Here is a 67,215-nt window from a genome sequence, read left to right as displayed (position 1 = left end):
CCCCTCCCCACCGCTCGTGCTCTCTCTCTCTCTCAAATAAATTAAAATCTTTTTATTTTTTATTTTATTTATTTATTTTAAAAAAGATTTTATTTCTTTATTTGACAGAGAGACACAGCGAGAGAGGGAACACAATCAGGGGGAGTGGGAGAGGGAGAAGCAGGCTTCCCGCTGAGCAGGGAGCCCGATGCAGGGCTCGATCCCAGGACCCTGGGACCATGACCTGAGCCGAAGGCAGACGCTTAATGACTGAGCCACCCAGGCGCCCCAAGCTGAGTGTACTTATTTCGCTCTGGAGAAAGCGAAACTCTAGGGAGAGCTAAGGGGAGGCTACTTGATGCCCTGGTGGGGCATGACTCTGAAAGCAATAAGAAATGTACAAAACGATGAATAAAAAAAAAAAGACAACCCCAAAGAAAAACTGGCAAAGACTTCAACAGACAGGATCTCCAGATGGCAAGGAAATACATAAAAGCTGCTCAACGTCATCAGGCAGGGGGGAGATGGCAACAAAAGCCATGCGGAGATTTGGGGGACGATGCAAGTTACTCCAATAAAAAACAGACAAAAGGTGTAAACAGACGTGTCAGGTCTGGGAAGATACCAGCTTAGCAAATGAGCTGCTCCGTCGCCCGACTGTGCTGGTTACACGGGCACGTCAACGCGTCAGAACTTACTGCTAAAACGGGTGCTGACTGTAAATCATACCTCAGTACAACGGACTGAAAAATAAAGGAAAAAAACACCAGGAGATCGCGCGACTCCCCCTCCAGAGCGGCTAAGCGGATGCGGGGCAGGCTCACGGGCATGACCGCGGGGGACAGCTGGCCCTTCCGCTCCTGCGCACGGGCACGAAGGACACGTGTGACCATGGTAGTGTTGCTGGCAACGGTCCCAAACCGGAAACCCAGGTGTCCCTCAGTGATGGAACGCGGAAGTCAAGACTGGCGAATCTGGATGCTGGAAGACCAGAGAGCATCTCGAAAGATCGAGCCGCTACTACCCGGGGCGAGGACAGAGCGGAACAGACCAGACAGAAGAGAACACCCTGCTGCTAGAAGGTTCAAAACCAGCCAGAACGACTCCAGGTGAAACAAGTCAGGATGGGGGTCCCTTGGTGGGGGGGAGGGGAGGCCTGGGAGGGGGTTTGAGGGGTCTCCTGGGGTCCTGGTTCTATTTCGCAGCCTGAAAGGTGTTACATAGGTTTATTTTGGGAAAACCTGTTGAGCTATACACTTAGGATTTGGGCTCTTGTCTCTATGTATAATTCAATAAAATATTTACTTTAAAAAAGGGCTCTAGGGTGCCCCAGATGGCAGCCGGGGCAGAGGTGTGCTTTCAGGGGCAGGAATCCCGACCAGTGTCAGTGCCGAGCGGGAAGGACAAGGTGTGGGAGGGAGGCCTGTGCCATGACCAGGGCGGGAGCAGGAGGGCCAGAGGTGGGTGCTGGGTAAAGGGCATGAAACAAAGGCCCTCTGGGGCCTTCGCCCTACCCTGCCTGCCCTGCTCCGAGAGCACCCAACTCCCAGGGGGCCTCGGATGGAGAGCCAGTGCGGGCTGCTCACAGAGCACCGGGAAGCCCAGGGAAGCGCCAAACCAGGCCTTCTGACTCACAAGGGTGGCTCCAGGTCAGCTGGTGTCAGTCCCTCCCCGGTCCCCAGGCCCTCAGCAGCCCTCTCACCTCCTCGTCAGCCAGCCTGGAGCCTCCAAGAGTCTGGGGCGCCCTGCGCCCAGCTACCCTGCCCCCACCCCACCCCAGTGCCAGCAACACCCACTACCTGCTTGGAGTAGATCTTGAGGAGCTTGTTGACCGGTGTGCCCTCGTTGTCCCCATCAAACTCTAGCCACAGGACAGACTCCTCCTCCTCGGGGGAGGTGTGGTCCCACGACAGCTCCTGGAAGCGCAGGCCGAGCAGAACGTGCTGCCCAGAAGGAGACGCAGAGCTTGGATTCGGCTGAGCGGAGTCCATTCCTCTACCCTGTCCTGCTCAGGTGCCACCAGGAGGGGACACCTGGCCAGGCTATTTACCTCTAAGGCTGAATCTAAATTCCTGTGTGAGTCTCTCCGAGGCATCCCTGCTTTCATCAGACCCTCACAGGGGGCTGTGGTCTGGGGAGGTGACAGCTCCTAAGCTGCCGCACTTCTCACCAGTGGGCCAAGCCCCTGACAGCTGGGGCAGTCACACGGGGGGAGCGACAGGTAGGAGGGGCAACCTTCTCCAGGAGCTCAGCTGGGTAGCATCTCAGCAGGAGACTGAGCTGGGCTCTGGGCCCAGCATGTTTGGGCACAGGTGCCCAGGAGGGGCTGAGGTCCCACTCTGGGGACAAGCAGTAATCACCCAACACTTTCCCGCTGGCTTAGGAGAGACTCCTGCCCAAGTGCAAATCACCCCACAGGGCGGGATGCGGATGCGACCTTCTCCATAGGGAACCAAGAGAGAGCCTGAGCCAAACATGGGGCGGTGGGTAGGGGGCGGGGAGAAGCAGGACTCAGGCAATCAAGGAGGGCTTCTAGTCGCGAGGCTTTTCTGGAAAACCAATAGCGAGTCTCTAGCCATTGGTCCAACAGAGCGGCCAGGCCGTGCCAGATTCCCTCCACTCAGAGGGTTAATCCCAGCTGCAGCCTCCCCCTGCCCCAGTCACCCTCCTGCTTCAGCCTGCTAGGCAGAGAAGCTGATCTAGAGCAGACCTCAAGGAAGCTCCCGGATGACACCGGAAGCCCCAGGACATTGGAGGGAGGGAGGCCAGACGAGCCATCTAGTCTGCCTCCAGGCCAACCACGGGCCCAGGAGAACCAGGAAGGCCTGGGTTAAGGGCCCTACTCCCTCTCCGGTGAGGCCCCCTGCCCCCCACCCAGGTCCCACCCTGGAGGAGCTGGAGGTACCTTCTCCCTGCTGTCAATGACGTGCACGCCTTCCAGACTGATGGCCACAGCCACTGGCTTCCGCCCGCCCCGGTGCAAAAAGCCCTGGGCCGGCTTGTCAACCTCGCCATGGAAGAAGGCGCACCTGGGGAGGGGAACTGCCGTTAGCCTGTCACCTCGGGCACCAAGAACAGACGGTCCAGGGTCTGGGCTCCATCACCACAGTGCTCTGGCCAGGCCCTGTCCCGGGCACATGAGAAGTTTAAGCTGTTTTGGTGACTGAAGGGTGAACGAAAACTGAGAGGGGAGTGGGAGGGAGGCTTCCTGGAGGTGGTGGCAGCTGCGCTGGTCACGCAGGACAGGAAGGTTTGAACAGGCAGGGGGAGGAACTGAGGGGCACAGAGAAGGGTGGGCACCGCAGATGGAGGGAAGAGCATGAACCTGGGTGTGGGACAGCAAGTTATGTTCGGGGAACGGCCAGGAGCCCCAGGACTCAAGGTTGAGGCTGTGGGAGGCGGCCAGGCTATGTCAGGGTGGGGAGAGCCCCGCGGCCCACTGCCTGTCAGGCCACGACCCTTCAGGAGCAGTGGGGTCCAGCTGCCCCTGTGTGGGGGACCCATGAAGGAGCACCCCGGGAGGCTTCGGGCTCGACACCGAGAAGGGGACGGGACAGGGTGCAGTGGCCCTGATATGCCCTCTCACTGAGCTGCCACCCTCTCATGGCCCCGTCGTGTCCTTCCCCCTATGGCTGCCTGGCCCATCGCCCCCTTGCACGAGGCTCAACCAGAGCCCTTGCCGAATCCCGCTCTGTGACTGCCTGTACCCTCGCCCCGGGGCGGGCCTGGGGACACGCACGTGCTACCTCCGATTCCCGAGAGCAGCCTCACTCCTGTCGCTGCTCCTGCAAGACCTCTACAAGGTCAGTGAATGGCTGGGACTCCTACTTCACTGAGTCCCTGAAGCGACCCGGGGCAGCCACTTGCCTGCCTTCACCTACCCCACTTTGTCGCCGATCATCCGTCTGCACACACGCATTTCACCCATCATAAAAATTGAAGACCTTCTGCCCCCACTCCAGCCACAAATGCTGCACCTCTTGACTCCATTTCATGGCACTGACCCCTGAAGGAGTTGGTCACACTTGCTGTCTCCGGTCTTTTCTCCCTCTCCTCCACCCATTGCCACCCCCATGATGCTGGAGCCAAGGTCAACTATCGGCTGCACAGGGGATGTTGAACTTGACCTGGAAGCAGCAGCATGGGACGCCTGGTCACTCCCTTGTAGGACACTTCCCTTTGCCTAGCTTGTAGACTCACCTGCCCGCCTCGCTGGCCCAGGTCCTCCTCGTGCCTGGTCCACACTCACCTCCTTGGCCACATCTTGGGGCTCCAGGTTTCAAACCACCCAAATGCTGATGCCCACCAATTATGACCCGACTCTAGACTCAGAAACCTGAATGTCCGCTCGGAATTGCCAGCTGGGTATCTAGCAAGCATCTCAAGATCGACACATCCAAAACCAAACCCCCAACCTTCCCCAACCCGCTCCATGGCCCAGGCCCATCTCGGCTGATGACAACGCCATCCTCTAGTTACTCGGACCAGACTCCTGGAGTCCCTTCTCCTCTCCTTCATCCGTTCCACTGCACATCCGTCTCGCAAATTCTGTCGACTCTACCCTCAACATCTCTGGCGTTATCACCGCCTGGCCTGAGCCGTATCTCCCCTTCCGAGTACGGTCACGCTGTCCCCACTGGTCGCCCGGCTGCCCCCCTGCCTGCCTGCCTGCAGTCTGTTCCTACCTCTGCTGCTGTCTCCCTTCCCACCGGAACGTCAGCCTCACCAGGCACGGGCCAGGCCTCTCTGCCCCCGACGTACTGGCAGCGCCTAGAATGCCACGGTAGGTACACAGGAGCCACCGAGCCAATGTGGACCGCGTGAGAGAGAGAACCGGCTCAGTGGAAGGTCAGCAGGTCCACCGACCCAGTGACTGTGGCGGGTGGAAGCAGAGGACCCGTCTGGTGGCCTGGCCTGTGACGGGAGCGAGGGAAGGACAGGCGTCCAGCTCGGTGCCCGTGGGGCCCGGGGTGCTGGCACGAAGACACGCCTCACGTGAGGACAGAGCTTGGCTGGCGCAGAGATGGGCACCCTGGCAGGCCGTGCTGGCAAAGGCCAAGACAGACCGCTGGGCTGCCGGGGGGAGGGGACAGCAGAGCCCCCGGGGCTGCGGCTGCCCGTGAGGACGCCAGCCAGGGAGTTGCTCACCCGTAAAAGGGCAGCTCGTGGCTCTTGAGGAGGTAGGCGCGGTAGTGGGGGCTCAGGGAGGCCCCGCGCTCGCTGTCGCTGCCGACCGCTTCCTTCACTTGGCCGTAGGCGTTCAGCAGGCCCTGCTCGCCTGTCCCCGCCTTGGCCCCTCGGCCCCGGAGGGCAGCAAAGAGCCCATGGCCCCGCTTGCAGAGGTGGGCAGGGAGGAAGGAATCCAGCTTCTCCCTGCGGAGGAAGGAAGATGGGTGCTCGGCATGAGGAGGGGCTCCGGCGCTGGGGGCCGGGCCAGAGGGGCCGAGGGCTTCAGGGGGTGGCATGCTGCCGGGCAAGGGCAGGCGAGGCCCCGGACAGGACCGCGGGCCCAGCAGCATGCCTGGTGGGCGAGGGGCCTGAAGGGCAGGCCGGGAGACCAACAGGGGAGCTGCGAGCAGGCCCGGCTCCCGGCCAGCCCGTGGCTGGAGGGTTTCAGCGCAGCGCCCGTGTCACCAACTCGGGAAGGTTTGGATTTCTGAGCTAGGGGAACTTTGACAGTGAAAACACGGTGCGGCAAGTGACCTATAGCTCTCCACATATTTTCTGCCAAAGAGGAATATATCAAAACAAAAACAAAAACAAAACCAAAACCCACCACCAACCCACAATCCGTCAGCACAGGTTCGAGAAGGAAAGGCTTCCAATCACGCAACCGTGAAGCAGGCAGCCGGGGTACCGCGCTGCTCCCGGGCCGAGCGCAGCCGGGGCTCTGTCTCGGGGCGGCGAGCACCTTCTCAGGGGTTCCCCGCGGATAAAACAAGGACGCTAACCGCTACTTGCATGGAAGGGCGGCGGCATGGGCCTGGCACCAACTGTCGCTGAGGATGCCATTCTCACCTCAGAGGGGAGGGGGTTCTGCTGCCCGAACGCCCCAGGCCACCAGCAAAGGCGGCCCGGGCAGCAGCAGGGCTGAGGCGGGGACGGAACCCCGTGAACCGTGGGGCGGTGTGAGGAGGGGTGTCTAGGGGGCCACCACCCTTCTCGGGGCTGCCGTGGGCACTTTCGTGGCTTGTGCCCCCACATGCCTTCTTCCAGCCACAACTGTCACTTGTCATCTGGAAATCCAGCCTTCCCCACTCCCACCATGGGGGCTGTACGGGCTCAGGGCCCGCCTATCAGCGCCCTGGTCACGGTGTCCCCTTCGGGTGGACCTCAGCCTCCAGCCAGGGGAAGGGGACGTCGGCGTGAGGCTGAGGACTCTGGTGTGTAAGGGGAGAGACCTCTCCCTGCCAATACGCAACTCTTGTGGCTACCTGCCCTGCCTGAGTGCGAGCCGGCCCAGAGGACACGGGGCCCCACCAGGAGAACGAGGACTGTCCGTTGCTCGGGCTAACAGAGTCCCTCGAGCATAAACACTTTGGGCTGCGTTTGTTATCAGCTGCAACGGCAACAGACATGCCCCAGGGCTGGGGCTCCTATGGCCACCAGCCCAGCTGGGGAGCCCTGAGGCTCAACTGAGTGGGGTGGTCCGTGCGGGGCCCCGGCTGCTGGTCACCCGGCACAGGGCCCTGTCTCTGCGCATCGTCTCCTCCAACAGGGGCGCGGTGGGGCGGGGCGCGGGTCTAGGAGCAGGTTGTGCTGAAGTTCATCTCCACCAGGGTTATCTCTGAACCTCAGGATCATGGTTCACGGAGGTTGGAGGATGGCCTGGTCTGCTTCCTGGGCAGATTCAACTGACACAGCGAGGAGCGCGGCCTCTTGGGGGGGGGTGGGAAGCATAGAGCCAGTGTGCTGGGGTGTCTGAGGAATGGCGCCTCGTCCCTGGAGTTTGGGACAAAGCTGGGCTGTCACTGGTGACGGGGGGTCAGTATGTGCTCAGTCCCGGCTGCAACCCCAGAAGAACAAGCTCAAGCCCCTCCTGACCTCAGATGGAGGCTGGGCTCCACCCTCACACACACCTGGGGCTCCTCTCCCAGATGTCACTTCACCCAAACCTCCCAATTCTCAGGCCCCTTGGCCCAGTGCAGATGAGGGCAAGGAGGCTCAGAGAGGTGGGGTGACTTGCCCAAGGTCACACAGCATCAGGGCCAGCCCCAGGGCCGAGGCCTCCTGACTCTCGATCTTGGAAGATCACCTGGAAATAGGATTCCGGGGCAGCCCTCCCCACCCCGGGCCCCTGCCCCGGGTCACACTGGCCCTCACCTCAGGGTGCAGGCAGTGGGCTGGCCCGGCTGGTAGGGCCCAAGCTGCACGCGGCACACCAGGGCGCCCAGGGCCTCACAGTCCTCCACGTCACACGGGTACCGTGCGGCCAGGACGTTGCCTTTGGCCTCCTCGTAGAGCAGCCGCAGGACCTCCTCATCGTGGATCTGCGGGCCGGCGCGGGAGGGAGGGGCTGCTCAGCTGGGTCGGCGCACCGGCGCCCAGGGGTCTAGGGACACAGGGCACCAGCGATGGGTGGTCCCACCCGGGGCTCACGGCCTCACCTGGAGCTCCCGCCGCTTTGGGAAAAACACGTTCCTTCGGAACTGCAGGGAAGGCTCATCTGAGGAGAGAGGCTGGGGTCACTGCCTGGCCCCCCTGCCCGGCCCAGCCCGGCCCTCACCCCCCGCGACGGACAGGACCTGAGGGCCGTCCCGAGAGTGGGACGCCTGGCTCATCTCAGCGTGCTTGCTGTCCCCCCCCCCACCCCGCCCCAGCCACCCTCTCCCGGCTTCCCCTCAAGGAACCTGTAAAAGCTGGTAACTGAGGCCCAGGGGCCCGAGGGGCTGTCCCCCCCACTAACCCACGGCCACGTGGTCGGCGGGGGCGTCCGTGAAGCGCAGCAGCAGTTCGGGCCACTGGCGGCCCAGCTTGTAGGGCTGGTGCCTGGGCTTCAGCTGCACCTCTGCGGGACGAGAGGGCCTGCGTCTGTGGCCTCGGCGGGACGACTGCCGCCCGCTGACCCGGCAACAGGGACGGCAGTCGTGGCCGACGGTTTTTTCTTTTTAAGATTTATTTATCTATTATTTGAGAGACAGAGAGAGAGAGAGAGGGAGGGAGCGCGTGCGTGCGCACATGCAGGGGGCTGGGGGGAGGGACAGAGAGAGAGAGTCCCAAGCAGATCCCCCATTGAGTGCGGAGCCCGATGCGGGGCTCCATCTCACGACCCTGAGGTCACGACCTGAGCCGAAACCAAGAGTGGGTCGCTCAACCGACTGAGCCCCCCCCCGGGCGCCCCAGTCACGGCCAGTATTAACTGAGCAGGTATAAGCTTCCAGAAGCACTTCCAGCGGATTACATGCATCTGCCCCGTGATAACAGTATCACGCATATGGAGAAACGAGACTCAGAGAGGTTAAGTTACTTGTCCAAAGTCACACAGGGGAGAGAGGGTCGCCCCAGGCAGCGCCAGCCTCTGACTATGGCACCGAGGGTGGGCTGGAGTGCAGGCTGTGGCCGACAGAAAGTGCCAGGGATGGTGGCACAGACGAACCCCACAGGGCCTCAGGAAGCAGAACCCAAAGCTGGTAACTGAGGCCCAGAGGCCCGAGGGCCTGCCCTCCCCTGCCCCTGACCCAGCCTGGGCCTCCCCCTCACCAGGCCTGACCTCCGGCTGACCTTCATTCCATGCCATCCAGCTCCCCCACCTCATTTCCTTCTTGTTTCCCTCTCCCACTCTGCTCCTGCCATACCGGCCTTCTTCAATTGCTTGAACCTTCCCAGCCTGTCAGTGCCTCGGGGCCTTTGCACTTGCTGTTCCTCCTGCCTCAGGCACTCTCCCTCCCCAGACCCTCACACGGCTGGCTGGCTTGGGTCTTGGTTCTAGTGTCCCCTTCCCCGGACCCTTTACTGAGGCAGCGCCCCCATCACCTTCCACCTCGCCAACTGCACGCTCATTTGGTTGCCTTTACAGGATTTACCACCATCTGATGTCACCTCCCTGTCGATGCCCCACTAGCCAGTGAGTCCTCAGGTCACTCTGGCAAGAGTGGCTTTGTCCCATCCACTGCTGTACCCCTGGCCCGCCACAGGCCCTCACAGAGGGGGGCAGAGTGGCCAAGTGCACCACTCACGCCCGGTCCCTTGACTCTGGGCAGCCAGCTGGCCCCGGGACTCAACACCCTGGGCCAGGAATGAGAAAGTGCTGTCACCTCATGTGCAGGGACCATGGCCTTTGAGAAGTCAGAGGCCATTTCTAAGCCATCAGTGATGAATGAGTATGGCTGCTATGGATAAAAGAGCGAGCAATGGTAACATCTATGCCATCAACGGACTCCCCCTGCCTTCTGACCTCGTTTCTGAGCCCTATCTCCCTCCTTGACCCCCCACCAGAGGGCCCGGTGCCATATGCTGCCAGCTTAAAGTCAAAGGTCCTCATCTCTGTTCTCTGGGCTTCCATCTGGCCCCTGATGCTAACCTAAACAGTAGCCACAGTCCCCAAACTGGCCTCCCTCCTGCCCGCAGCCTCTCCCATCCACCCCTGCATTTGGCTTCCTCACACCCCTTCTCCTCCAACGCTTCTCAGATTTAGATTTCCCAGCGGCTCCTCAGCCCTCATTTCCAACCTAGATCCTTGACCACACCCATCCGTCGCCACCCCAGCCTCACCACTCCCCAGGAGGGGGACTGGCCACGCACCCCCAACGATAGGGTCCTCTCCCCTCCAGGAGAGGCTCCCTTTGCAACCCCACCGACCCGGCCACTCAGTGGGGCCTCCGTGTGCTCTCTGCCTGGACACTCCTAGGATGCCAGAGCTAGAGGGCACAGAGACCACCCACGAACAGGTGGAAAACTGAAGCCCAAAGAGGGACAGTGCCTGCCCAAGGCCACCAAGAGTTAGTGGCTAAACCAGGATCCGAGCTCCTGTACTGCATTTTAGACAGCGAGGTCCCTGAGGGCAGGACACTTTCAGTCCTGCTTCCCACGGTGTCCCCAGCGTTTAGATCACCGGCCAGCAAGGGGGTGCTGGAGGGGGCTCTACCTGATGAGCTGGGACCCCTGGAGACACTGAGGAGGAGAGTGGACCCGGGACAATGGTGCCCTTCCTTCTGCCCACAGCCCAGTCCTGACCCTGAGCCCCAGCAGCTCAGAGGACTCCCATGATCACAGCAGGACCCTGACCCTGAGGTCCCACACACTTTCGGGTGGGGCCTTCCCCTGGAGGTTTTCACCCAACGAGACTGGTGGTCCCTGGAGCCTCCTCCAAGCAGAGTGACAAGGGCACTGAGGACAAACACTCCCCAAACAGCCAGCTTGTAAGGCGGCTCCAGCAGGCTGCACCCCGTCCCTGCCTGATAGCCCTGGGGCATCTGTCACTGCTTAACCCACTCGGGGTTGGGGGCAGCCAAGGGTTCCGAGGGACCCGAGTCAGAGCTGAAATGACCTCTCAGGCTTCCTGAAACCCAGCCTGGGAACCAAGTGGGTGCTGACTTCATGCTGGGGCCTCTAGCCACCCTTGTCCTGGACAGGGCGGTGGCCCAGGGTGACCCTGCCGGCCACAAAGGCAGCCCATTCATGTTCTTGCGAGGGGGGAGCAGGAATGTGATGAGAAGGGAGTGGGGGCGGAGGAAGCAGGAGGAGCAGACAAGGGGCCCAGCTGCAGGGACAGGGAGCCTGAGGCGGCACGGGGGCCAGCCACCCCCCGCTTCCCGAAGATACAAACCAAGGGGCCCACAGTTCCGACCAATACCCGGAGGGTGATAAAGGGGCAGCCGGGCTGGGTGGGGAATGGGTGGAGGAGACATGTCAGCAGGAAGAGGGTGGGCCAGAGCAGCTGTACAGGAAGCTTCCGTGGGGGGGTGGAACGGACAGGACGCAGACACATGGGAGGGGCACTCCCTCTCCTACTAGGCTGGCAGAGGTCCCCCTCTAGGGTAGAGGCACAAATCCCACTGGCCTCAAGAAAGAGGTAACTGCTAGGGGTCCCGAGGGGCCAGTCACCCCCTTCTTGCCCCTGTTCCTCTACAAGAAAGGAGAGTATTTAAGCTCAGCAGACATGCCTGGCCCTGGCACCTCTTGGGGCCTCCTCTCCTTTGACCCCCTTCCTGTGTGAGCCAGGAGGCTAGAGGCCCTATTTGGAGGCCCCAGGGACCTCCCCTGCCCCCACTCCTGCTCCAACCCCGCCTTGCGATCTCAGCCTGAAAGGGCAGGACACAGATGGTCCTGGACCAGAAGCCAAGCAGGGTTGCAGAAAAGGCGGGTTCCCGCCTGTCCTGCCCTCCCCACCTTCAGGGGTGGCTGCTTCCCGGGCCAGGCCCCCCTTCCTCCCTGCCCCCAAGGAGCAGGATGCAGTTCCTGCTTCCATTCTGTTCTGAGTCCTACTACTCACTGAACCCACCACTCCAAACCTCAACTTCTTCATCTGCAACACAGAGCTGGGCCACTAGGGTAAGAAGAAATTCCGCTCAAGAAATGCCAGCTCAGGCTGGGGCACAGACCACATGCTCAGTGAATGTGGATCCCTTCCTTCCCTGTCCCCCAGTCCTGCTTCACCTGATGCCCCAGGCTCCAGCACCACTGAGGCTGAGGGGCAGGCTTGACCCTTCCTCTGCCACCAGCAGAAAGAAAGAAGGTGCGGGCAGAAGAGCCAGGAGTCCTCTTGGGGCTCTGGGGCCTAAAAGTGGGGGCTAGCTCCAGGCCATACACAAGTCCCACCTTCTCCTGATGCACAGTGGCCAGAGGTTCTGGAAGCGGCCCCCTCCCCCGCCCCCGGTCACTGCCCCTCCAACCCTCCAGCCTGGGCTTCTCACTGCCAAGCCTTACCCAGCAGGGGGGACACAAGCCAGAGTGCGAAGGCATCCAGGGCGATGTCCGGGAGCTGCAGGACCTCACGGACAGCCCGGTGCAGCTCGTGGGCACTGAGTGACGGCAGGTTCTCCACGGCCAGGGGCACCACTGTGTCATCCGCCAGGTACACGAGCACATCAGCTGCTGCAATGGAGGCTGGGCGGGGTCAGCTGGGCCTGCCACCTAGGCATAGGAACCCTCTACCCCCCACCCTACACCCCTTGGGGTGACCAAGGCTACACTCCAGAGACAGAGGCCCAGCAGCCCCAAAGGACGCTGTGAAAAGTGCTGTTAAGACTTACTCGAGATCCTCAAACCACCCAGAAACCCAGCAACTTTGGTGCAGGGACCAGCCTAGCCCCACTCTAACTCGCAAAGGTTCAAATAGGCTGGCCACTGCACTTCCGCACCCTCTCCTGGCAGTCCCAACGACTCTGCCGGGCTTCTTCCTTGACAGAGAACATTCCACAGGTGGGGACTGAGGCAGAGACAGGCCCAATCCATTCTGAGATTATAGAAGTTAGTGTATCAGGCTGGGAGGCAGGAGAGCTGCCAACCCACTGTTTATCCTTAGGCAAGTAGCTGTCTCTCTGTGGCCCAGGCTAAGACCGGAATAGAGGATTCCTAAAGCTGCCCCAGGGTAAAGCAATTTCCAGGGCTTAGCTTCCATAGGATTCTTCAAGCCTCAGGACTCAATACCATGGCCTTTCAGGACTGTCTAAAAAGTTGAGTGTTTACTTGTGACAGCCCACGGCATTCTCATTTGGAGCTTGGTGCCGAAGGGAGACCCTTGGAAGAGCAGCCAGATTCAAATCCCCATCCCTCGAGCTGCAGGTGCCGTGGAGGAGACCGAGCTTGGAGGCTGATATACTTGGGTCCCAATCCTGGCCTGGGCCCTGGCCAGCAGGCTGACCTCAGCAAGCGTGAGTGTCAGTTGCCTCATCTGTAAAGCAGGGCGAACACCCCTCTCTCAAAGTGTGGCTGTGGATCAAATCGGGGTGAAGCCTATGAAAGGCAAAGGCGTAGTTTATCATTGACACAAGTGAAAGTGCATTTTGGATTTCCAGTCTGTTCTGCTATAACCGCTACTTTCTTGACAGACCATAAAATCATCTCCAGGAGCCTGTGATTCAGACTCACTTTTCAGGTAGGGACAACTGAGGCAGGGAAGGCTCTAGCATCCAGTGACTTAACCTCTCTAGGGCCCGATTTCCTTCCTTATAAAATGAAAATAATGATCCCTGCTTTCAAGCCACTGTTAGTGAGAAAGAAATCAAAGAATGGAAACGTGTCACCTTTCATTCATGAGATTTCATTTGAATTTCACAGCTCTGCAAGACATGCGCCTTTTACAAATGAGAAACAGTACCCACCTTGGCCAACAGCCTAATGACAGAGCCCAGCTGCTCTGTCTTCTATCACTTCTCCACACCTCCACAGACCTTATTTGTTAATGAATATATAAAATTCTCTCTAATGAAAGAGATGACAAGCCAGGGCCACTTCCCCAACTGCCTATGCAGGGTAGGTGATGGAGACAGGGACCCACCTCGGGTTCCCACGGAGGACACGCTGCTTCGATGGGACCGCTCAGCGGGGCCCAGGTGCCCAGCATTGCCTTCTGTCCCGTCCATCTGCAGAGGGAAAGAGAAAGAACGGTTACTGTGGGGTCCAGGGATGTGAGGGTTGGGGAGCCCCTCAAGCTCTCACTGAAGAAAGGCGGAGTCCCGGCTGATCTGCGAAGGTGAACAGTGTTAGTTGGAGGCACCGGTGTGCAGACTAGCGGGTCTTCAGCCAACTCGAGGTCGAGGCTGGCGGGAGGGGTCAGGGCGCCGATGGTCAGGAGCGGGGTCGAAGCTCGGCTGGCCGGGATGCCCGGGCAGGGCACGGCGCCCTCCCATCCGGGGCGGGGACCCGCGCAGGGCCTCGCCGCGCTCTCACCTCGCAGGGAGTCAATGCCCGCGGCTTCAGCGCAGGCTCCCGGTCTGACCGCGAGCCCCAGCCCCGGCTCCCGCCCCGAAGTGGGCCAGGACTCCGGCAACCGCTTAGGTTCCAGCTCCCCGCGCTGCGACACGGAAGCTGGGGCGGAGGAAGCGTGACGCGCACGGCCCCGCCTCCCAACCCGCGGGAGCCAATGGGAGCCCGGGGCTGCGGCGCATGCGCTCTGCCCGGCGCCCGCGCCCTCACTCCTCCCGCGGGCCCGCGCAAGCCTGGGACGCCCCGCCTTGTGGCCTCGCGGGTTTGCTCACGTCCTTGGCCACCAGGTGGCCTCCCACGGGCCTGCCCACTGGCCTGTAACAAGGTGTCGCGAAGGTTCAAGGAAGTCGAGAATGGTGGCCGAGCTCTGGGCGCTCACTCGCGTGTGGTTTGGGGCCGGTCCCCTCACCTGTAAAAGGGAGATGCTTCCTGGGACGTGTCAGGGATCCACACCGTTCTGGGTGCTGGGTAAAGGTGACCCAGGCAGCAGCCTGTATTGCAGGCGCACCTGGGCCATGAGGGGTGATCGACTCTTCGCCGTGGTCGGAAGACTGGGGGTCCCTGGCCGGACTCAGCCTGGACAAGCCCCTTCTCCTCGGGGCCCCAGTTTCCTATCTGTAAAATGAAGAGGTTGAACTCAATGACTTCCAGCGACTCTCCAATTATATGCTAGAAACCCAGGCCAGGCATACTTGATTTTCCAAGGAGCAGTCACATGAGCCCTCTCTTAGACACACAGTCTGGAGACCTTGAGCCGTTCCCAGGCTGGAAAGAAACAGGTGTGAAACCACCTATCCCAGGATCACGTCACCAACATGTCCTGGCAACGCCAGCATGTGTACGCCTGAGGTGTAGATCTCAGGGAGAAAAACAGGTCCATGGGGCACCTTCCTGAGCCAGAAGAACCAGAAGTTGTTCTAGCTACAACAATGGGCTGGATGATCAGGGATGGGGGTGGGGAGCAAGAGGGGAAATGGGCTCACCCTGTCCTTATTCCCTGGCATTGGAAGGCAGCCCCATCTCCTAACCCAGTCCAAGTATCCTCAATATAAACAGCTCTTTACCTGCCCTCCAGAATCCATGCTACCCCACACTTGAGCCCATTACAACATGTCTTCCTTGCACGAACTAAGGACTCAAAGAAGTTCAGATGTGAGCTGGAGAGAAGAGTGTGCAATAACAAGCATCTGCTCCAGGGGTGTCTGGGTGGCTCTGTTGGTTAAGCGTCTGCCTTCGGCTCAGGTCATGATCCCTGAGTCCTGGGATCGAGCCCCGCATTGGGCTCCCTGCTCAGTAGGGGTCTGCTTCTCTCCCTCTCCCTCAGCCTGCTGCCACTCTCCCTGCTTGTGCTCTCTCTCTCTCTCAAAACAAACAAACAAACAGACAAGCATCTCCTTCCAGGTTCTAAGCTCTGAGACACTCAGACTAGGACACAATGGCTTGGTGGCCTCCCTTAACCAGCTGGATCAAAGTGGGAACACAGTTCAGTGTGGTTGAGTGCTTACTGGGTGTGGGGTCTGGCCTAGGGCAGGGGACAGAGACCCAGGTGAGACACTGCCCTGCCCTGAGGAAGCTAAGTTATGATTTAATCAGGGAGTGGAGGTAGAGAGGGGGAAGAAGGAAGGCCAGGAGAAATGCATGGTTATTTTATTTTTTAAGTAATTTCTTTTAAAGATTTTATTTATTTATTTGAGAGAGAGAGAGACAACATGAGTGGGAGGAACAAAAGGGGAGGGAGAGAGAGAATCTCAAGCCGACTTCACGCTGGCGTGGAGCCTGATGCGGGGCTCGCTTCCAGGACCCTGAGATCATGACCTGAGCCCAAACCAAGAGTCGGATGCTTAACCGACTGCACCACCCAGGTGCCCCGAGAAATGCATGCTTAAAACTACGTAAGATGACAGAAGTGCCTTCAGAGCCATGAAAAACTACAAGCAGGAAGAGAAGGGTCCTCAATTCCTGAGCCCTACTGTGTGCCAGGCCCTTCCCTGTGTTTCCTCATGTCATCCTCGGGGTCCCTGTGAGTGGAAATAACAGTAATAGTAGTTGCCATTCATGGTGTATGTACAATGTGCCAGACTCTTTTCTAAGTGCTTTAGTTCTTACACCACACCAGGAGGTGTGCAGTAGAGAAAACAGGATCGGAAAGGTCAAACCACAAAGCCAACATCTGGCAGTATGTACAGTGGTGTAAGGAGCCTGGAACCCAGGTGCAGTTGGGGGGGGCACTGGAAGAGATTCCCAAAGGTGTTCTGGTAGGGGGAACTGTGGTGAGGACCCCAGGAAAGCCCTGGGCAGTCAGAGCACAGCAGGCGAGGCTGGGAAGATGGGGTGGCACGGGGTGTGTGTGTGTGGTGGGTTTGGCAGGTGGCAAGGAGGTTTTGGAGGTTGTGAGCTAGGGGGGACAAGGTCAGAGCTCTGCCCTGCCAGGCAGAAGATGGGCCTGGTGGGACTTGCAGGAGAGCCCAGCCCGGGCTGCGGCTGCCCTTTGGCAAGGCTCCAGGGAGGGGTTGTGGGTCTGCCTTGAACTTGGGTGGTGGGGTGGGACGAGGGTGGCGGCCATCAGGCCTTTAGAGCCAAGAGGCCTGAGACTCAGCCATCAGCTGGGCTGATTTCCTGCTTTTGTAAGCAGGAAAGGACCCAAGGCCCACAGAAGGGATTGCCCACTATGCCTTGGGAGAGAGTGAGCAGCAGAATGAGGACTGCAGCCCAGCCCTCGGTGAGAAGCCATGCTCAGGAAGGTTCGCTGGGGCAGCCCAAGGAGCCTGGGGCGGCTCGAGGAGGAGGAGGTCAGAGATGAGCCTTGCTTCCTAAAACCCGTCTGCCCGTGAGAAAGTAGCGGTGAGTGGGTTCTACTTTGGCCACAGTGGGAAAGCGGAAGGGTGAGTGGGATTGGTCCTTGGGCATCTGACGGGGAACGAAGAGTTGCCACGAGATCAGGAGAGGCAGGTAGGGATATTGTTGGGACTTCACCTTCTTTGGGGCCCTTTGGAGATGGGGAGAGAGAAGTGGAGACCCAGGGCTGGCTGCAGGGCTGCCTGCTAATGTTGCTCTCTCGCTTGTCCACTCATTCATTCTTGCACCAAATATGTATTGAGAGCCTATTCTCTGCTATGTGCTGTGCTGAGCCTTCGGGATAACATCAGTGAACAAACAGCCAGAGATCCCAGCACAGACGGACAACAAGTTAATTACTGGTACATCAGAAGGTCACGAGTGCCATGGAAGAAAGAAGAGGAGGAGCCAGGGAAGGGACACCAGGAATGCCCGGCAGGTGACAAGTTTGAATCCAGGCTAGACCAGGCCAACAAGGCCTGGAGGCAGGAGCCCGTTTGAAGAAGAGAAGGAGGCCAGGGTGGCTGGGACAGAGTGACCAGGGCGTGCCCAGAGATGAGGTCAAAGGACTGTGGGGCTGCACCTTGAGGGCTCCTAGAGCCTAGGAAGGACTTCGGTTTTCACCCTGAGCAGGATGGGACCCTCGCAGGGTGTGGAGCAGAGCACAGACATGGTCTGACTTAAATTTCAACCGCATCATTTTGGCTACTAGGTGGAGAACAGACTGGAAGGGGGCAGGGGCGGAGGCAGGGAGGCCGGCAGGAATCCAGGTGGAGGCCACGGTGGCTTTGGGCCAGGGCGGTAGCAGTGGAGGAGGCGAGGAGGGGTGGGATTTGGGACATGCTTCAAAGGCAATACTAACACAATTTCCTTAGGGGAAGGTGGTGAGGTGTGAGACGGGGGGGGGGGCTAGGGGGACTCCAAAGGTTGGCACCCACATTTGGAGCCTTCACACAGATTTCTATGGGCATGGCACCTGCGCCCTGGATCTCTGTGCCCCGGAAAGAGGACCCCGCCCCGGCCCCACTTCTCAGCATACCTAAGAATAGAATCTGACGGAATATCCTGTGGCCGTGGATGTAGACAACAGGTTACATCAGCGCCCCCCTCCCCCCGTACACTCTGTTAATGTCAGACGCTCATCATTTGCAGCAACCTCAGCCCTTGGCCTGCCTGTGCCCTCATCCTCGGGTCTGCCCTGATGCTCTGCCCCCCCCCCCCCCCCCCCCCGTGTGCATCCCCGTCCATCCGCATCCTGTCTCCAAGTCCATGGGACTGCCTAGGAATCACTGAAGTGTAATGGAGATGATCCTGAACATGAACACTCCCACCCCCACCCCACCCCCGCCCCAGAAGCCCCCTTGGATGACCTCCAGAGCCTCCCAAAGGACATGGGAGAAAAGAACCTCAGAAGCATGTGCTTTGCCACAGATCACCGGGCTGGTGGGGGCAGAGCTGAGGTTGGAACCCCAGTCTGGACGACACCAGAGCCCCTGCTGCCTCTGCTGGTGTCCATTGGCGCCTCTCAGGCAGAGAGAGAGAGGACGGGAGCAGGGAAAAGAAAAGTACCAGGCAGGTGTGAGAAACACGGGGCGTGAGCCGTCATCTGATTTGTAAAAAGATGCAACGAATTTATAAATGATGTAAAATATCACTTTCAAAACAACAGGGAAGAGTGAGCGTATTTAACCAGACTCCGCTCGTAAGGAGCCGATGGGTGAGTGGAATCATAATTCACGCTCTAACACGCTTAGTGTATTGGCCACACAGAAGGTTGGTCAAAGGAAGCAGAGAGGAGGAGAGAGGGATGCAGGTCTCCCTGCCTTGTCAGCTTGGGTTGTTGTCCAAAGAGAAATGGGCTTTCATAACCCCAGAGCTGAGACACCCGCCACTCTTCATACACTCAAATCCCCAGCTTGTCCCCTGGGAGGGAGGCCCGGAGAAGAGAAGGCCGAGCGAGGGAGGCTGTTTGTGACTCACACAAGGGAGCTGGGGGAGCTGCACACCACCCTGGGAGAAGGCAGGGCTTCAGGACCGGGAGTCACTCCTCTCTGGGGTCCCACCCTGTCGGCTCTGGGGGTTCCTGGGGTGCAGGGACTGCGCAGGGCCTGGCCCCTGGTGGCCATGCTCTATCTCTGCCGGCCTGGCCGCCTGTCCCAGGCGGGCGGCAGCCTGGTGGGTGGCGCTGTGGGGACGGAGGGGGTTTGGGCCGGCCAGGTGGGGCAGGCAGGGTTAGTTAAGGCCTTGCTGGCTGGGGCCTGGCCGCCCTGCCTGGTCCCGCTGCAGGGCTGCAAGGCCATCGTTGGCCGGCAGGGGGCGGGCCACCGGGCCATCATCCCTGCCCGGAAGATTTCACACTCCGTACACACTTCCTCCAGGGTCAGGGCCACCCAAGGTGGCTCCCTCCCCTCTCCTGGTGCCGAGGTCTGGGCAGCGGGCCACTGCTCATTCTCCAAGCCAAGTTAAACATTAGTGGAAGGTTATCGGGTGGGCGAGGGGGAGGGAGATCAGGGACCGACAGACGCTCCCCAGCGTCTCCTCTCCGGAGCCACCAGTTCCCGCCCCTGCCAGACAATGCCCGTGGAGGAGTTTGTGGCCGGTTGGATCTCTGGTGAGACGTTTTTCTTCCTTCTGTCACATCCCGCCTAGCGGTCGGTCACTGCCTGGGGACATAGAAGGAGCTGAGACCAAAGCCCTGGTGGCTCTGGAGCGCCAGACCAGCTATACCCATGCCTCCTGGCAGTTGCCACAGGGGCGCGGGGAGGAAGGTGCAGGTCCCTAAGCCACGCTGTCCTCACCTGCAGGGCCAAGGTGAGCCCTCTCCCAGACACACCTGCAGACCTTCGCCGTGAACCCCACTCTCTAGGCCCACCCTGTGGGGCTCAGAAAGCAATTCCACTGTTGACCCCAGCAGCTGTCCTGCATTCCCCTCTGGGCCTCTGCCCTACCCGGCGATGGGCTGCATGTCCTGGTGCGGAGGCCTGCTGTGTTGTGGACCCAGCCCAGCTTCTGGCTGACAGTTCTCTCAGAAGAACGAGAGGGTCATTCCGAACCTGCCTCCTGGGGCTGTGACCTCGCCCAAGTCTCCAGGGCCAGCGCGGCTATGGAGGGCAAGATCAGAACGTGGGGAGGTGGCCTGCGGGCTGGGCTCTCCTCCCCGGGTGCCAGCAAGACTGCCCGTAGGGCCCCCAGCTCCGTACTGCTGGCTGAGGGGGTAGAGCGCTGGGAGGGCAGGGCCTGGTCTGGATCAAGGCCCCGTACTCAACAGCAGTTGTGCGTGGAAGGAAGGAAGGAGTCGGGCAGGCAGGCAGGAGCACTGGAGAATCTGTCCCATGGCCCCACAGTTGGGTAAGCAAGCAGGACGGTCAGTGCTGGACTCTGTGAGGACACCGCGTCTGGGGCTGGCTCCTCCCTTCTGCCTGGGTGTCCTCTGGGCACGGCCAAGGCCCTCTCCATGGTCCCCTTGTCCCTACACCTTCCTAGCCCAGTGCTTGGTGTGGAGGAGGATGCAAAGGGAGTTTCTTTGGAGTCTGGCGGGAAGGCCTGGCCTCATTTTCTCCTGCCCGAATCCCCCTCTCCTCAGCCAGGCGCAAGGGGCCTCACTCATAGCATCATCTTATCACGCAGGAGCTCTGGGCTTGGTCCTGGGACACCCTTTTGACACTGTAAAGGTGAGTCGAGGGGAGGCACCCAAGGAATGAAGGATGTCACCTGAACCAGATGTCAGGATGCCTTGAGAGCAGGGCCTGGCTGATGGGGATCTTTCTTATCAATCCTGCCCTGCTGGCATCCTGCTGGGCAGAGGGAGGAACGGGGCTGGAGCCATCCCTGCCCGTCCCTACTGGGCTGCCTGCTCTGTCCTCCTCACCAAGGTGCGCCTACAGACCCAGACCACATACCGGGGCATCATCGATTGTATGGTTAAGACTTACCGCCATGAGTCGGTGGGTGTCTTGCTTCTTTGGGGCTTTGGCATGGGAGGCGTCTGGGTGGTCAGCAGCAGTTTTCTTCTTCCTGGCAGGGCTTTCTGCCCCTGGAAGAGAGAAGACCAAAGTCGGGGCCTCCTGGGGGCTGGGTGGTAGCTCAGTGCCCCAAGGATGGACCTGAGGCTGTCCCCAGCCTCAGCCTGCCTCAGCCTCCCTTCGGCAGGGCTCAGGAGTGGTTTCCGGCCAGAGGAGACCCTGCCAGAGATGGGAAGGGCAAAGAGGAGGCCCCCTTTGCCCTAGGGTCGCCATGTCTTTCTACAGCTTCTGGGCTTTTTCAAGGGAATGAGCTTCCCCATTGCGAGCATAGCTGTGGTCAACTCCGTCCTGTTCGGGGTCTACAGCAACACGCTGCTGGCACTCACAGCGACCTCCCACCAGGAGCGGCGGGCCCAGCCACCCAGCTACACGCATGTCTTCATAGCTGGCTGCACTGGAGGGTTTGTGCAGGTAAGGGGCAGGTGCGGGGGCATGCGTACACAAAGCACACACACACAGACCTCCGGAGGGGTCTGCCAGCCTCAGTCCTGTCCCGGGGGACCTATTGCCCTGCCGGAGCCCCGAGCCCAGCCCCTCCAGTCCTGGTGTGGTCCTGGCACCCCTCCAGCTCACACCCTGCTCAGCCCTTTTGCCTGCAGCCTCACCAGGCCCCAGTCCACAGATCTCGCTGGGAGAGACCCAGGGTATTAATCATTAAATAGCTCCCATCGTTTAGTTTTGGTCTTTGTTCTCAGCACTTAAGTATCCGGCTTTTGATTGGTGGGGTGGAGGAAAGAGGGGCCTCCAGGCACCAGGGGGAGCCCCAGCTGATTGAGGGGTGTGAGCATAGAGGCAGAGGGGCCCGTTTCTGGCTCCACCCCACACCTCAGCCAGGCGCCTGAGGTCACCCTCTATTTGGCACCTGCCCTGATGCCCCTAACACACTTTCTGGGGCAGAGAGCAAGGACAAAGGACAGAATCAGGTGGCTCACTCCAGTGAATTAATGATTCATGAGACCCCCCAAAAGGTCCTGGCTTTTCTTCTGCCCCTTCTTGTACAGGGCACACGCTTGCATATTTCCCAAGCCCTGAGACCTGCACCCCACCAAAACAAGGAAGCAAACTGAGACTCCATGCTAGTGGCCGGCCCAGCCAGGCCCAGCTCCTAAGTCACCCTCCCCTCCAGCTCATTGCAAAGCCAAACAGATAGCAGAACTGGGGACTGTAGGGTCACGGATGGGGATTGGGTTCAAGGACCAACAGGAACCCGGTTTGCCATCAGGCTCATGGATTCGGCTTAACAGGTCTGGGAGCAGAAATTGTGTTTTAGTGTGGAGATGGGGAGGAAGAGGCAGGATGTGACTCTGGCCAGCCCAGGGCAGGGAATGACAACCTGTGATGGGCACAGAAGTTGCTTTTGGCTCAGAAAGCCTGACGCTGTCAAACATTGGCATTGTGTGCCATCCCCACCGTGCCCGCAGGCAGGATGGGGAGCCGGGGGGCCCTAACCTGCCCCTGCTAGCCACCCTACCTTTGGCTCAGCCATTTGCTCACCGTCGGGAGCCCTGGGCTCAGGGTCACGTCCCCTGGAGAAGCCCCGAGCTCGGCACTGCCCGCAGGCTCTGAAGGATGACATCAGGATCCCGCCTTATAGGGAGGGAGCCCAGAGCACCATCCTTCCAGCAGGGGAGGAAGTAAGCAAAGTTGGCCCGCCGCCCTCGGAACATCATCGCCAGAGCCAGCTTCCAGGGCTGAGGGACTAAGCTCGTGTACTTTCCGCAAAAGAAACAAAACCCACAGAAACCCCTCACGACACACTAACCTCAGCTTGACCTCAATTCTCATCTGAACTTTAACAGCTGACCTTGACCTTAGTGCATCCGTGACCCTCACATTAGCCCTGGGCCCCAGCTTCCCTCCGCCTCCACCCAGAACCACCCTCAGTCCTAATACTACCCCAAATGTTTGTCCCTTCTGCCTCAGCCGGGTGATAAGAGTCCTGGGACACAGATCCCACCATCACCCACCTTCTGTTGGGACCCTAGTAGTTGGGGGTTTGCGGGAGGCAGGAAAGGCTGGCCCAGCGCTTGACCCCCTCAGGGGCCTCTGAGAGGTGTCCCGCAGGAAGTGGGGGGATCAAGACTCTATGAAGTTGAGTCCCCAACAGGACTGAGGTGACCTCCTTCACTGTGGGGAGGGGTCAGACCTGTCTCACGGGCACAGACTGAATCCTTTTTTCAGACCCCGTCACCGCAGGTGCGTGCTCACCCCTGGCTTCTGGGGGGCTAGAACCTACCCCCACTGTTGGAGAAACAATGCAGGATCGTTTCTGAGCTCCATGCACGGGCCAGGCAAGTTCAGTGCTGTTGCCCAAGGAGACGGGCAGTGCCGCCGGCCGTCAGGGGCCGATGCTAAGGGCAGCGGTCTGGCCTGTGCTTGGCCCCGCGGGCAGATGCGGCCCTCTCTGCCCACCACCTTCCTCTTGTTAGGGTGGGCCGCCGTGCTGGCCCAGAGCCCCACCCAGGCTCTCCGTGCTTCCTTCCCTACAGGTCTACTGCTTGGCCCCTTTTGACCTCATCAAAGTCTGGCTACAAAACCAGACAGAGCCGAGGGCGCGGCCGGGCAGCCCCCCGCCCCGGTACCGGGGGCCTGTGCACTGTGCGGTCTCCATCTGCCAGGAGGAGGGGCCCCGGGGGCTCTTCCGGGGAGCCTGGGCCCTGACGCTGAGGGACACCCCCACGCTGGGCATCTATTTTCTCACCTATGAGTGGCTGTGCCGCCAGTCCACGCCGGACGGCCAGAACCCCAGTAAGTGGGGTGTGTGAGTGGGTGGGGGGACAGACAGGAGTGGGGGAGGGGAGCTGGCCCTTGCCCTGGAGGATGGGGGAGGGGCCCCAGGGATGGGGTGGGGGCGCTCTGCTCCTCGGTCTGACAGCCGCCTGGCCTTCCTCCGCCCCAGGCTCAGCCGCAGTGCTGGTGGCAGGGGGCTTCGCAGGCCTCGTCTCCTGGGCCGTGGCCACCCCCTTGGACGTGATCAAGTCCCGGATGCAGATGGCCGGGCTGAAGCACACGGTGTACCGGGGGGTGCTGGACTGCATGGCGAGGAGTGTCCGGCAGGAAGGACTGGGGGTCTTCTTCCGGGGGCTTACGATCAACAGCGCCCGTGCCTTTCCTGTCAACGCTGTCACCTTCCTCAGCTACGAGTACCTCCTGCGCTGGTGGGGGTGAGCGTGGCCAGGTCGTGCCCGCAGCTCCCCCGCCAGACCCCGGTCCGACCGCCCAGATGGAGAAGAAGGGGAAAGCACCAGCTTGCCTTTCCCATTCCAGAGGCCCGGCCCTTCCTTATGGGCACGCAGCTGTGGGGGGCAGGAGGCCCGGGGTCCTGGCCTCGGGAACACAGGGCTGGCTTCAGCCTCCCAGCAGCACTCAGCCTTGGCACCTGTGCTCCCCGAGTCTGTGAAACACACTCACGGGCCCCCGCCCGTGACTTCACCCCTCAGAGAGCTCTCAACGCCCGCACTCCTGGGTGCTAGCCAGCCCCTGGATTCCAGCAACGGTCCTCACCGCCCCCCACCTCGCCTCCTTCCAAACCGCTCCCCGCACGACCCCCCTGGCGAGCAGTCTTCTGTCTCCTGCTGGTCCAGAATCCTTCAGTGGCTCCCTTGGCCTGTGAGAAGAAGCCCCACCTCCTCCACCTCCAGCCCTGCGTGGGGAGCACAGGCTGGGCTGTTCTTCATTCCCTCCTGCCCAGCAGAGGGCAGCACCCCCAGGGTGACTCCATCACCCCTTGGCTAAGCCCGCTCCTCGGCCCAGGCTGAGCACTGTCCCCCGGAGTCGTTCCTGGCAGGCAAGGGAGTCCCCCTTGTCCCCCACTGGCTGTGGGGTTTTCATACCACCCCCACCCCCCACCCCGCCCCCTTCCCTCCCACATCCCCCACATGTGGCCTTGATCACAGCCCCCCCATGCTTTGCCACGGTTGTTGATTCACTTCTCAACCTGACCCCGTGACACAGGGAGCTCCTTGAGGTCAGGGGTCAGACTTCTGATCTGTTCCCCCACTCCAGCCACCACACCTGCTTCCTTGGTCCTGTCCCCCATCTTTCCACTGAGAGGTTTTGCCTGCCCGGCCCCTCTCGGAGTCTCTCGGAGTGCCAGAAGTCGGGGGCCACTCCCCCCGGGGGTGTCTCCCGGCCCACCCTTACTGATGGTCCTTGTTTTCTTTACCCACCCCAATTGCTAAGTGGCAATTTCAAGCTGGCTAAGAAGGTTTACTTAATTGGCAATAAAGCTCAGCTGAGTTTGTACCCACTAATGTCCCGATCTGGTCTGAGATCAACCTGGGCCCACTTCATGGTGACCTGAATGCCCGGAATTCTTGCCATTTACTGGGGGCTCCCTCTAAAAACCATCACAATAGGGGCACCTGGCCGGCTCCTTCGGTGGAGCGTGAGACTCGTGATCTCAAGGTTGTAAGTTCGAGCCCCACATTGGGTGCAGAGATTACTTAAAAAAATAAAATCTTAAAAAAAACAACAACACGTCACCATATTATCACAGTTTATAACGTTACAGCTATTATCACAGCCTCAGCTCAGAGACAGTGTTTACCTTGTCCAAGGTCACACAGCCAGAACACCACACATTCTGGACACATGTGAGCCTCCAGCTCCAGAGCACAGTTACTCAGCTGCTCTGCTCTACCTGCGGCCTGAGACAGTCTCCCACCAAAGTTCAAACGCAGCCGGGCTAGGCCTGATGGCATCAGCCCCCCTGTGCTCGCCAGGGCTTTCCTTCACTGGATCGTGGGCTGCCGACGGCGGGTGGCCCCCGAATCGTCCCCCCCTTCCTCCACTGTCACAGTGTGGCCGCAGGGCCCATGGCCTGGACTCGGGCTCGGCTTCCTAACCTCCCTTAGAGCTCACTGGGCCCCCGTGCTTGGGCTTTAGATCGAGAAATGTGTAATGCATGCAAATTGCCCGTCTCTTGCCTTCGAGGAGATGCCTCACTCTTGGCCGGAAGTGTTGACCCCCCAAGGCCCTTGCACATAGGTCAGCCAGGAGCCTGGGTGCCGGGGAGCACAGCCCGTCTGACCCCCTCAGGCTGCCGCACCCTGGCACCTCCTTGCTGCCATAGTTCGCCTCGCCCTTACTGATGCAGTAGGTAGGGGTCTGCGGGCTTCCAGGTCGGGGGTGACTCCTCTGTGGTCTGTGGCACCAGGCATCTGGGGCTGGATACGGCAGTGATGGTCCGACGGTCGTTGGGGGCACGGCGGGCGGCGGGGGGGGCAGTGGGTGCCTGTGAAGAGGAGGTGATGCTTATAAATGGGCCAGAAGGGAGCAGGGGGTCAGGGTGGCCCTCTGTAGTTTGCCATGAGTCATGTTACCAGTCAGCAGGAGAATAACATTTAAAAATCCTTTTTTGATTTGGCTTTAGTTAAATCCTCTTCTGGGGGAGTAATTATGCCCACAAGCCTGCCTCTGTCCTGTCCGTTTTGCCTATCTGGTTCTTTCCAGAGGTGTCTCTGGGGGCTGGAGCTCCTCTCCTCTAGCTGCTCACTTAGAACCAGAGAGAAGGCAGGCCTCCCGCGGGGCCGCTCCTTCCACTGCAGTGCTGAGGGCTGCTAGCGGGGCATCAGAACAGAGCTGGAGTGAGGTGAGGGTTAAAGATCAGGCAGGAAGTGGCCAAGGAGTTGCTTTTTCTTTTTCTTTAGGCTCCACACCTAGCATGGAGCTCCATGGGGTTTGAACTCACAACCCTGAATTCAAGACCTGAGCTGAGGGGCACCTGAGTGGCTCAGTCAGGTAAGTGCCTGCCTTTGGCTCAGGTCATGATCCCAGGGTCTTGGGATCGAGCCTGCGTCGGGATCCCTGCTCAGCGGCAGGGAGCCTGCTTCTTCCTCTCCCTCTGCCCTTCCCCCGCTTGTGTGCTCTCTCTGTCTCCGTCAAATAAATAAATAAAATCTTTAAAAATAAATAAATAAAAGGCACATGTTTTTACATCAGCAGGGTCTCATAATACTCATGTTAAATTCCTCAGGGAATTAACATGTTGTTAGAGGTCATCATTCTTTTTGAGAGCTCACTGAGATCGAAGGAATCCCTAAGAACCAAATAGCAAATGCACTTGCTTTGAGGTTGACAATGGGGCTGGTGTCTGAGCCTTGCACATAGGGAGCCTGTGACTTGGGCAAACGTGAAAAACATCTCGCTGGTTTTCGTGCTGTCAAACGTGACACTTATTTTTATAGCAGCGATCACAGTAGGAGAAATTACAGGAAGCTAACTGATGTGGACTCCATGCGAGCAGGGATAGGGATAAATGACACACCGTGGGACGATTCTGGCTTAAATCACTTCTTCCAGACTCACTAAACAGCTGAGCCGTGGGGATGCACTTTGCAAATGTGATTTCGTTGGCGTTTCCAGCCTGACCACTGCTGGCTGTCTCTGGTCACGCATCCTTGAGCGTCCCAAAAGTGCCTCGCATTCCCCGCCAGCCTGCTTCTGCTGAAGTCAGTGCTCTGTGACCCAGGAATGTCCTCAGGCCAGAGGTCTCAGAGGAGCTCCCCTCCTCCCACAGCAAAGGAGTCCCCAGCTCCTGCTAACCCTGCTCCCAAAGTTTTCTAAGACTCACTCCCTCTTTCTCAGTCCTAAAGCCACAGCCCTGGTCCTGTCCTGAATCTGGACAAATAACTCAACTTTTTCCTACTCTCCTTGTCCCCCTTGATGGCTTTCCATTACTCTGAGGAATCAGGGCAAGCTCCTTCTACAACCTTCAAGGCCCTCGGACATTCACCTTCTCTTGGTTCCTTAAACAACCACGTTCCCTCTCACCACAGGCCATTTGCATGTACAATTCTCACTGCCTGTGCACCTCCCACTCATCCTTCTGCTGTCATCACCACTTCCTTAGGGAAGCTCTCCTCAGCCCCTCTGTCTAGGTCAAGTTCTTTTGACTTATCCCAGTGGTTTAGAATCACCTGGGAAGCTTGTTCAAATACAGATTACTGGGCCCCATGCTGGGGTTTCTGAGGCAGTAGGTCTGAGGAAACTCCAAGAATCTGTGCTTTCCTAGGTTCCTACTGAAGCTGCCGGTGTGGGCCGCAGTTTGAAAACCACTGTGCTCTCACGTAATCCCCACTTCATCTGGAATCACAGGCTTTTGTGTGTGTGATTCCTTTATGACAATTGTCTTTCCTCTAAGCTATGAACTCCGTGAAGCAGAGACCTTGTCTGTTTTTGTTTATCATCAAAACGCTAGTGGGCACACAGAGTTGCTCAATGAAGAGCTTTGAACAAATGAATGAATGAGTAAATGAAAGAAAGAAAACCGGTCTTCCTGACATCCCCTCTGGCAGGCTGGTGCCCTAGGCTTTACCTATGCTACTACAAGGCGGATACATTCCAGATCCGTTATTACAAATGCGATCTTAAAACCATCGCTAACTTTTCAAGAAGTAAGGGAACTTCCCAAGCGCCCCTTCAAAACAAGGAAGTACATCTCGGCTCTTTCCACAGTTTGGCTATTGCGGACATTGCTGCTGGGAACATAAGGAATAGCATGGAGGACATTAGGAAAAGGAAGGGAAAAATGAAAGGGGGGAAATCGGAGGGGGAGACGAACCATGAGAGACTATGGACTCCGAGAAACAAACTGAGGGTTTTAGAGGGGAGGGGGGTGGAGGGATGGGTTAGCCCAGTGATGGGTATTAAGGAGGGCACGTACTGCATGGAGCACTGGGTGTTATACGAAAACAATGGATCGTGGAACACTACATCAAAAACTAATGATGTATTGGGCGCCTGGGTGGCTCAGTTGGTTAAGCAACTGCCTTCGGCTCAGGTCATGATCCTGGAGTCCCTGGATCGAGTCCCGCATCGGGCTCCCTGCTCGGCAGGGAGTCTGCTTCTCCCTCTGACCCTCCCCCCTCTCATGTGCTTGCTCTCTCTCATTCTCTCTCTCTCAAATAAATAAATAAAAAATCTTAAAAAAAAAAAACTAATGATGTATTGTGTGGTGACTAACATAACATAATAAAATTAAATTAAAAAAAAAAAGGATTTCCTCAGATGAAAAAAAAAACAAGGAAGTAAGTGCAAATTGGGGTGTTGGAATTGGAGCTGCCCTTAGGGCTCACACTAATGCTGAGACCTGGGAGGTTAAAGAACTTCACGGAGCTGAAGACTAGACTTTGAGTCCACCGCACACAGGGGAGATGAACCCAAGACTCATAAACCAAGATTCTGGAAAGGGATACACCTTTAGTGGAAGAGTAAACCAGAAAACCTCCACCCACCAAAAAGGGAATTTACAAAGAAACCTACCACGCCCTCGTGGTGGACAGAAGTTAAGAATAAGAGTCTCCTCTGTGAACCAGGAACCACGTGCCTACTCACGGCACTTCAGCTCTGGAACATCTTTCCGGGAGAAATTTAATTTATCACGGCAGTGGCGCCCTCTCGTGCCTGGTAGGAGTAATCACACATCTTTTGATCCCTAAATCAGACCTTCAGGTGTTCCAGAGATGAAAAATAAAAAATAAATTAATAAAATATTTTAAAAAATTACTCCCACAGCCAGAAATTAAGAGACACACAAAGAAAAAAAGCCACCATGAGTTAAAGCATCAGCAGAAACAAAAAGCAACAGAGAACCCTTCCTTGGGAACCAGAGGTGCTTCCTTACCATTCGCGACTCAGCCCAAAGGCCTTCTCCCTAACTCCCCTCTCCCAGCCTCTCTCGAGGGCATCATTATTTTATTCTCGTCTTGGCACTGATTGCCATCTAAGATGACCCGTGTTTATTGGTTTACTTGTCTCTTCTTTATCTCCCTCTACCAGAAAGAAAGGGCTTGGAGAGGAGGGATCCTTTCTGTCTTGTTCTCTACGAGCTGCTGAGTCCTTGAACAGGGCCCGACCCACAAACAGAAAGGTCAGTGAATACTGCTTGAATGAGCCAACAAAGTCGCCTGCAAACAGGCAAAGTATGATATAGGACAGCAGTGCAGGAAAGGAAGGGGTTCCTTGTGGCTTTAAAAGAAAAGCTGTGGGAGGAAGGCAGTAATATGGCCGTCTGGCTGTGCTGCTCTAATGGGAATAGGGCACCCAGAACGGAGGGCTAGTGTGTCCCCTCCTTGTTGCTTTGGTCGGGTCTTTAGAGATCGTATAATTTTGGTTTTAACATTTAACGAGATAGGTCAGAACTGGGATGATTTCAGAAAAGGGACAATTTCATAGAGGTAGGAAAACTAGGATCTGTGAGGAAAGCCTATAGGATTTGGGACATGGAAGACTGGCGGGCAGCCTCAGCACTGTTTAAAAGTGAGTTGTCAGGGGCGCCTGGGTGGCTCAGCCGGTTAAGAGCTCGACTCTTGATTTGGGCTCAGGTCATGATCCCAGAGTCCTGGGATCGAGCCCCGTGTCCGGCTCCACACTCAGCAGGGAGTCTGCTTAAGACTCTCCTCTCCCTCTGCCCCTCCCCTCGCTTGTGTGGCTGCCCTGGGCGCTGAGTCCTGGACCACAGTGCCCCCCAGAAAGCTGCACCACACTGGCTTGTGGTGGCCTATTGCCTTTTAGGCCACAGGAGGATTTTGGCCTGAGCTGGACTCCTCACCAGCCCGGGTCTGTCTGTGTCCATGGCCCATGGCCTTTCCAGGTAAATCCGTCCTCTTCAAGTCCTACTCCCCCATCTGGCTCAGGCTGCCCCTCTCTCACCTGGACCACTTGGCCTCTCTCTGCCGGTAGCTCTCACATCTTTGACCCACCCTCCACGTCTCAGTCATTCTAGAACCCCCACGAATGACCTTTCCCATCCTGACTGAGACCCTCAGAGCTAAGCAGCCCTCCTGCTCCCCAGGCCTCCCCATGCGCTCTGGAGGGACCACCTGCTTCCCCCTGCCACACCGTGCTCCTTCCCTCCGTCGGCCCCTGCGCCTGGACTGTCCTTTCCTCTCTGCCGGCTGTCCTTCAAGCTGCAGCTCGAAGCGCACCCCCGCCAGGAGTCTCCCCAGGCTCTGCGGGGCCACGGCACTTTGCACGCGCCTGGGTGACAGCCTTTAATCATGCTGGGCTGTCACCGTCTGCAAGGTCCTGCCCAGCGGGGACGCCATGTCTGCCACCTCACCACGCAGGAGGCTTGCGGAAGAGATGCTGTGAAATGATCAGATGAACAAATGACTCTTCCAAGTTCTGGCTCCTTTCGGTTTCTCTGGACTGCCCCTAGCCTGGGCCCCCTCCTTCCTAACACCACCGCGCAGCCGCGACCCGAGCGCGGAGTCCTAGAGCCGCAGGATGTCCCAGGGCGGTACTCGGGATCTGACTGTCAGCGGGTAAGGAGTCCCCATTCCCTGGGAGCCCTTGCTGCTGGAATTCTGGAAGAGGGGGAGTCCTGCCGGTCATCTGCCCAGACAGCTGCGCCACGGCAAGCCTCGGCAGCCAATTTAAAGAACCTGAGTTGAAAGCGTTCGCCCTCCTCCCAGGAAATTAACACCCTGACCTCTTTTCTGATTAAAAACTTTATTTCCAGAAGCAGAACTGTTTCAAACACCGAGTTCGAGGGATCGGCCTGTCTGTAAAGCCCCAATTCCAGCTTCCCGAGTCCCAGCCCCCCTAGGGGTTCGGAAACTCCGCGCTAGCTCGCGCCCCATCTTTAGCCCCCTCTTCTCAAGGCTCGGACAACTTTCTCTCAGAGCTTAGACTGGGTCTCCCAGCTTGTCTCCCTTCTACACCTTTCACAAGAGCTCCATTTCCACGGGAAAGAGGCCAGCCTCCCGTCTGCCTTCCTCGAGAGGGCGTTTCCATGGGAAACAGGAGAGGAGAGGCTCCGGCGAGCGAGCGGCGAGCGGCCCTTCACAGGCAGCAGAGCCTCTCCACCTCCTCTTCACAGGCGTAGAATTTCTCGAACAGCTCAGGGGAGGTGCTGTTGCACTCCAGCCACCTCCTCAGCGTGCCCAGAGCCCGGAGGGCGTCGGCTTTGGTGGGCAGGGGCTGGAGGCCGTCCTCTTGGCCCCCCTGCCCGTCCTCGGCGCCCGTCTCCTCTTTGCACGCTCCGGACGCGGGCTCGTCGCCCTCCAGGTCCACAAAGCGGGCAAACTCCTGCAGGCTCAGCCCGCTGGGGACGGGCGGCATCTGGGAGGCTTCGTCCGGGCACAGGGCCATCTTGCAGGGAGCCAGCCCTTCCTGAACGAAGCTGCTGACGATGAGCTGGGGGGGCACCTTGGCCCAGGCGGCCGCCGCCATGTGCAGGGCGTCGAGCACCGTGATGCCGGCCCCCGCCTCGGCCAGCGAGATGCCGGCCCTCTTGCTCTGCACGGCGGCCAGCTTGCCCAGCAGCCGGTGCCGGTAATGGGTCTTGAAGGCCCGCACCACGGAGCCGGGCAGGGCCGGCGTGCTGCCCGCGGCGGCGGCGGCGGCGGCCGACAGGGGCAGGAGCCTCACGTGGCAGAGGCCGGGCAGGCTCGCCAGCTCCTCGAGCACGCGGGCAGCCAGCAGCAGGGTGACCTGCCGGCCCTGCTGGCCCATGTCCCGGTCAAACTGCGCCAGCCACTCGGACCAGGGGATGCCCAGGTCAGGGTGGTAGGAGGCAGGCAGGGCCTCGCTGCTGACCCCGAAGAAGCACGTGGGCGCGGCCCGGAGCCCGCTGACCAGCACGGGCCGCTTCTCCGTGCCTCTGCTGTTGGCGCACAGCAGCACCCGCACGCGGTCGCAGGCGCCCCCCCTGCCGGGCACGGCCCGGTACAGCAGAGGCACCTCGGCGCAGCCGAAAACGTCCTCGGGGGAGAAGTCCTGAAGAGAAAGAGGACGCTGGGCCCGGGACGGGGGGCCCGGGGGAGGCGGCTCAGGGGGGAAGGCGGCCGCCGCCGCACGCCGGGCCCCGAAGCCTACATTGTTACGGCGCTTCCAGCGGACCAGCCAGCCGATGCTGGGTACAAAATCCTGGCCCATGAGGTCGGCCAGTTCCTTGGCTTTGTGCAGCAGCATGGGCCCCGTGACGTCCCAGGCCTTGGCCCGGGCGATGTGGTACCAGCAGAGCAGGGCCTCGTCAATCCCGCTGTACTTGGACTCCCGCTTGCGCTTGCGCTCCCGGTTGGCCGTGCCGCTGCACCAGTCGGCCAGCAGCTTCTCCTTATTCTTGCAGATGCGCGAGATCTGGGGCTGGGAGACTTGGAAGCGCCGGGCCACCTCCGACTGGGACATCTTGGACTCATCCAGGAGTTCCAGCACCTGGATCTTCTCGGCCAGGGACAGGGCGTGAAGTTTCTTCTTGCTGCTCAGCTCCATGGCTTCTCCACGGCACCTGTGGGGGTAGGAAACAGTGAGCGGGGTCCAGATGGCCGAGGCCGGGGGGACGGGCAAGGATCACAGGCAGGAAATGAGAAGGTATGAGGACAGGGAAAGAGGCTGGTGTGTGGGAGAGACCAGGGAAGACTGGGCCAGCTGGGAGAGAGTGAGAGGGTGCACTGGGGAGGTGTTCAGAGGGCTGGGCTGGAAGGAAGGGAACAGCTAGGCGGAGGGAGCAGTGGGCTGGGCACGGACCAGGAGGAATGCCAGAGCAGAGCTGGGGAGGGGGTGGCTCACTGGTCAGAGGGAGAAGGAGTTTGGCCTGGGGTTGGGGGGGAGAAGGATGAATAAAGCCAAGGGGACAGCTGCAGAGACAACAAAGGAGTATGGATGGGGGAGGACAGGGGACTGGGACTGAGTGGGGCAGGTGTAGGAGATAATCAGGGTGGGGGGGGCGGTAGTCCCTGGGAGGGGGAGGGAGATGATGGCCTGGGCTGGATTTAAATGATATTGGGGGCGGGGTGGCGAGTGGATGAGCTGAGTTGAGGTGACAAGTATACAGACGACAAAGAGGGACAGATGCGGGCAGAAGGAGCGAGGCTAATTTGGTGCTGGGTCCCGAGGAGGTAAGACTGGGCGGGGGTCCGGCCTGGAGAGGGAGAGGGAGAGGGAGTGGGAGCACGGGGCCGAGATGGCAGGTGCACAGGCGACAAACAGCAAGAGGGGTGAGGAGGCCGCGGGCAGCAAGAGGGACGGGGTGTCCCCAGAGGGGAGGGAGGTGGCCTGGGAGGGGTACTAGAGCGCGGGCACGAGCGCCTAGGACCGAGGCAGGCCGGGAGCCGGGCTCCGCAACCTGGCCGGCCTCTCCCCACCTCGACGCGGGGTCCGTCGGCGGGGTGTACCCAGGCGCCCGCCCGCCCGGCCTCCCCGCCTCCCGGCCTCCCGCTCCGCACCCACCTCAGGCGCTCGTCCCGCGGCTCCCGCCCCTGCCCCGGCTTGGCTCGGCTCGGAGCCCCTGTCCGGGCGGCGACGGGAGAGCAGAGGAGGGACGGGCGCCACGACCCGGAGGGCGGAGTGGGCCGAGGGGCTCCGCGGGGGGCGGGGGGCGGGGGGCGCGCGCGCGCACAGCAGGGGCCCGTGCGCGCCGCCCGCGCCGGGCTCTCTCCCGGCTGGGAAGACCGCGGTGCGGCCGCTCGGCTCCCACCCGCCGCAGCCCCGCCCAGGCCCCATCAGATTGGCCCTCAATGACGTCCCGTCCCGCCCCCAGCCAAGTCTCATTGGACGTCGCAGAAGTGGTGGGGCCCTCCTGGGGGCGGTGCTTCCAGCGAGACGGGCGGTGAGGCGGAGCCAAGACCCCGCGGGAGTCCCGGAGGCGCCGCCAGCAGCTGGGGCCTGAGGAGCCTCGGGGCAGCGCGGGGGCCGGAGAGCAGCCCGGGCTTCTTAAGGCCTTCTTGGCCGTGACCTAGGCAGTCGCAGCTTTCTCATCTTCCAAACAGGGCTAACACCGCTCACGGAGTGGTTGTGAGGAAAATGGATGAAACCTTTAAGCCACACAAAAGCTGTTACCATGGACAGCGCTGGCCTCAGGTTGATCTGTCCGGCTAAGGATAAGGGACAACTACCTGCCTGGCGCCAGGTTTTTTGTTGTTTTGTTTTGTTTGTTTTAAGTAGGCTCCATGCCCAGTGTGGGGCTCCAACTCACGACCTCAAGATCAAGAGTTGCATGCTCTACTGACTGGGCCAGCCCGGTGCCCCATGGCCCGTTCTGATTTAGGGCGAATAAGGACTAATTTTTATTAGTTTTGGTAACTGGTGGCAAGATTCAAGTTTCTTTTTCTTTTTTTAAAGATTTTGTTTATTTGACACAGAGACAGAGATAGTGAGAGAGAGAGCATAAGCAGGGGGAGTGGCAGGCAGGCAGAGGGAGAGGGAGAAGCAGGCCCTCCGCTGAGCAAGGAGCCCGACGCCAGGCTCGATCCCAGGACCCTGGGATCATAGCCTGAGCTGAAGGCAGCTGCTCAACCGACTGAGCCACCCAGGCGCCTCTTTTTTTTTTTTTTTTTTTTTTTAAGAGAGGGAGAGAGAGACAGGGTTTGCTGAGAGCGGCAGAGAGAGAATCTTAGGCAGGCTCCATGGCCAGTGCAGAGCCGACTTCAGGCTCCACGTGGGGCTGGATCTCACAACCCTGAGATCATGACCTGAGCCTAAATTAAGTCTGATGCTTAACCAACTCAGCCACCCAGGCACCCCACAATTCAAGTTTCTAAACTCAAGATCTAATACCAGTCCCTTCCTTAGTAACCTTTAGTCCTGCCTGTTCTTAGCAATTGAATGTAGGTATCTTTTTTTTTTTTTTTAAGATTTTATTTATTTGACAGAGAGACATAGCGAGAGAGGGAACACAAGCAGGAGGAGTGGGAGAGGGAGAAGCAGGCCTCCCGCGGAGCAGGGAGCCCGATGCGGGGCTTGACCCCAGGACCCTGGGATCATGACCTGAGCCGAAGGCAGACGCTTAATGACTGAAGCACCCAGGCGCCCATGAATGTAGGTATCTTAACCTGCGGTCTAGTGCTCCCCATCCCGAACTTCAGCCTGCTTTTCCTCCCCCACTCCCAGCTCTGATGGGAAGCCCAGGGCCACAGATGAATCCCCATCTCTCTGCCTTTCTCACAGGCTTCCCTCCCCAGCCCAATCTATGGCTGGTCCTTCTTCCATCCTTCTATGTCCCATCCTAAACCCCAACTCCTGCAAACCCTTTCCAAAGTTCTTCTCACTTATGCCTGCTACGGCATCTTTTATTTTTTTACATTTCTTTTTCTTCTGACTCCTAGACTACGCAGCCACCAAGGATCATTGCTTTACTCCCTCTGCTTCTGGCCTACTTCCATGTAAAAGCCTGAGGACAGGGGATATGCTCTGTTACTAACAAAATTCCCAGCTCAGAGCACCCTGCTTATTTATTGAATGCAATCGCCGAGGCCACCGTCTTTCAGTGGGTAACAGTGGCTTTCAGGCTGTTTCAAAAAACCCTAAGGATACCTCAGGGGGCGGTTCATAATTGAAATCTTGAAAAGTTTAAGAACTACAAAACACACTTTCAAGTGAGATATAGAAAATCCATTACGGAGGCTGTCAACAATAAAATGTTGGCTCCAAGGAAAGGAGTCATTTTTTGTGCACAGGTGGCCGTGCGGGTGTTTATGCACATGGCGGGTAAGGGAAGGAATGCCAGGCAAGCAAGGTCGAGGTGCCTCTATGCTCCTCATGAACAAAGCTTTCACATGTCCCACCGTGATGTTCTTTTCTTCTGTCATTCTTTGGTATTTATATAATAACTAACCTTCTGAAATCCCAAGATCAACCGTTAGAAAACTGTCACCACTTGCATATACAAGTCTAGCAGAATTACCTTCAAACCAACCAAAATATAGAAAAAGGATGCTAAAGTTGATTTTAACTCAAGTTTTCTATTAATCAAAACAACTTCTCTTTTATAACAAGGAATTGTTAGAACATGAACTTACATGAAGAAATCAGAATAGGGACACCTGGGTGGCTCAGTCGGTTGAGCCTCAGACTCTTGATTTCGGCTCAGGTCATGATCTCAGGGTCATAGGATCAAGCCCCAAGTCCAGCTCTGCGCTAAGTGTGGAATCTGCTTGAGATTCTTTCCCCCTCCCTCTCCTCCAACCCCCACTCATGCTCTCTCAAATAAAAAAATCTTAGGGGCGCCTGGGTGGCTCAGTCGTTAAGCGTCTGCCTTCGGCTCAGGTCATGATTCCAGGTCCTGGGATCGAGCCCCGCATCGGGCTCCCTGCTCAGCAGGAAGCCTGCTTCTCCCTCTCCCACTCCCCCTGCTTGTATTCCCTCTCTCGCTGTGTCTCTGTCAAATAAATAAATAAAATCTAAAAAAAATTTTTCATTTGGGATTAAAAGTTGTATTTCAAAACACTTAAAAACCACTGCCCTGAGGAAGAGAGTTTTAGGATGAAATGACTTTCTCAACCAGGAAAGGGAGTCAGGAGATAAACCACCCAGCAGGGAGTTCTGTGTAAAAACGTTTATTTGTACTAATGTTTAGAATACAGGAACTAAAGAAAGAAAGACACCTCAACTCCAAAGCGACAGTGAATTAGGGCCTGCCCACAGCCAAGGGGAAGGCCACTCCAGGGGGTCCTGGTATGGACTATCTCCCCCCACTACTTCATGTCAGTGTCACCAGGCAAAAAACTGAGGAATCAGGGTGTGAAGACCTTACCAGCTGCTAGCGAGCGTGCAAGGGAAGAAAGGGATGTCTATGTGGCTTCCCTGTGACCCAGGGGCCAGGATACACAGAGCAGGAGGCAGAGACCCCCAATTCAGTCAAGGGCAGGAGCTGAATGTCCAGGTCCAGGAAGAACAAAAAGGGGATTTCGGAGGTAGGCTTTTTTCATTGAGTTAAAAAACAGGCACATTATCCAATGTCTCCCTGTGGCCCCCAAGCTGCTGGCCTGGCCCCGATTCTTCCCCTCTCCCCACAAAACCAAAGGGAATAAGGAGGGGAGGCAGAAGACAGGAAATTCCAAGGACGGGGAATGCTTCGGTCATTAAGAGACCGCCTGTGAGCGAGCCAGGTGAGCATAAGGAAGAATCAGGTGAAGCTGCGACTCCCCCTGGGGTGGGGTGGGGAGAAGTGGGTCAGGGCAGAGCAAGGAAAGTGACCAAGAGCATCCTGGCTCGGGCAAAGGATCCTGGGTAGCAGGAAGAGAGGGCTGCGGAGAGCCACTCTGGGGGAAGGAGGCAGCGAGGCTAAGCGGCACAAAGGGCCTGGAAAGCTCCTTGCAAGCGCTGCCTCAGCTTGCTCAGTTGCTCATGCCCAGCTACTCCTGGCAGAGGCCCTGGTCTGGCTCGCCTCCAGGGGAAGGGAAAACCCTGGGGACCAGAGTGGAGGCAGAGCTGAGAGAAAAGTGAGCTGCTCTCCCACTCTTTCTCGGAGGACACTGTTCGAACCCTGTAATCGCCAGGGCCGGGGCCCAAGGCAGGCAGAGTGAATGCACTTCACGGAGAGCAGTGAGAAGCTGGGTCACAGGTATGCCTTGGGGCAGTGTGCTGCTCCATTCTCCCTGAGGGCCTAGGCCAGAGGCGGTCAGAGCTGCCACCTCTGCTTGGTGCTGCCAAAGGCGGATCGGCACGACCACCCGCGGTTATCTGGACTTGTGAGAGAGGAGGAGGGGAAAGGTGGGTATGAAAAACAAGAGAGGAAGAGAGAAACAGCCCTAGATGTATGGGGGGAGTGGGGGTGGGGGGCACATCAAGAGGAGTTCTGGTTCTGGTAGATGGAAGCTTTCTCCTTCAACAGGTCCAGACACAAGTGGCAGCTCCAACTTCCTGCAGAGAAGGAGAAACGGGTGAGGACGGGTGCTGTACCACCCTACCGCGCCGTCCTTCCGCTTCCCACACCTCGCTTCCAGGAGCAGGATCAGCTACGGGAAGGCCGGGAGATGTTCTGCGGTAGCAAAGTTTCACGGTTATCCTGAGCTAGAAGAAACCTTTAGGGCTTCAAATATCATGAAAAATAGGGTGCCTGGGTGGCTCAGTCGGTTGAGCGACTGCCTTCGGCTCAGGTCATGATCCCGGAGTCCTGGGATCGAGCCCCACATCGGGCTCCCGGCTCGGCGGGGAGCCTGCTTCTCCCTCTGACCCTCCCCCTCTCATGCTGTTTCTCTCTCGCTCGCTCTCTAATAAATGAATAAATAAAATCTTAAAAAAAAAAAAAAAATCATGAAAAATAAGTCTCAGTGGTGATGACAGAAATAATCACCTGGAGGCCTACTTCCAAATACAGACTTCTAGACCCTCTTGGCCCTCTTAAATCAGAATCTCTAGGAGGGCCTGGGCAGATAGAACTTTTTAAAGCATCTCAGCTTTAGACTTGCGATTACAGAAGAACCAGACTTTGTTCTCATGGCCCCAAAGGTCAGAATGAAGATCATGAATAGTGGTTCTAGAGAAACCAGTTTTGACTCCACATAAGATAGCTTTCTGGGAAAACCATGGAAAGATGAGATGGGCTCTCCACCATCACTAGGTGTTTGAGAAGAAGCCAAGGACCAGTGACAGGAAAAGGGGGTGAACTCTGACGTCCCAGTGTGTTATGATCTCTCTCTCAGAGTAACTGGGAAAAATGTCCCTTGCAGAAAAATAAGTGTTTCATACTTTGCTTATTAATATTTATTATGGTTGCATTCTTCTGTGTTTTTTTTTCTTGAGAAACAAAATTAGTCCTCAATGCCTCAGAATTTTAAGTGTAACTGTACATCTGTGTATGTGGACGTGTATGGGGGAAAGAATCCACCCCTTTTAAAAGTTCTTCAGAGACACAGGGCTCTCAAAATGTAAGAAGGTCCTTTCTGACCCAAAGGTCAATACCACAGGGGCTGGCAGGCTTCTCTGTAAACAGCCAGCCAGAATGTTAAATATTTTAGGCTTTGTGAGCCACATACAGTCTTGGTCCCATGTTCTTTTTTAAAATCTCCTTTAAAAATGTAAAAACCATTCTTAGCTTATGAGCTATACACACGAGCTGTGGTTGGATCTGGCTTATGAATGAGCTGCAGTTTGCTGACCCCTTGACTTAAGAGCCTAGACCATCTCATGGCTTCTAGAGGATTCTCCCTCAGCTGCCTGCAGCTCTTCACTACCTCAGTCTCTGACAGTACCTCAGTCTCTGACAGTACCTCAGTAGGAAGGCCCTTCTACAGTTCATGTAGAATTTTGTCTGTAAATTGGTATTTTATGGTTAAAAAAAAAAAAAAGAAAAAACAGAACACACTACTTCTCCCCAGAGTAGATTTAAAAACTGGGCATGACAAACGACAATAGCTTCTGTGCTTGCCTGCAGCTTCCAAAGGACTCTCAGACTTTGTTCGTGTCTCCTTTCCGGGGGGACGACGATGACGACGACACAGCAGTGTGACCTATATTACAAGTCAGCCTAACCACACAGTGAGACACTTTCTCTTGTCTGCAATGCTGGCCCACATCCTTTGTGTACAGGAAAAGCCACTGGGCATTCACATCCTCCTGAGTAAGCTCCTGAATTTCTGTAAAGGAGGAGTTTGGGCACAGAGACCTGGCTGGAGGGGGACGGGCAGAGAGACAGCCACTTTCTGGTGCCGCCACTGGTTTGGCTGAAGAACTTCTGCAAACTTGGAGCATTATTAAGCACACTACTGGAGGGGCAGACTGACCCATTCAGGCTCCAGGTTCCATACGTTTCCAGACTGGGCACGGGAAGGGGGAAGAAATGGACACTCAAGCCCGTCACATTCAAAGAGCTGATACCAAAGCCTGACATCAGACAAACTACAAACTGAGTTTCCTGGACTGGCTGGAGGGAAGCAAACCACTCCTTGGTAACTGTTTTCCGCTCAGCACCAGTTTTCTCTTTGGCTGTTGATTTTCTGCATTTCTAAATGTACCTAACGTGCAAATGTTAAACCCTCCAAGCTGAAATGCCAGAAAAGCATTCTGAGTGAAGGCAAAGTGTCTATGCCCTAATTTGAAAGAACACTTAAGAGAACTTCCCGTACAAGTGATTTTCCAAGTTACTAGTATGACACTTGTTCTGCGTAAGAGATCAGGGCAACCTACCTTCAGGAGGCTCAGACATGGACGGGGTGAGACAGTACATATGGTAGCCACGGTCACAGTCGTCACAGAAGAGCAGCTGGTCCTAGAGAAGGCAAGATGGAAGAGGAAGGGGCAGGTGAGCGACCAGTGGGCCTCAGGCAGCCCACTGGGGGAGGGCAGGTGGGAGCTTCTGTAGACACTGCTACTCCTTCCAAGAGCGGCGGGGCAGGTGGTAGGGAAGAGCAGACTCAGGAGTCTCTGGAGAAACTTCTCCACCCGGACCACGTGAGTCACTGTCATTCCACCTGAACCCCAACAGTTTCTGAACTCAGGTCACAGCCTCCACCCTTGCCCACTACATTCTATTCTTCACAGAGCGAACTTCTCTTTTAAAAATGTTAAGACAGAGCACGTCACTCCCAATTAAACCCTCAGACCTGGCGATGCCGGCCTTCTAGCCCCTGCTCGTACTGTGCTCCAGCTGCAGGGAGGCCCCCGCCGGCCTGTCTGCCCGAAGGCCCCTGCCCTCGTTGCTCCTCCTCCGGGCAGGCTGTGCCCGCAAACCCTCTCGGACTGGCTCCTCCGCACCATCCGAATCTCCACCCCAAACACCACCTCCTCAGAGAAGCCAGCTCTGACTATCTACGTCAGGGACCCGGCGACCCTGCCACACCGCTGCTGTCCTTGTCCTCCCGGCACGCCATAAGGCCGTCGCGCCTTTCCTGGCTCGCTGCTTGTTCCCCGCAGGAGGGCAATTCCAACAAGGGACGGACCCCCGCTGGTCCTGTCCGGCGCCCTGAGTGCCCGGAACGGCATCTGACGCCAAGCTGGTGCTCCCGGGGGCGCTGGGGAGGGTGCGGCTCCCCCGTGGGGGGAAGCTGTGGGCGGGGGCGGGGGGGCGGGGGGGCACGCACGTCGTTCTCGGAGGTGCCGCAGATGTTGCAGCACTTGCACTCGATGCACTGCCAGCGGTAGGTCTTCACGGCCGCCATCATCACCGGGGTGAACTGCAGGCAAGACGGGTGCCCTGTGGGCGGGGGAGGGGTGTCACACGGGCGGCGGGGGACTCCTACGGGGGACTCCGGGCCCTGGGGCTGGAGGTACCTGAGCGGCCACAGTCAGAGCAGGATACCAGCTCCTCGGGCTGCCCCGTCTTCTTGTTGATCTTGGAGTCCCCCAGGCAGAAGTCACAGTAATTGTTGGGCAGGGCCAGTCCGTCGGGGCCCTTCTTGGCTACGGAGAGGAAGAGAGCTCCGACGAGGCTCAGGGGGCCCCGAGGCACCCGGCAGCCCCGCGGGGAGGGCACTCCCCGAGCAGGCTGACTCCCCCTCGCCCCGCCTCCGACGCGTCAGCTTACATTTCTGCTCCTCCGACCTCTGGGAAACTGGGGTGGGCGGCTGCGAGTCTTCCTTGTCCTCACCCTCCTCCTCAGCCAAGTGGGAGTGGGCGTAGTGGTAACTGAGGCCTGGTCGGTTCTTATAACGTTTTCCACAAACTGAGCGGGAAAAAGATGACAGAGAAAGGTGTCAGGACCCGAGGTGTTAGGGCCCGAGGTGTTAGGACCCGAGGTATTAGGACCCGAGGTGTTAGGAAAGGTGCCACATCCCCGCCGCCCGCTCCAGCTACGGGGCTTCGCCTGAGGCAGAAGCGACCACCCCTGCCCCCATCGGCTCTGTCTGCGACAGGCCTTCAGTGCCGGCCACCTGCCCTCACCTCGGCGAGGAGCATCAGGCCCTGGGGCTCTCCAGTTTCCGTGGCTCTTGCCTCTGTTAAACCCCAGCCCATGGCCACCTCTGCTCTCCCACACTGGCTGTCTGGGAGGCTGAACCCTGGCCCAGTTACCACTTGCCCTGGGAATAGTCTGGGGAGCTCCAGGTCAGGAAGGGAGGGGATTTTCTAAAATCTTGTAATATGGCAGGAAGGAAAAAAGGTAAGGAAGAGACTCCAAACTTTTTTACCTCTCAGTAAACGTGGGAAGCTCAAGGTATTCCATGTATACCACAGAGCTCATCTCTGCCCAATGAGGATAAAGGAGCAGGGAGTGGATCACTTGGGGGATCACCTATCAATAAGTCTGTTGGGGTCTCTGGCCCCCAAGGCAATTCGAAGACACTCCCACATCAGTACCCTGCCCAACCCCCCGCCAACTAGCAAGGAATGCAGATCCCCACATGGCATCTTGTACTCTTAAGCAGTGATACTGAGAAGAGCAAGGGGGCCAGCAGGAAGGAATGGGGGAAGGATGGGAGGAGGTGGTGGCATGGTGAGAAACATTAGCTGACCACCAAGTGTCTGTTCTGGGGAAGGGGAAGCAGCGGGATCTGTTTGTAGCGGGTTCCTTAGAACGCTTTTGAAGCCACCCCATGCAGTGGGGCCGAGCAGCCCTAGGAGCAAGTCTGTGGGAGACAAGCAGTGGTAAAGGCAGCTTCCAGGACTGTGAGGAGTGGAGTACAACAAAAAGCCCACTGCTCCTATCCCCATGCCATTCCAGAGATTTTTACGCTAGCATCACAGGAAATGAGAAAGGTGGGAGAAACAAGGGAGGAGGGAAAAGGGATAGGAAAACCAAAGTCTGAAAAGTTGAGAGAGCTACCTCTCTGGGGCGCTTTCGAGGTATGCTTTTGTTTGAAACTATCTGAAAGACAGAAAGAAAAGTCATGAGAAGAAGGCCTTGATACACTTGAGACAGGAGCAGCAGCAGCAGGAAAGCGGAGCAAACGAGAGAGAAACCAGCGGCGATGGTGCTCCCAGGGCGGAGGGACAGAAGTGGGGCGAGTCAGAGAAAAGGGGGAGAGCAGACATTGAAAAACTCGGTGCTGGACTCTGGGGGCCCTGGCTTGACTGAGCCAGCAGACCTGGATGCGGTCTATCAAGGGGCCAATTCTGCCTGCTGTGTGCCCCTGGCCCCAGCACCCCACCCCAGGGGACAGCAGAAACCTCTCCCAGAGCATGCAGGTCCCACCCATTGGGTAGCAGAGGCTGGGGCCTCCCAAGGGTCTCAGAGGGAACCAGTCAGCAGGCAGGAGAAAGCATTCAGGCCTTTTGTTACCACTCTGAGCAAGAACACAACCCTCCCTCCTCTCAGATCCTGAGCAGGGGCTGGGTCCAAGGCAGGGACTACCCACCCACTTGTGAGGCACTCACTGTCACAGGCATAGGGCTTGTCCCGATCCTCCAGGATGGAAGCGTCAAGCTTCTTACGGGCACTGCCCACACCTTTACCCTGCCAAAAAAACAAAAAGATGCCCTTATTAAGATGTCTAGTTCTGAGGAGTAAACTCTCTGGGAAGTGGCTGCTAATTTCACTCGAGAGGAAAAATGGCAACAAGCAATAGCGCAGGAGGCTCTGTAGGCTCCCCAGTAGGCAGCGCCTTGCCTCCTCACCTTGGATTTCCCCTTGCCCCGACGCTTGGGAGTGTCTTCTTCATAGTCCTCGTCATCCAGGTCATCCAGGAAGTCATCTGGTTCTAGGATCCGCTGAGTGGACAGGAGGGTTACGATGGGCAGATACAATGTACGCCCAAAAGCTCCCCCGCGATGGGCCTGGCCAAGCCACCCAGAACCTCCTCCATGAGCCGGCCCCTCCACTCTGGCCTCGTTCCTCATTGCTGCCCTTCAACACCCTAGAATCCTATTGCTTCTCCCTTCAATGCTTTGGGTTTTCCTTCCTTTGTGCCTCTCTTCCGTTGCTCTCCTGGAGTGCCTTCCCCACCATCTCCAAGGGGCCGACTCAAATGCCATGTTTTCACAAAGTCTTCCTTGGTACCCCAAGTAGCCATGCCCTCTCCTGCCTCTCATCTGATGCCCCAGGAACACACTACGAGTGGCTCCCTTCTTTCACCTCATTTCTTAGATTACTTTTTAATGTCTATTTATTTTTTTTTAGTAATCTCCACACCCAGCGTGGGACTTGAACTCACGAACCCAAGATCAAGACTAGCACGCTGTACCAACTTAGCCACTTCTTGGATTTAAATTAGAGCTCTGTGTGACACCCAGGCGGCTCAGTCGGTTAAGTGTCTGCTTCTGGCTCAGGTCATGATCCTGGAGTCCTGGGATCGAGCCCCACATCGGGCTCCCTGCTCTGCGGGGAGTCTGCTTCTCCCTCTCCTACTCCTCCTGCTTGTGCCCTCTCTGTCAAATAAATAAATAAAATCTTAAAAAAAAAAGAGTTTTGTTGCTTACTTGTGTGGGCTTATAGGAAGTTTATTTTTCTAACTTCTCTGCTTCAGCTTCCCTGTATGTGAAACAGGGGCCATGATACCTACTTTGTACAGTTTAGAGACTAGAGAAAATGATGGAAAAGCACTTAGCACAGTGCCTGCCATATTTTTTAGCTCTTATTATTTCTGTGTATAGTTTTATCTTCCCTGTTGGTAGGGACCAGGTCTGCTTCACCCATGTAACCCCGGGCACCAAAAAATATCTGTGACAAAAGAAGATAGGGCGCCTGGGTGGCTCAGTTGGTTAAGCAACTGCCTTCGGCTCAGGTCATGATCCTGGAGTCCTGGGATCGAGTCCCGCATTGGGCTCCCTGCTCGGCAGGGAGTCTGCTTCTCCCTCTGACCCTCCTCCCTCTCATGTGCTCTCTCTCATTCTCTCTCTCTCAAATAAATAAAATCTTTAAAAAAAAAAAAAAAAAGATGAATGAGGGAGAGTCTGCACTTAGAAGGAAAGGAACAGGAAAAACTGGATACTAATAGCAAAGCCAGTCAGTACTCAGTGCTAATTAGGGAATGAGCACGAACAGAATCCCAGGGGCCTGCCGCCTGGCCCAAAGCTTCTGCTTCCATTCTGATTACTGGGTGGCCTCTGATAAAGAGGAGGCTGGTTTCCATCAAAGCTCCCTTAGCCACAGTGTTCATCTTATACCTTCCGTGCTCGACTGTTGGTCACAGGAAACTCGCCCAGGCTGTCATCATCCACTCGGGGATCTGGGGCACCTCGCTTCTCCAGGGGGTCGGTGCGCAATAGAGCCTCTAAACTACTGCCGTCTTGAGAGATCAGCCCCTCTTTCTTCAGGGTCTGGTCTGTGTCTGCAGGCAAGGTCAGGATGAGGCGAGGCTCAGAAGGGCTGAAAGCAGACCGCTCTGGGTCTACACAGTGCTAGGCCAGCCATGGGCCAGTCACTGTCTTTTGATCCCTGGCTGCCCAGGAACCAAGACACCCCAGTTTACTTGGCACCGTAACTTATCTGTTTACCTGTCTCCTCTATTAGACTGAGCTCTTTAAAGGAAGGAATGGCATCTCATTCATTTTAGCATCTTCAGGATCTAGTACGTAACAGGTGATTAACAGGCCTTACATGCAGCAGGCCATACCCCTACTCAAGGAGGGGTGTGCTTTACCTGGTTTAATAGATGGGAAAGAAAGTCTTGGATCCTCAGGAGGGTGGGCTCGCCGCTTTTTCCGCCAGCGCCGGGCAGGGTAAGAGTATAGCTGCCCAGAGGCCAATCCTGTGGAAAAAAAGAAAGAGAGAAAAGTCAAACCCTAACCCAGTCCTAGGCAATAATATCAAACACTTTATCTAGAGGAGTAGCACCCCCCCCACTCCCCACCGCCCACTGAGTTCTACAGTGAGGGAGGAATATGGACAGTGAGGGCCTGGGGGTAGGAGGAAGGACAGTTTATGGAAAAGAAAAACATATGTAAGCTTGGAGCCTTGGCTAACACATAGCTCCCCAGAAGCCCAACAACAGCCTCAGCAGGGCAGTCCTGCAGAAAACAAAATGCTGGTATGAACCTGTCTGCTTCATCCTCCCTGGGCTTCTAATCAAGGCAAGACTGTATTCATCCATGCGTGGAAAGCAGTAAGGAAAACTCTCAGCTGGCTCATCACTTAAGATGAGGAAGCTTCAGGGGCGCCTGGGTGGCTCAGTTGTTAGGCGTCTGCCTTCGGCTCAGGTCATGATCCCAGGGTCCTGGGATCGAGCCCCACATCGGGCTCCCTGCTCAGCGGGAAGCCTGCTTCTCCCTCTCCCACTCCCCCTGCTTGTGTTCCCTCTCTCGCTGTGTCTCTATCAAATAAAAAAAAAAAAAGATTTAAAAAAAAAAAAAAAAAGATGAGGAAGCTTCTTCCTTCCCTGTGCTCCTGAGTCTGAACTCTCACCTGGGCCCCGGTGTCGCTTTTCCATCCAGATATAACAGTTGCTCTGGGCTACTCCAGTCTGTGAGTCCAAGAAAGGAAGGCGCACGCTGCGCTCAGCACAGAGGCGGGCATTATAATTGTGGCACTGCTCCATGGCATCTTTGTAGTACTGCTCCCCAAGGCTGCAGGAGAGACAAAGATCAGGTGTGTGTGTGTCAGTGCAGGGCGGAGCTACCCCTCTCCTCGCCATCTGCTTCTTTAGAAGGCTCAAGGGACCGGGAGACTGTGGCTTCAGTCCTATTTGCCTCCATTTCTGCCTCATGGGACACCACACCCCTTCACTAAGCCATTATGAGGAGAGGCACTTTATAAATAAATTACCATCAGGAACACATGATCTCTCATGTGCCTACTCAGATTTAAGCCTAACCCACAAAGACAGGGAGAAACTAATGTTCATTCTGTGCCTCTCTTGAGTCCAGCCCTGTGCTAGTCAAGATGCTGTTTCTCTTAACCCTCATGACTCTGAGAAGCACACGTTAGCTTCTTTTCACAAATGAGGAAGAGTTCAACAAGCTCTGGGGCCCTTACTAAAATATATTTAACAAACTACAGCACGTCTACACAATGAATTTCTATTAAGCCATAAAAAAAGAAGGAAGCTCTTCATGTGCTGATCTCAAACAATCTCCAAGATGACAAGAAAAAAAAAAAGCAAGGTACAGTGCTGAGAAACGTTACAGGATGCTACCATTTATGTAACAAGAAGTGGAAAAGAAACTCCCGGCCTCCAGACAGAAAAACTGGGTGACTGGGAGGGAATTTCTTCCGTATGCCATTTTATATCTTTTGATTCTGCACTAGGTACAGGTTTCTCCCACTATCTGATGGTGTACTTTCTGGCACTTCGCTTTTATAAAAGACCTACGTTAGTATCTCTTTTCACTAACCAAAAGAGATCCAGAGAGGCTTTTTGCTTTTAAGAAGTAGCAATTGCTTCTTTGCTTTATGCCATGTCAGCTTATGAACAGTTTCATAAGAACACTCTACTTTTGGATAGTGGGGGGAGACCTGTATTTAGCCAACTAATTAATTCTATATGCTAATTTTAAAGTCAATGGAAACCACCTGAAAATACCTGAACTTCCTCGAAGCCTACTTTTTTCCTGAGTGCCATTAGACTGATATAAAACCTGTTTGCTCGGGGCGCCTGGGTGGCTCAGTCATTAGGCGTCTGCCTTCGGCTCAGGTCATGATCCCAGGGTCCTGGGATCGAGCCCCACAGCGGGCTCCCTGCTCAGCGGGAAACCTGCTTCTCCCTCTCCCACTCCCCCTGCTTGTGTTCCCTCTCTCGCCGTGTCTCTCTCTGTCAACTAAATAAATAAAGTCTTTAAAAATAATAATAATAAAATAAATAAAACCTGTTTGCTCATAGGCCCATCCAAGGCCCTTTTCCATTCTCACACCATCAAATTATATAGGAAAGAACCCTCTTTCACTCAAAAGACTCGGTTTGAAATCTAAATCAAGAGTAAACCTTTAAGTGCTTTAAAAAGCTGGGAAACTACACAGTGCCAGGAGTTACCTGATTCTAAGAACCATGTATATAGAACCAACCTTGTTCTCATCCTCAGGGTTGAACAAGCACATTAGTATTGGAACTACAGTGATTCATATTTACATATTCAGTCAATCTTAAATAAACTGAGGGCAGAGGTGGTTTCTTTCCCATAGTATCCCCAGTACCCATGAATGTGTGGGTCATCCTGACTTGACTTGGGAGTAAAAAGACCTTGCATGGCTGCAAGTCACCACACGAATGTGGACATTTAGTCAGCCCATGTGGAGCTCAGGTTCCTCTGCTAGACTGGGGAAGCCGGACTAGATAAGCTCTCACGACCCCTAGCATGAGAAGCTGGACAGTGAGTCTCTGTTGCTTATGTCCATAACTCAAGCTACACTGACAAACCATGCTCTGGAATCGAGGGGGGCTTTCACAGAGCAGTCACAATAGACCACTTAGGCATAGCTTAGTATGTTCCCAAGCAACTGAAAAAGACACACCACACACAAGGCGATGACAACACAAGACGGCCTGGCTTGATTCAATGAGTGGTAATGACTGTAATTTGAGGTAAGCACGAATCTTGTGTTGGAGAGTGAAAAAAAGGGAACAGGCTCACATTAGCTGGCCTTTAGGAGGCAGCCATGTCCTCACCACACAGAGGAAAATTGGATAAACAAGGCCGAGTGCAGCAGCTCCTTTGTTTCTGCTGATGGGAATGGATACTGACACTGTAAGTCAAATGGAAGGAAGGGGGAGATGGGCTGAGGGCCGCAAAGTCAGAGCACGGAAGCTAGAATTGGTTTTGGGGAGAACAATGAGAGACATTCTATCACAGCACTTGTGAGTTAAGTGGGATTTCAGAAGGTGGTGCAAACTGTCTCGTGGGAGAACTGGGAATGAAACACATAGGTTAGGGGGAGAGAGGATCTAATGAGGAGAGACTAAGAATGAGAGAGAATTTATAAATAGGAAAATTCTTCTCCCAGAACAAGATGCAAGTCAGAAAAGATGAGCTAGCAGTCCTGACCTCAATGTATTACCTCAGCTGTTCAAAAAGCAGGCACATCACGATCAAGAGAAGCTCCAGAAAAGTATCTCTCTCCTGGGTGAGAACGTTACCAGAAGAACGGAAGCCCCTTCTTAAAGGGCAAGTTCTGTAGCGAAATGTATTAATCGTGGTCCACAGCCCTCTGCAGCTAGAACTGAGGAGAAAGTTGGTTTCTCACTCACTACTAGTACTCAGGAACCAGTGACTGGTGACCCTCACAATCTCTAAAGTTCCTTTAAGAGAAATAAGTCGTGCTCTGTTGAAAGGGGCAACTCCTCTTTTCTAGCACTACATGAAAGGGTTGGCAACTCTATTTCCCCGAAGAAAGTCTTCCAACATAAAGTCTCATTACCTGTTAACTCTCAACCTAGGGAAGTCTGACATTCCCCCAGTACAGTAAGATTTCCAAGGTAGGAGCTCTGATTCTTTTCCGGGAAGCATGAAACCTGTGTAAAACCTCCCTTTACAATGGGATTGGAGTGTGGGGGGTTAGTCAACAAAGAGAAAGGCAGGGAAACAAAGAAAGAACATCTGAGTCAGGAAGGATAACTATATAAATGGTAGATCAACAGCGACATTTCTAAATTGAGGGAAATGTCAGCCTGAAGAAAGAGCTGGGGGAAACTGGAGTGGGCAGATCAGAGAGAAAGATAATAGTGTTGGGAGGAGGGGTAGCTGAAAGAGGCAGCAGGATGGAGCTGAAAGCAAGTTAAAAAAAAAAAAAAAACCACAAGAGGAGAAGAAGGCACTTAGCTTAATGGAAGTGGGAAGGCATTCTCAAAAGAAAGGGCTCCAGGCGGGGAGGGGGGGCGGTGGGCAAAGCAATGTACTCTTTAAAAAGGCTCTTGGGAAGAGTGGGGGCTCAGCCCACCACAAAGGGAGATGAGAAGCTCTAAGTCCCTCAGAATAGTTCCCAAACCTTTATCTTTGTCATCCAGTCAAAATCCAAAAGCCCTGCCTGGACAACTGGTCACCTCTCCAATTTCCTACCTCTGCACCACAGCCCAATCTACCCACTAAAAAGAGCGTGCTCTATGCGCCCACCAGGCATGAACCCACTTCAATCTTCTTCAGGGAGAAGGCTAGGTTGAATCAAGTCCCAAAGCATCTTTAACTCACAGCCAACAGACCACTCTCCATTTTTCCCAACCACCATTAACTTTAACTTTGCTCGAAACCTGACCAGCACAAGGGGACCGCACGGCGCGCAGCCTGCCGACCTAGATGCCCCTCCAGGCTGCAGAGGCGTCCTGGACCGCTTCCGTCCAGTTCCCGTTTTTTGGTGGCTGGACTGACCGGTGCAAAGGCCCTCTGCCCTGAAGTTCTTTCCCTTCTGTATCTGCTCAACAAATTCCTCCCAATGTTTTTGGTCCTGGGAATGAGATACTCAAGACCCCCACCCCCCACGGGCTGTTAAAACAAAACAGCCCCGCGGTGCTTAACCGCACAAGGGCTGCTGAGCCTGTTGCTCCAGGACCGGCCGCGGGCAGCGGATTGGGAGGGGTCGGCGCCGGGCTTCGCGGGGACACGGGTCGGTCCCGGGTCCGCCCTCAGCCCGGCCCCTCCGGACCGAGGCGTCTGGTCTCGGGAGCGCACCCAGACTGTGTTTCTCATACGCAACGAGGGCGCCATACTCAGGCCGCCGTAAGCCCGAAGGACCGCTCTGACCGCACGGCCCCGCAGGGAGGCTGCCCGTAAGGGGCTCCCGTGTGCCCCCCTCAGGGCCTCCACAAGTTTCCAAAGAAGCGCAACGTCTTCTTGGAGTCTCCTGTTGCCCTCCCTACTAGGAGTCGCAACAAGGCCTTCTCGGGTACGTCCTTCCCTCCGCTTCGTCCCGTCCCGCACCGCCCCCTACTCCCAGGCCCATTACGAGACCTCCCGGCCTAGGAGAGAAAGAAACGACTACTCACAGCTTCACTACATTTTCTACCACAGCCGCCATCTTCCCTGCTCCTCTCCCTCAGGCCGGGAGGCCCGGAGCCCTCAGCGCGCAGGCGCCGGGCCCGCACCGGGGAACCGGTTTCCTCGTTCCTCTGCGCAGGCGCTGCCAGAAGGCGCGCGCCCGAGAGCGAGGCACGGAGAACAGGCTTCGTGACAGTCCACCCGGGCCAGGGAGCCGAGGGAGCCCGTTGCGCAGGCGCGACGGAAGCGGGCGCGCGCCCCGAGGCTCTTGCCGGAGCCGGGTGCCTTCCATGGGGAGGGCGGGGCCAGAGAGGGAGGACCTGGCCTGGTGCAGAAATGAGAGGACTGATGGAATGAAGATGTTGAGAACTGGAGACCCAGAGATGGGCTAGATGGAGCATATACGTTCTGCTACCTCACCGACCTTTAACTTTGTGGTTTAACCCTTTGCCCTCACTCATGGGCGCGGAGAGGGAGCTGTTGGTGGGTAGCAGAAGACAGGAGTGATGCACGATCCACCTGGGGCCCCAATCGTGTGCCCATTCAAGGAGAGGAAAATTAACGTCCTGAACTGGGCAGTTCTTTGGCCTGAATATCGGAGCCTTGGCAAAAGTTACCACCCCTTCCCGCCACCAAACCCAGACACCAACCTCAGTGATATCCACTCCACCTCCCTTGCTTCCTACTTTTGTCCCTCCACTGAGGCTCTGAAGAACTTTCCTCCTGCAACTATCCGTGAATCTTTTGTACCACTCATTTCTCCCTCACTGTGGAATCATGCAAATTCATGTACAAACATGGCTTAATATCCTCTTAAAAAATCAGAGCTCTTCCTTCAGCCCATGGTTGCCTTGAATTATCACCCCCTTTCTTTCCACCCTTTCAAAGCAAAGTTTCTGTTCACCCTCCCTATCTCTGTTGACTTATTTCCAAGTCCCTTTCTGCCCGGTTTAATGGCAATTTTGTTCCCACTGGTTCATTGAAACAGGTCCTAACCAAGACACCATGACACTCTGACCATTCCCTCCTTTTTCTTTTTTTTTAAGATTTAATTTATTTATTTGAGAGAGAGAGAGCATGTACAGGGGAGGAGGGAGAAGCAGAGGGAGAGGGCCAAGCTGAGCGTGGAGCCCAATGAGGGGTTGGAGGGGGTTGGATCCCATGACCCTGAGATCATGATGTGAGCGAAAATCAAGAGTCCAATGTTCAACCCACCCAACCACCCAGGTGCCCCACATTCCCTCCTTTTTCAAGCTCTTTTCAGGGTCTCTGAGATGAGCATTTTCCTGGTTGTGCTCTGAACACACTGGCAGTTCCTTCAGCCTCTTTTGCTGATTCTGTCCTTTGTTCCACTTTTAAATGTCACAGTCCTCAGGGTGTGGTCTTTGGTCTTTGCCATATACCTTATTCCATCAAGTCCAAGATGCACATTCTTCCTGCCCCCCTCCCCTATTTTAATAGTTCAGGACCAGGTGACATCTTACCATCACTGTGGCAGGTGGGAGTTGGGGGCTATTTGTCACTGCCTGCCCTGCACTAAACTTGCAGAATAGGTACCAGCAGCTTGGAAGAAAAACCCAGAAACAATACTGGCGCACTGTTTTACCCCTAGGAACCAAATGATTGTGGGGACAAAGAGTATCAGAGGTGACTCCAAAGCAGGAGTCAAAGGACAATATGTGGGCGCCTGGGTGCCGCAGTTGGTTAAACATCTGCCTTTGGCTTAGGTCATGATCTCAGGGTCCTAGGATCAAGCCCCACATTGGACTCTCTGATCTGCGGGGAGCCTGCTTCTCTCTTTCCCTCTGCCTGACCCTCCCCCGCTTGTGCACGCGCGCTCTCTCTCTCTCTGTCAAATAAATAAAAAATAAAAATAAAAGTACAATATGTGTTGTGGCCTGAATGTTTGTGCTCCCCCCCTCCCCGCTTCATATGTTGAAGCACTAACCCCCAATATGATGTTATTTGGAGGTGAGGTATTTGGGAAGTGATTAGGTTTAATATATATATATATTTTTAAAGATTTTATTTATTTATTTGAGAGAGAGAGAATGAGAGACAGAGAGCATGAGAGGGAGGAGGGTCAGAGGGAGAAGCAGACTCCCTGCTGAGCAGGGAGCCCAATGCGGGACTCGATCCCGGGACTCCAGGATCATGACTTGAGCCGAAGGCAGTCGCTTAACCAACTGAGCCACTCAGGTGCCCCAGTGATTAGGTTTAGATGATGGCTCATATGACGGTGGGGCCCTCATGATGGGATCAGTGCCCTTATAAGAAGAAGACAGATATCTCTCTCCCTGAGGAAAGGCCATGTGATGTCACAGCAAGAAGGCAGATGTCTACAAGCCGGGAAGTGGGCTCTCACCAGCCACCAAATCTGCTAGCACCTTGATCCTGGACATCCCAGCCTCCAGAATGGCGAGAAATAAATGCCTGTTGTTTAAGCCACCCAGTCTGTGATATTTTGTTATAGCAGCCCAAGCTGACTAAGGCAGCATGCTAGCACTAAAGCTGAATATACAGAGTTCCTGTGATCCAGCAACTCCACTTGTGGGTATATACACCCAAAAGCATGTGCAAGGATGTACACCACAGCATTCGTTGTAATAGTTCCAAACTGGAAAAAACTCCAATGCCCATAATAGTAGAATGGATTAAACAAAGTGGAAAGAACAAATTATTGTTCTACAGCAATATGAATGAATCTCAAAAACGTAATACCGAATACAAGAAGCCAGTTTCAAAAGACGACATATTGTATGATTCCATTTATATAAAGTTACACCAACAGACACACTAATCTCTGGGGCTAAAACTCCGGAGTGTAGTTATCTTTGGAGGATAGTGACAAGAGGGGGCATGAGGTGGCTACTGAGGTGCTAGTAATGTTCTTTTTCTTCATCTGGGTAGTGGGTACATAGGTTCACTTTAGGAAAATTTATTGAACTACACAAAATTTGGGCACTTCGCTGCATATATATTTCAATAAGAAATTTAAAATAAAAACTATTCGAAATAATACACAGGCTAGTTCTGTATAATTGGAAAGGTAGTTTATGGGCCCAGAATCAATGCCTTTCAGTTCTTTTCGGATTCTTTTGAGAAATGCTGCATCACTGAACAACGGATGCTCTGAACCGGTGACCAGTATATAGTGTTTCTCTTACAGGAAGGAACCAAGGAGTGGAAGTGGGGTGCAGCCTTTCGCAATCTCAACGAATGACTCTTGCAAAATGTTTCCTATTCCTGGGCCTCTGGGTTCGGCCTGATCCAAGGGAGGAATGCTTCCACCAGGGGGCACAATAATGATTTCTCTAAATTAGGAGCTAAGATTACCAATGGGCCATTTTTTTGTTCCGCTTGCCACTTGGCAAAAAAGTAAAAAACGGGCGCCTGGGTGGCTCAGTTGGTTAAGCGACTGCCTTCGGCTCAGGTCATGATCCTGGAGTCCCGGGATCGAGTCCCGCATCGGGCTCCCTGCTCAGCAAGGAGTCTGCTTCTCCCTCTCCCGCTCCCCTCTCTCCCGCTCCCCCCTCTCGTGCTCATTCTCTCTCACTCTCTCTCTCAAATAAATAAATAAAATCTTTTAAAAAAAAAAAAAGTAGGGGCGCCTGGGTGGCTCAGATGGTTAAGTGTCTGCCTTCGGCTCAGGTCATTTCTCAGGGTCCTGGGATCAAGCCCCGCGTCAGGCTCCCTGCTCAGCGGGAAGCCTGCTTCTCTCTCTCTCCCTCTACTACTCCTCCCTGCTTGTACTCTCTCACTCTCTCTGTCGAATAAATAAATAAAATCTTAAAAAAAAAAAAAGTAAAAAGGGAGTACTACTTACTACTGGCTGGGGTGATTGATTTTTTTTTTTTAAAGATTTTATTTATTTATTTGAGAGAGAGAGAACGAGCACAAGCCAGGGGAGGGGCAGAGGGAGAAGCTGACTCCCCCTGAGCAAGGAGACTGATGTGGGACTGGATTCCAGGTCCCTGAGATCATAACCTGAGCTGAAGGCAAACACTTAACTGAGTCACCCAGGTACCCTGGGGTGATTGTAATTGTCAAGGTTATTGTTGTAAAATAGGATTGCTATTACCCAGCAGGGGCAGGGAGAAACAGAAATGAAACCCAGGGGATCTCCCTAATATTAATTTCGGGTAGTTAATGGGAGGCAAGCTCCTAGTTAGGTATTTAATTCCAATCTTACCAACTGAACAAACTAAAAAACAGAGGAAATGAAAAAAAAATCTTAAAAGCACTGAAAAGATAATGACATAGTGAAGAATAACTGAACCAATATTTAGGAAGCTAAAACCCAAAGAGGTAAGTCCAGAATTCGAAGCAATTTTTGTCCTGGGGACATTTACTGATCTGGAAGATATAACTGTGAAACTGAGCTGTTGTTTCGTGGTTTTTGGTGGGGAGGGTTAAAAATCAAAATCCAAAGCCTGCCCAAGGTAGGAGGATGGACACCCCACCATGGACACACACACACACTTTAAGATGGGATCCTAAATTGTATGGACTTGTAGCCCAGAATCATATCTGGGTGGTTCAGGGAAGCTTAAGCCTTGAACTTGGATTAAAGTAGACCCATCCTTATACTGCTCCGGGTCACCTGGCAGAAGCAAGAATATTTGGTATTGAGTAATGGGTTTTATGAAGGAATGTACTGTCATCCTAGTCCCCAAATTATTTCTAAAAATATTTTTTTCAGATATGACATCCAACCCATGGTCAAAGATAATCAGGCACGCAGAGTAAAAAGAAACCTTGCACAAGAATCAATACAAAAAATATAAAACATAAATTGGGGCGCCTGGGTGGCTCAGTCGTTAAGCGTCTGCCTTCGGCTCAGGTCATGATCCCAGGGTCCTGGGATCGAGCCCCGCATCGGGCTCCCTGCTCAGTGGAAAGCCTGCTTCTCCCTCTCCCACTCCCCCTGCTTGTGTTCTCTCTCTCGCTGTGTCTCTCTCTGTCAGATAAATAAATAAAATCTTAAAAACAAAACAAAACAAAACAAAAACATAAATTGACCCACACAAAGATTTAACATATTGGAATTATCTGATACTGACCATAAAATAACATTGCTTATTGTGTTTAAAGGAGTAAAAAACCAGTATAAAAACATTTGTTTGGGGGACACCTGGGTAGCTCAGTCAGTTAAGCGTCTGCCTTCGGCTCAGGTCATGATCCCAGGGTCCTGGGATCGAGCCCCACATTGGGCTCCCTGCTCAGCGGGGAGCCTGCTTCTCCCTCTCCCTCTGCTGCTCCCACTGCTTGTGCTCTCTTGCTCTGTCAAATAAATAAATAAATAAAATCTTAATAAAAAAACAACCCACATCTGCAGGGGACAAGTACTTATTAAGAAGTGCCACAACAGAATTTTAAAAGAACAACATAGAACTTCTCAAACTGAACAATACGATAATCAAAATTAAGAACACAATGAATCCTTTAAGCAGATTACTCATAGCTGAAGAGAGAACATAGAAACTAGAAGCTGGATAGGCAGAAATTGTCCTTAATACTTCATAGAAAGACAAAAGAACAGAAAATACAGAAGTGAGCAGAAACATAGATATATAGAGAGATCTAACATACATTTAAAAAAAGATGTTTTTATGAAGTCAGCTCCATGCCCAGTGTGGAGCCCAACGAGAGCTTGAACTCACGACTCTTGAGAACAAGACCCGAGCTGAGACCAAAAGTCAGATGCTTAACTGAATGAGCCAGCCAGGCTCCCCCTAATATACATTTAATTGGAGTGTCAGAGGGTAAGGAGAGAGAAAGGAGCAGAGGCAATGTTTAAAGAGAAAATGATAATTTTCCAATAATGCTAAAAGGGGTGTTTGTTTGTTTGTTTGTTAAAGATTTTATTTATTTATTTGACAGAGAGAGACACAGCGAGAGTAGGAACACAAGCAGGGGGAGTGGGAGAGGGAGAAGCAGGCCTCCTGTGGAGCAGGGAGCCCGATGCGGGGCTCGATCCCAGGACCCGGGGATCATGACCTGAGCGGAAGGCAGACGCTTAACAACTGAGCCAACCAGGCACCCCAAGAGGTGTTTGTTTTAAGATTTTATTCATTTGAGAAAGAGAGAGAGTGAGAGCACAAGCAGGGGGGAGGAGCAGAGAGAGAAGGCGAAGCAGACTCCCCGCTGACCAGGGAGCCCGTTGAGAGCCTCCATCCCAGGACTGTGGGACCATGACCGGAGCTGAAGGCAGACGTGTAACCGACTGAAGCACCCAGGCACCCCTGAAAGATGTGAATCCATAGATTGAAGAAGCCAAATAAGACTGAATTGAGCTAAATAAAGACTTCATGGAAGTAAATGCTAGAGTATTTGGGATGAAGTGTTACAATGTCTGCAACTTATTTTCAAAAGGTCAGGATAATAATTTTTATGGGCAAAGAGATAAAGCAAATGAGGCAAAATGGTAAAAATGGACAAATCTGGATGAAGGTATATGGATGTATATTGTACTTGTCTTTCAGTATTTCTGTAGGATTGAAATGTTTCAAAATAAAACCTTTGGGGAAAAAGTCAACTCTATACAGGGAGATCCACCGAGGACTCAGATTCTTTAAAAATAGAGGTCTGGGACGATGTGGCCCTGGTAAAAAACCCTGAACCACCAAGATGCAGGCTGAAGGCAAAGGGAAGGGGCCCCTGGCTGGTCCAATGAGTAGAGCGTGAAACTCTTTATCTCGGGGTCATGGGTTCAATCCCCACGCTGGGGGTAGAGATTACATTAAAAAAATAAAATCCTTAAAAAAAAAAGTAAAAGAAAATCTTTGAAGGCAAGGGGAATATGAACTGGATAGTGAAGGAGGGGAAGTTATTCATACCAGCTACATTTTGTAGAAAAAGTCTGTCGCTTTTACATATATTTCTCTTCTTGCTGTGTCAAGTATATTCTTACATATTTTAATTCTCCCATTCTTCTCTCCTTCTTTCCACTCTTGCAAATAGGGTGTATTGGTGGTAATTAACTTTACAGCATAGTTCATAGTTTGCAAAACATTGAGATGGGTTGGTAAAAAAAAAAAACTGCAGGAGGGAGGAATGAACATCTGAGAATCCTGGCCTTGCAAGTGGGTGTGATCATGAACAAGATTTTGAGTTGTCTCCCTTTGGAAGAAGAGTGAATATATTTTTGACAGAAAGAGGAGTAGATGCATTATACTAGGGAGGCTTATATTACCTCACGTTTATAGGAAGTAATGTGTGGATGTTGGGCATCTCAAACAGTGGACGGTGGGGACACTGGGTGCCCAACAACTTCTTCTATTTTGGGGAACTCCTTTTTGTGGGTGGTGTTTGGAGGGCACGGTGCCTGAGCCGCATTATACAAGCTGAAGAGGAAAGATCCTTCTCTTTACCCATGGCTACTTTGGTGCAAGCAAGTATTCCTAGTTTAGTTAACCTGACGCTTCAGGTGCCCTGCCTAGTTCCCTTTTTCCAGCCTGACACAGTAGCCCTGAGTGGTTTTCCAGGGCCCTTGGGCGGGTGCCTGATGCAGGGTGCGTGGGGAGCAGTTCCAACGGACCCAAGACAGGCATGGCTTCTGTGACCTCAGCTCAGGTCTGGGGTGAGGTGCGGCCTTCCAGCTGGGCAAAGCTCTAAGGAAGGTTTGCTTTTTTTTCTTGTCTTCCCTTTCCAAGGCATAAGGTACAAACCTTTCAAGCACAGAGAGGGAGCCTGCAGGCAAGGAGCTGGGCTCTTCCGCTCCTTGCCCTTTGCCTTCACACTTTACCAGGGTCTGGGGTGGAACCCGTGCTGGGGGAGAGGGTTGCAGTCGAGCATAGGCTTCAGGGTCTCACAGATCTGGGTAAAATCCCACTACTGATAGTGAAACCCCTAATCTCTAATGATGGCAAAATCTTCCGACTAAAAAGACAAAGTTTAGCGGGGATGTAACATGATGCAGCTTCTATGGAAAATAAGATGGTGGTTCCTCAAGAAATCAAATATAGAATGACATAGTATGATCCAGCAATTCCACTTGTGCGTATATACCCAGAAGAATGGAAAGCAAGGATTCAGGTATTTGTGCACCCATGTTCATAGCAGCATTGTTCACAATAGCCCAGAGGTAGAAGCAACCGGGTGTCCATTGATGGATGTATGGATACACAAAATGTGGGATAGACAGACAATGACATATTATTCAGCCTTTAAAAGAAGGAAATTTCAACACATGGATGAACCTTGAAGATGTCAGGCTAAACGAAATAAGCCGATCACCAAAGGACAAATACTGTGTGACTCCACTTACATCGGGTCCCAAGAGTAGTCACGTTCGTAGAGACAGGAAGTAGATGGTGGTTGCCAGGGGCTGGGGGAAGGGAGAGTGGGGAGTTAGTGTTTCATGGGTATGGAGTTTCACTTTGGGAAGATGAAGAAAGTTCTGGAATGGATGGTGGTGATGGTTGCAGAATAACATGAATGTATTTAATGCCACTAAATCATACACTTAAACATGGTTAAAATGGTCAGTCTCATATTGTATATATTTTAACACACACACGTAGCTCTGTGGCCAAGCAAAATGCCTCGGGGTCAAATTCAGCCCCCACTCTGAAATCTGACACAGGGAACGGAGGCAGGAGAGGCTGGGGGCAGGCTGGGAGTCTGGGATCCGCAGGGTCAGGAGGATGGAGAAGAACCAGCGGAGAATGGAAGAAGGGAACAACCGAGGCTTGAACTTGTCCCCAGCCACCCGCGTGGTCTGTACCAGTCGGACACAAGCCCCACCTTGGCACTCTCCCCTCCTCTGTCCCCACTGTCCCTGCCCCGTCCAGGCCTCCTCATCCTGCAATGGCTTCTTCCTCTCTGACCTTCAGTCCATCGTCCCTTGGCCCGGGTGGTGACCCTCCTAAAACCTGGATCTGACCACGTGTCTCTCCTGCTTAAAATCCTCCTGCAGCTCCCCATTGCCTCTGCTCAGCCTTGTAAGCAAAGCTGTTCCCAGCTGACTCCAACCTGTTTTCACAGTCCTGCCTCTCCCGAGCCCCGAGTCCTTTGTGTCCATAGCCACTTTTGAGTACCTTCCATGTGGCAGTTCATAAACCTTGTCCCTATTTTTTCCCACAACCCTGCAAGGTAGGTAGTCGACCCATTTTAGAGATGGAAAAACTGAGTCTCACACAGACTATGTCAGACCCAGAGATCTATGCTTTTTTCACCACTTGGCGGCTCCTCTGTCATTCACTCCGGTGCCTCAGTGCCTTTGCTTATGCACAAGCATATCTTGGCCTTCAGGTTTGGCTCAGAATCACATCTGACCATCTTAATGGGCCCTGACACCAGCTGCACCTCTGCCCCAGGCATTCGCGATCTTGTTTTCTTCATAGTTGTTCAACATGGTAGGAAATCCTCTTACTTGCTTACAAATTCAATATCCTTTTCCCACTAGAATCTAAGCTACAGGAGAGCAGGGATTGCGTCTGTCTGGTATCCCCAGCACCTGGAATGCGCTTGAGTGCCCTGTAGATGCTCATTAAATAGCGCTGACGAGCACCGTCAGACCCCTCCTGGCCCCAGGCCCGGCCCTCCCTCCTGCGTGCTCCCTTAGTCCTCTGAAGCTGGAGAAGCTGCTGGTCCCTTGCACTAGGGGTTATTCTTTCATTCTTGGGTCTCCCCCAGTAGACCCCCGCAGCCTGGGCACGGCGCCTGGCTTACACCAGTGCTCAGCCACCTCTTGTAAACACCAATATCTCCAGTTGGCATTTGGTTGGTTCCTACTCCCAGATAGAAGCTTTCAAAGGGCACGAAACCTTCTGGGAGTGGGGTCCCCCCGCCCCCAGGTCAGCCCAGTTTGCAGAGACCGGTCTGTCTTCCGGAGGGAACCTAGGTCAAGGGTGCAGGGAGCACAACCACCAGCAGCAGCAAGTTTTATTGCGACCAGAATCTCCTGGTCATGTGAGGGGGATGGGGCCGAGGGACATTCGGTCATCAATGCCATGTTCTCAGTCCAGGACACAGAGCCAAAGGTCTACCTGGCTGTGCTGTGCCTCCCCACCCCCCCCCCGCCCCCAATCAGGGCATCCCACGGGGATGAGGCAGAAGGCAGGTGGAAAGAGGAGTCCATCTTGGCAAAGCCTTCATCCAAGGGATGTGAGGGAAGGAGGAGCAGTTGGTGGCGGGGGTCCAGGTGGCCCGAGATGCTCAGGGCACTTTGGGCTGACTTCTGCAGGTGTCCTTAGTGTGTTTTAGGGGAAAGCAATGAGGCACACTCTGCCCCTAGGGAGGGGCTGGGAAGGAGGGAAACAAAGGCTCAAAGAAAGAAATCACTGGCCAGCGACCACACAGTGGGACCTCGGGAATCCTGACTTCTAGGCCAGGGCTGCATCGCCCCTCTGCCTCCCAGCAATCGCTTGATCCTGAGCACCCGGCCTGGCCAGCCTTGCTCCTACGTGGGGATCTGCATGTGGCCCAGGTCCTGGTCCATGATCTGGAGGACGTCGTCCAGGATGGAAGGCCCCAGGTCCACGTGCAGGGAGAGCAGGGAGCTGGCATGGGACAGGAAGGGCTCCTCGGCCCCTGACTCGGGGGTCAGCCCGTTGTGGGCAGAGCCAGCCTCTGGAATTCTCCAGATGTCCACACTCCCTGCCTCCTTCGGGGAAGGCTGTGGGGAAGGCTGTGGGGTCTCCAGGTGCAGGCGAGGGGGTTTCGGTGGGGCCTGGGCTGTGGGCAGGGTGAGGGCCTGGGGCCCACCGATGACAGGGAGGGAGATGGCATTCTTGAGCAGAGGGGACGGCCCTTCGGGGAGCTCCCGCCCGCACAGCGTGGCGGTGCGGGTGAACTGGAAGGGCAGGTCGAAGGCGCCATCCTCCTCAGGTCCCTCGACCGCCGTCCCTGGCAGGAGGTGAAACTTGCCCTGCAGGAAGGAGATGTCGCCGAACATGTCGCTGCCCCCACCGCTGCCGATATGGATGGTGTGTCGGAAGTCCCCCAGCGGCGGGCTGATCATGTCCGACGACAGCAGGTCCCGCAGCTTCTCCTTCTTGCCCTTGCGGCTGCCGCGCTTCAGGTAGATGGGCACCTTGGTGGACATTGTGACCTCAGCGCCCAGGCCTGGCTGCCGGCGCTCGGGACGGTGCACCCGCGGGGACCGCGGCCTCCTGCTACCTCCTCTCACCGCCCTGGCCAGAGACACCAAAACCTCGCCGAAGGGCGAAGACTGCCGCGTGGGGTGTGACCGACGTTGGCCCAAGGGATGAGAAAAAGAAAGAGTAATGATCAATGAAGTCAGAGGGCTGAGACAACGAAAATCGCTTTCTCCCGAAAGAGTTGGAAATGCTCTGGAAAATTAGCAGCCGCAAGGTGGAGGTCTCGCAGGGAGCAATGCTCTCCGGTCTTGTCCTCGCGAGTGTCTCCCGGGGGCTGAGGAGCTGCAACACCAAAGGTATAAGTCAGGGACAGAAGGACACAAGGCAGAGGCATCCACGCCATTTTTGGGGGGCCCTGCGTCGGCCCCGGGAGCCCAGGTGGGGCCCCTCTCCCATGGAAACCATGTTGGAAGAAGTGCCTGTTCGCTTACAGACTCACTGCCCCTTGGAGCCTGGATAACTAGCGCCGAGCCCCCCTCCTGACCAGCGGGGAAGCTGAGGCCCGCGAACCTGGGTGACGGGCCCGGAGTCATATCCCAAGTCCTGGCTCTGGTCTCCTGCCCTGGGTCTCCGGCTTTGCTCTTCGCTGTTGTCTGGGTGCTCAGCCCCTACTGCACATCAACTGTGCCCCCAGACATAACAAGTGTCTGGTTTGTTGGGGGGGGGGTCTCACAGACTTGTCTCAATCCCCTAGTTGACCAAGGAGAGAGATCTCGTAAACTCTGTCTCGCTCACCTCTCTGTGCCAGGCCTGGACACGCGGCAGGTGTTCAGCCAACAGGGCCGAATGTAGACACCTTCTGATTGGCCCAATCTCGTCCCACCTGGAAGTGGGGTCACGTCGGAGTTCCCCCTTTTTCCTCCGGGTTAGCAGTTCCTAGCTCCCGGACCGAGTCTGACATAGTTACTGTCCCTCCACCCCTCCCAGCACCTGAGGGTTAGATGGAGTGGAGGGTACAAATATTTTGGGGGGCTCTGCTCTGTGCCTGGCATTTTGCTGAGTTCCTTGCAAACTCATCTCATTTAATCATTGCAACCACCCTCCTCTCATCCTCATTTAAACATTGCAGTCAGAACACATTTTGGAGGGATTTGCACAAGGCATTGCCGAGGGAGAGAAGCAAAATGCAAAAGTGTCGTCTGGAAGATTCCATTTCTGGGGCACCTGGGTGGCTCAGTCGGTTAAGCGTCTGACTCTTGGTTTGGCTCAGGTCACTATCTCAGGGTCGTGAGATCGAGCTCTGCGTTGAGCTCCACGCTCAGCGGTGAGTCTGTTTGAGATTCTCTCCCTCTACCTCTGCCCCACTCGAGAGCTCTCTCTCTCTCTAAAATAAATAAAATCTTAAAAAAAAAATTCCATTTCTGACAGCAGTGACCAACTCCCCTCCCCTCTGCCCCTTCCCCATATATACATGCATCTTTGTGTACCTACAGACACAGGTCCGCATAGATATAATCTTACATAAAAAGAGAGAAGAATCTGGAAGGCCAGCACTGGGTTGTCATATGGGCTATGTAGACTGGGGTGGGGGGCAGGGAAGGGGTGTGGGGTCAGTGACATGGAAAGGTGTCCTCGATAAAAATTACCTATAATATTTGGTACTGTTACTATAAAATGATATATGTAACTGTGAAAAGGATGGTTGCCAAAATGTTGGTGATGGTTCTCTCAAGATAGCAGATTTCAGACGGCTTTGCCTTTCTTCTTCATACTTTTATAAGCTCAAAATCTTAATAATAAGCATGTGTTACTTAGGTGCACATATTATTTATGTAATCAGAAAAAATAAAGCTATTTTTAATGTGGAAAAAATAAGTGCACTCTGGCGGGGTGTCATACTGGTTTAAGAGAAAAAGGAAGCGATGCAGGCCCTCCTTGGCGTTCCCATGGTGGGGGACTAGCCTCAAACGTGGCTATGAGGGAGCCCAGATGTAGAATCTGAGCACAAAAGGCAAAGAGAAGAAATGTGTCCAAGGTCATCCAGAGGGTAACCAGATGAGCACCCCTCCCCCACTGCCCCCTCCCCAGGCCGCCAGGGGCTGAGCAGGTAGGAAATTGGCCAGGAGGGGCGGAGCCAGCCACAGCTGGGAGCCCTGGCGGGTCCTAGGCCCCATTCTCCATCCTGGGCAGGGTGAGGAGAGAATGAGGGGCTGGCAGGAGGGAGCAGGAAGAAGGAAGGGGGATGCAAGAGAGGCAGAGTCCCAACTCCCAGCCCAGGCCCTCACTCAGGAAACCCCACCCAGGACCGGACACCCCAGGTCAGTCACACATGGCCACAGAGACCGGACATCTTGCCCCTCCCTGAGCACCTGCAGTTTAACAGGAAACAAAGGAATGACTCTCCGGTGGCGGGATTCCAGCTAAGCCTGGAAGGAGCTGTGCGCAGGGTGGGGGAGGCAGTGGGCGCTGCGAGGTCCTGGGATCCCATCCCTCACTCACAGAACAGACCTTTACCTGTGACCACCATGCCAGACCTGGGGGCATGCCAACACACATCCTACCTGTCTCCTTGGTAGGCAAGCAGTCCTGGGGCAGCTTTTCCTTCCTTTCCACTCATGAAGAGTGGGGCAGACTGGTGGGATTTGTAATCCCCCGCCCCATCACACAGGGCGCCAAGACAGCCTGAGTGTTTCCACAACAAACTGGGCGTCCCTGACAGCTGTCTAACTCTGAGCCAGATGTACCCACCCAGTTCCAGATGTGGGGAGAACTGGGGCTGGGGGGAAGGGTTGGGCCAGCGTCAGCCACCCAGGGGAGAGCTGGGAATTGCACTCATCAAGCCCCAAGCATTCAGATTTGGCAAGCATGAGACCCCAGGCTCCAGCTGCCCTTGCACGGTTCCCATTTTAAAGCTCCCAGGCAGAGCACGGTGGGCGTCACCACCGCCTTTTACAGAGGCAAAAGCTGAACCTCAGAGACCTTAATGTTGCTGAGGTCGCCCGCTGGGAAGAGGAAAAGTGGGCCCCAGTACCCAGCCAGGTTCCTGTGGCTCTGATGCAGTGGGCCACCCAACCTCTGAAAACTGGGGAGCGGGAAGAAACAGGCTCCCAGCTAGGCTGGGGCCACTCGGTCCCCAGGCCTCCTCCATTTAAGTCCAGTTGGCTGCCCCTCTCCCCCAACTTGCAAGGATCCAGAGATATGAGAATGAGCTCTCCAACAGGACAAGGCTATGGGGGGCCTGAGGGTGGCTTCCCCCAGAAGTGGGAGGAGCAGATGGGAGCTTGCCCTGGACAGGAGCCCTGGGCCTCCTTCAGAGGGAATGACTTCCGGGAGGCACAGCCCCTTCTGTCGCTAGGAGTACTAGGCCACTCCCCACCAACGGTGTTCAAAGAGCCACCCCCTGACCTTGAAATCAGGAGCCGGACCTTGAATCCATCTCCATCTGGGACTCACTGTGAACTTGGGCAAGACACCTCTCCTTTCTGGCCCTTACCTTCCCCATCTATAAAATGGGCTGACAAAGCCGTCACCAGAGGGCTACTGGAAGACCCTACTGCCACAGTGCAAATGAGAGATGTACGACAGACAGGGTTAGGGGGTCCCTGTCAGCCCTGTCATTCACTCAGCAAATAGCTGTAGGGGCTTCCTCAAGCATTTTGGTTATCGGGGACACTGCTCCGAACAAGACCAAAAACGAAAGCCTCCATCCTCCAACCGACCGCCCTCTCCCGCCTGCCCTGGAGGCAGCCTGCGCAGAGTCCCGCTCGCCGGCGGCGGGGAGTCTCCCGGGGTCCCTGTGCGGGGCGGCGCACGGCTCGATGACCGCTAGGTGGCGCGCGCGCGCTCTGCCGCCCCGCATCTCGGAGGAGTCCCGGCGCGCATCGGGGTCTGGAGCGCGCTTCGGACTCCGTCCAGGCAGGGGCCCCCCAAGGAGTGGCACGTTCGCGTATCAGATGCGGATCGTCTGAGGGATCTTCTTCTCTTGGGGTGCTCTGGTCTCACAACCAGACAGTAGGGGGGAAAAGGGACGATCGGGGATCTTGCCAGGGTCTCCAAGCTTTGGGAGGATCCTCCCCCGTGCTTTCCGGCCTGGGCGATGTCCGAGTGTCCGCTGGGCGCAGGGCCAGAGCTCGGACGAGCAGGCCCCCACCCCTGGCTCCCGCGGGTCCGGTTCCTCAGCCCCAGCTCGGGTTCCGGCGCCGACCCCTCCCCGCCCTCTGTCCGAGCGCCCAGGCTGGATCCGTTTCAGGACACTCGAGGCCGCGGCTAAAGATAGGAGGACACCTCACCATCTACTAAAAATACGACCCCCAGCTCGGGCGGGGACGCTGGGCGGCGGGAGGGCGCTCCCGCGTCCCGGGTGTGGGGCGGAGGCGAGGGCTCAGGGTGAAGGGCGGGACCACGAGTTCGGGTTCGGGATGCGGGGCGCCTCGCAGGCGGAGGGGGCGCGGGCGTGGCCGCCTGGATCGAGGCGCGGGCGGGAAACACCATGGAGCCCGAGGCTCCCGGGAAAGGAACTGCGCGGGGGTGACACAGGGGCCGGGGCGCAAGCCGGGCCGGGGCGCCACGGGGATGGGCCTCTCAGGGGGCCCCCGGGAGTCGCGGACTCGCTGCAGAGTCCCGGCCCGAACTCACCTTGAGGCGCGCAGGCCGCGGACCCGCGGGTTGCGAAAGCTCGGGAGCTGGACCGCGCGGCTCTGGGACGCGATCCCGGCTCTGAACTCACAGCGAGGTCCGTGGCCCCTGAGGCCCCGCCCCTGGCCCGGGGAGCCAATGCCCGGGCAGCCCCCAAGCAGGCCCCGCCCACACCCCCGCCCCACCCGGGGCCTCGCCTGTGCTCCCCCTTCCGTGGCGCGGCGCCCAGGTCCAGCAGCCGCGCGGGCGCGGGGTCCAGTGTAGGCTCGGGCGGCTGCGGGCCGGGCGGTTTCGGGTGCCCGGGCTGGACTCTGCGGACTCCGGCTGTGCCTGTCGGAACCAGAACTCTCGGTGTTCGAAGGGCCAAGGGGGCGGCAGCCGGAAGACCGAATTGTGGT

General features: G+C 55.7%; 5 protein-coding genes across 11 annotated transcripts in view; 1 reads left to right on the top strand and 4 right to left on the bottom strand.

The window, feature by feature from the left end:
* FRMD8 (FERM domain containing 8) overlaps positions 1 to 13,944 on the bottom strand; it is a 20,844-nt gene extending 6,900 nt beyond the window's left edge. For 2 of the 4 annotated variants that reach the window (XM_032414702.1, XM_032414705.1), the window contains exons 1-9: positions 13,810 to 13,944; positions 13,418 to 13,502; positions 11,845 to 12,012; positions 7,886 to 7,987; positions 7,587 to 7,645; positions 7,303 to 7,469; positions 5,128 to 5,352; positions 2,885 to 3,008; positions 1,779 to 1,922 (exon numbers count right to left, since the gene is read on the bottom strand). In XM_032414702.1, coding sequence (XP_032270593.1) covers positions 1,779 to 1,922; positions 2,885 to 3,008; positions 5,128 to 5,352; positions 7,303 to 7,469; positions 7,587 to 7,645; positions 7,886 to 7,987; positions 11,845 to 12,012; positions 13,418 to 13,502 — 1,074 coding nt within the window. In that variant the 5' untranslated portion in view covers positions 13,810 to 13,944. Of the gene's footprint in view, positions 1 to 280; positions 723 to 1,778; positions 1,923 to 2,884; positions 3,009 to 5,127; positions 5,353 to 7,302; positions 7,470 to 7,586; positions 7,646 to 7,885; positions 7,988 to 11,844; positions 12,013 to 13,417; positions 13,503 to 13,809 lie in introns of those variants that run through there. The other 2 variants (XM_032414704.1, XM_032414703.1) reach the window with 2 other exon arrangements.
* Positions 13,945 to 19,254: 5,310 nt separating this feature from the next.
* On the top strand, positions 19,255 to 23,969 carry SLC25A45 (solute carrier family 25 member 45). Of its 3 annotated transcripts, XM_032415056.1 has the most exons (6): positions 19,255 to 19,291; positions 20,308 to 20,351; positions 20,553 to 20,624; positions 20,928 to 21,113; positions 23,192 to 23,450; positions 23,602 to 23,969. In XM_032415056.1, exons 1-6 carry the CDS (start codon positions 19,255 to 19,257, stop codon positions 23,868 to 23,870), a joined length of 867 nt encoding a protein of 288 aa, XP_032270947.1. In that variant the 3' UTR covers positions 23,871 to 23,969. The 3 variants fall into 3 exon arrangements, with proteins under 3 accessions (XP_032270947.1, XP_032270948.1, XP_032270949.1); XM_032415057.1 differs by lacking the exon at positions 20,553 to 20,624; XM_032415058.1 differs by lacking the exon at positions 20,928 to 21,113.
* Positions 23,970 to 31,191: 7,222 nt separating this feature from the next.
* Positions 31,192 to 33,943, bottom strand: TIGD3 (tigger transposable element derived 3). Its single transcript, XM_032414686.1, has 2 exons — positions 33,879 to 33,943; positions 31,192 to 32,937 (listed from the first exon to the last, which is right to left on the bottom strand). The coding sequence occupies exon 2, from the start codon at positions 32,919 to 32,921 to the stop codon at positions 31,491 to 31,493; it is 1,431 nt and encodes a 476-aa protein (XP_032270577.1). The 5' UTR covers positions 32,922 to 32,937; positions 33,879 to 33,943; the 3' UTR covers positions 31,192 to 31,490.
* Positions 33,944 to 36,969: 3,026 nt separating this feature from the next.
* DPF2 (double PHD fingers 2) lies at positions 36,970 to 51,269 on the bottom strand. Of its 2 annotated transcripts, XM_032414687.1 has the most exons (12): positions 51,146 to 51,269; positions 46,642 to 46,802; positions 45,881 to 45,988; positions 45,405 to 45,568; positions 43,917 to 44,009; positions 43,677 to 43,755; positions 43,126 to 43,167; positions 41,890 to 42,027; positions 41,637 to 41,765; positions 41,447 to 41,559; positions 40,554 to 40,635; positions 36,970 to 38,288 (listed from the first exon to the last, which is right to left on the bottom strand). In XM_032414687.1, exons 1-12 carry the CDS (start codon positions 51,175 to 51,177, stop codon positions 38,212 to 38,214), a joined length of 1,218 nt encoding a protein of 405 aa, XP_032270578.1. In that variant the 5' UTR covers positions 51,178 to 51,269; the 3' UTR covers positions 36,970 to 38,211. The 2 variants fall into 2 exon arrangements, with proteins under 2 accessions (XP_032270578.1, XP_032270579.1); XM_032414688.1 differs by lacking the exon at positions 43,126 to 43,167 and having other exon boundaries at positions 37,083 to 38,288; positions 51,146 to 51,268.
* Positions 51,270 to 61,010: 9,741 nt separating this feature from the next.
* On the bottom strand, positions 61,011 to 66,908 carry CDC42EP2 (CDC42 effector protein 2). The gene is made up of 2 exons (XM_032415059.1): positions 66,818 to 66,908; positions 61,011 to 62,524 (listed from the first exon to the last, which is right to left on the bottom strand). Exon 2 carries the CDS (start codon positions 62,185 to 62,187, stop codon positions 61,543 to 61,545), a length of 645 nt encoding a protein of 214 aa, XP_032270950.1. The 5' UTR covers positions 62,188 to 62,524; positions 66,818 to 66,908; the 3' UTR covers positions 61,011 to 61,542.
* Positions 66,909 to 67,215: the final 307 nt, after the last annotated feature.

This window comes from Phoca vitulina, unplaced genomic scaffold (genome assembly GCF_004348235.1).
Source record: "Phoca vitulina isolate PV1807 unplaced genomic scaffold, GSC_HSeal_1.0 scaffold16, whole genome shotgun sequence".
Taxonomy (NCBI): Eukaryota; Metazoa; Chordata; class Mammalia; order Carnivora; family Phocidae; genus Phoca; species Phoca vitulina.
Note: the sequence above shows the minus strand (reverse complement) of the source record. Positions and strands in the feature narration are given on the sequence as shown.

Excerpts from the sequence above, each read along its gene's own strand:
- SLC25A45 (XM_032415056.1), top strand. The coding sequence starts at position 19,255 with ATGCCCGTGGAGGAGTTTGTGGCCGGTTGGATCTCTG. Across the intron at positions 19,292-20,307 it reads TGTGGCCGGTTGGATCTCTG|GAGCTCTGGGCTTGGTCCTG; the intron begins GTGAGACGTTTT and ends CTTATCACGCAG. Across the intron at positions 21,114-23,191 it reads GCACTGGAGGGTTTGTGCAG|GTCTACTGCTTGGCCCCTTT; the intron begins GTAAGGGGCAGG and ends CCTTCCCTACAG.
- TIGD3 (XM_032414686.1), bottom strand. The coding sequence starts at position 32,921 with ATGGAGCTGAGCAGCAAGAAGAAACTTCACGCCCTGTCCCTGGCCGAG.
- DPF2 (XM_032414687.1), bottom strand. The coding sequence starts at position 51,177 with ATGGCGGCTGTGGTAGAAAATGTAGTGAAGCT. Across the intron at positions 45,989-46,641 it reads AAAGCGACACCGGGGCCCAG|GATTGGCCTCTGGGCAGCTA; the intron begins GTGAGAGTTCAG and ends TTTTTTCCACAG. Across the intron at positions 43,168-43,676 it reads CAAGCCCTATGCCTGTGACA|ATAGTTTCAAACAAAAGCAT; the intron begins GTGAGTGCCTCA and ends TCTGTCTTTCAG.
- CDC42EP2 (XM_032415059.1), bottom strand. The coding sequence starts at position 62,187 with ATGTCCACCAAGGTGCCCATCTACCTGAAGCGCGGCAGCCGCAAGGGC.